Source organism: Ammodytes marinus (assembly GCF_949987685.1).
Source record: "Ammodytes marinus genome assembly, chromosome: 17".
In the NCBI taxonomy this organism is placed as follows: Eukaryota; Metazoa; Chordata; class Actinopteri; order Uranoscopiformes; family Ammodytidae; genus Ammodytes; species Ammodytes marinus.
The window spans coordinates 19,865,642-19,937,099 of NC_137221.1; the positions used below are offsets into that span (position 1 = coordinate 19,865,642).

A 71,458-nucleotide genomic window follows, 5' to 3' on the forward strand; every position below is an offset into this window, starting at 1 on the left:
TTTTTCACCCTCTCTCTCCTCCTCTGTCTCCAGCCGCCACCCCTTCATTTATGGCTTTCCGCTCACTTTCTATCCCTCTGTCGCAATGCTCTCTTTATCATACTGTATATCACTCCAGCCTTCCTTGTTTCTTCCCTCTGCCAGCCTTGCGCACCTGACTCCCGTTAGTCGCCTTCTCCCTCTCCACATCCGCTCTTCCATTCTGCCCCACTGCCTGTACCCCATTTATCACCTTTTCCGTTTCAAACCAGCCAAGATGGAGACCTTACCTGCTAAACAAGTAAAGGCGAAATAGGCTTGAGAGAGGGGAGAGAGTCAAGGAATCAATGAAAGAGGAGGACTGATTTGAAAAGTACAGATAAGATAGGTTGGGATGTAGAGGCATCCTTTTTTACATTTATACTAAGCACATTCCCAAAGGTTGAGTTAGACCGTTCATCTTTGTTTTTTTGTGTGGAATTGATCAAACAGTGCGTTTATCTTATTTAACATGTTTAAGCTGCAGTCATTTGCATGCCCAGGTAACTATATTTACCAGTAACCATACATCCAAGGACAAGGAACAGAAAATGACAATACATTATTTTGTAGTGTTACTGGTGATGTAGCTGTTGTTCGAAGTCAAACTATAAGATTATCAACTCTTAAATTTGAAAATACTTTTAGCACATTTCTCATAAGGTCAAACTGTCCCTTTAACTACTGTCCAAGTCGTACTCGCCATCATTCTTGAAAAAAACCACACGTGACAAAGGTGAACTTTTCTAAATTTCCCTTTAAAACCGGGTGCAATGGGTTTGGCATTATCTGCAGCACTGAACATTAGTCTGATATAGTGGGTGATGAGAGTTGGATTGTGCTGGGTAACTGTGCCACTATAGAACCTGAAGTGGTACCTACACAGACACTTAAACACTCACTCATGCACCAAGTCCAATCTCCGGCTGGCTGCCATCCAAACTGACACACTGGGTGGGGGGTGGGAGTTGGGGGAGGGAGGGGGGGGTGGAAGCAGCAGCAGCAGAAGGCAGATCTGGCCCAGACAGCTCTGTCTCTGTCTATCTCAAGCTGCAGGAGACCACTCAACAGCTGCTCAAGGTGAACATCCAATGAGGCAATGTGTGAGAAAAGGAGAGAGAGACCCTATAGCCAGACAATGAGAGAAAGCGGATCATTGCGCCCCAGTGGGGTTTGCAGTGTCGAAGCTCCAAATGCATTCCAGCATGAAGACATGTTTGAATGTGAACACGGGTTGTAGGACATTTTTAATTTGTGGTGCTGAATAAGTGAAACGTGCTTAAATGACTGTATATGCAATGTTATGACGACTTTCTACCAGAAGTCTCGTAAAAATACACTCCAAGAAGTAAAGTTATAGTAAAGCTTTAACTAACCAACCTTCATATACATGACCTGAAATGCATCACATTTGCTAAACAAGATCTGTTCAATCATATATTTACTTACAGCCAGCAAAGGACATTTGCTGCAGCTTTACCATTATCTTTGAGTTTTTGTCAAACAAGTGCTTGCTTGCCCTTACAATCTCTTCAAAAGTAAAAAAATAAATAATTTGGTTTGTATGGATGTGTTAGGCCCTCTGTACCTATACAACTATAAGACTTTATCAATCTTAACATAATAAATCACCCAGTAGTGTAATTTATCCCGATGAGCTTCCCAGTAACCCCGGGCCTTAAACCAAATTCCTGCTGACCTATAATCATCACGTGCCGATGGAAAGACCACAGAAACGGTTTCAAAGTCATCCCACTCTCACTGGTTTGCTGTATTGTAGACAGACGTATGAGTGAGTGAGAGCTGAGCACCTTGAATAATCACCCCAAAGGTCCTACACATAGTAAAGAATAGGGCCGTTTACTTATGGCATATATTTGTACTCAATGTCGAAGCAAATAACCAAGAAGCATGGATAATGGAGTCAGTGTTTTATGTACAATCATGGCGTCCGTGTTTGAACCATTTTGATGTTCATGGGATAAAACCTGTGTATGAGGGCTAGCATGACTCTGCTATTGTTCACACCCATGGTATGTATACTATTTCTATGAAAATATAAATGTCTAATTATGTATTAACACAGGAAAGAAATAAAATATTTTCAATGCACCGTGTATGCCTCTTGCTGTTGACTGCATTGTATCAGCTAGAAGATCAATGTTATTCATTCTTTTGATGAGAAGCACCGCAAGACACATTCTTCAGTTCCTCTAAATCGTTGTGATGGTGTCATGGAGTTGTAGATGCTGAGTTTTTTTTCCATAATTTTCTGATGTCCATTTTGGCGTAAATAAAAAGGCTCAAAGTTAATGTTGGACCTTTAAAACAGCAATAGCGTGAACAATCTCACCACAAACTGCATTCAGTGGCTGGTTTGGAGCTTTTGATCATATCCAATGATCTGCATCCGATCAAAATCAAGTTTTAAAATGAGTTCTAACTTCTAAGCCATTATGGAAGAGTGCGTATGAAAAACATGATGTGGTAATTCCATCAAAGAGTGAAATATCAAGTGCAGTAACACTGTTTCATACAGGACCCCCCACCCCCCCCCCCCCCCCCCCCCCCACCAGACGGGGAGGCCACCTTTGGCATTTAGTTTTGCCTTTTCCCCAAACCAATTTACACACATCGTTAAAGGTCAAAACATAAATAAATAAAAATGTGGTCCAACTTTGACCACAACTTAATCAAGCCTTGTTCTTTGGGCTCTGGGAAAAATTTGATTGGAGCTGCGGCCCCACTTGATGCACACTTGTGTTAAATCCAATTCAAAATCTAAATGAAAAGATAGCGCAGATCGCAGGGCTGTGAGATGGAAATGCAAATGAGTGGAAACAATGTTGTCAAAAAACAGTATTGCACAGTTTCAGGGTAAACATGCAAACAATATAACTATGTCAACCTGCATCATGTCTATCAAATGGTGGGCATGGCATGGGAAACTTCATGCTGCCCTGGATCTAATGATATTAATGAGTATATATAATATACGAGCTCTCTTGAGTGTTTTGTAGGGGCCGATGTTATCTCTGTGAATAATGAAGGGTGTGGGTGGCCAAAGTTGGCCTCCCGCATATGGGCCGTGACAAGGTTAGATTGGGATGGATGTGGCCCGGGCCTTCAAACCCAAGGCTGGTTTACGAGTCTGGATCAGCAGCCATCGTGCATCAATATAACAACTCCATACACACGCACACACACACACACACACACACACACACACACACACACACACACACACACATCCTCCCATGCTGGGCATCCTGTGGAACTGGATACATAAATTAGGCCCGGGCTCCAGAGAGTGTTCAACCGCAGGTGTTCACACACTCACACTCACGCCCATAGGCTAAACACACAAACACACACGCAACCAGACACACACAAACCCCAACACACAAATACAGAAGGTAATGGCGTTGTGTCAAATTAATTAGGTGGTATTTGCTTTGTATTGGATGTGGCAGATGATGACTCAGTGGACTGCCAGTTGAGGCTGATGGAGCCTAATGATGCAAACTCTTGTGTTCTTGGCTGTAGCCTTGGATGGCAGGGACAATGGCGTCTGTTTGTTGTGACGCCGACTCGAGAAAATAAAGACAAAGACACCAAAACACACACACACACACAACACATGCAGAGACACACAATCAGCAGTGTTGAGTACGCTACTTTGAAAGCATAGTTTGCAGACTAAAAAGACTTCACACTGTAAAAAGTTGAACTAGAGCTAGGCTAATAATAGTGATAAATCTAGTTATGTTAAAGCTAATAAGAAAAAGTATTTAAAACTGCTTTGTAATACATTTTATTTTGGCAATGTATGTCTGTTGTGAAATGAAAACAAAAATATAATACAAAAAAAATCACATGCCAGCAAAGAAGGCCACTCAGTGTATTGCAGAAACTAAAAAGATCTACTTTTTAAATAAATAACCGTGTTTAAATAAGGTTTGATAATACATAACTGTGAGGACACTCAATATTTCGGCCAGGTGAGGGCACGAAATATTTCGGCTCTGTGAGAATGGTGACTGATTCACTCACTACAATCAAGTGTGTGTGGCACTGATTGGCTAATTGAGCACAGGTGTGAAGAGGTTATATATGCCCTGAGACCCCCAGTGCTTTGTGCTGCTCATTGTCTCGCCCTCTGGGATAGTGAGAGGTTCTCTCTGAGTGCTCTCTGTGTTTGTTCCAAGATAACTGTTGAATAATGTGTCATTTCTTTCAGCTGCTTGACAGCGGTGGCTTAGTTTGTTGTTTAGGGTGTTATAGGTAGCCTGTGTGGCCCTTACAGTTCTGTGTTTTTTAGTTTTCTCCCCTCCCCCTTATTCGCATTAGCGATTTAGTAGTTATCTCTCCGCGGATAACTTTCAGAAGCCCCTGGGTCCGCACCTGTGTCCCCCCCACCCCACCCCCGAGTCATTACACATAACAAATTAAAAGAAAAAAAACATTACAAAACTAAGGTGAGCTGACAATCCATGTCGTCAATGAGGGTTCAATTGGAGAAAAAATGGTTCAATTAAAATGATTCCTTTCCTTTTATGGCCCAAAAATGTTTGCTAGTTTGTTTCAGTAGTTAACAGTAACGAGAAAAAAACTATATTATCTACCTGAAAAACAAATATGAATGTAGTTGAACTTCCAGCAAGCTACTGCAAAATGTAGTTAAATTGCTACTTAAATTACATGTAGTTCACTACTCCCCACACAATCAGGCATCTGCATCAGCACTTTAAAAACTCAGCTCTATTCCCTTTCCCATGTCTTCATAGGGCCCTCCGTCTCTGCTTCCCTCTATCTCAGTATCTTCAGACAGGGACAATGCGAAACAAATGCCACCATTCCTCCATCCAGCTGCTCCAATGCACCACGGCTGGCAGCTCACATTATGCACGCAATTTATTGGCCGTGTGAATCGAGAATGACATCGATTGCGGCCCCGCTGTACATTCATCTCTCCTCGGAGCCAAAGCTATGGATTAGTTGCGCTTGAATGTTTCTTCGATGCTGAGCCCGTTCCTGCTGCAGTGCTTGTCTCAGCTGAACAATAACCCCAAGTACACACCGGCGAAGTAGTCTGTGTGTGCATGACATAACCACTGTGTACCCCATTTGACCGCTGCAATGTCTGTTTACTGGTCAGATTCTGCTGCTGAGTGGACCACAAGCCAACTTCAATGTCCCTGTTTGCCTTTGAATTTAATGCTTATGGTAAACAGGCTTTCCTTTATGCATTTGTGTGTGTGCGTGCGTGTGCCTGTGTGTGTGTGTGTGCCAGTGTGTCATTTGCCTTTATGTGTGTTATCTAAAGAAAATGGGGCCACGGTGAGCCGGAGCATCACTTATAGGAACACTTGACATTTTGGGAAATGGGCTTAACCTTTATATAGTGTTGTGGAGTTATGGCTCTTTGAAGGGAGTTGAATCTTATGGCTATATATTTTCTTTTTGTCTAATTCACAAACAGGGCTGTTAAAACTACACATCCTGAGTTTAAACGCCTTACATAAATATCCGGTTTCCTTGAAATACTACTTATACCGCACACTCAGAGTTACGAGATGTTGAGCCTAGCTTAGCGTAAAGACTTGCAGCAGGTGGAAACTGCTAGCCTAGCTCTGTCCAAAGGTAACATATACAGCTAGCAAGATTTGCGAAGCTGACTGTGACACGTTTGTGGTTTTTGTGGGAGTCATGCATTTTCCTCAAGCTTACTGTCTCTTGGCTACAGCTTCACATTTAATGGACGCAAACTAGAGCATCCTCTATGTTCTCATTCCAATTTTTGGGAGAAAGTGAACGAGCGTATATCCCAAAATTGTTGTCAAACTATTCCTTTAAATCATACAGTTGCCATTTTTCATATTCATGATTTGCTGTTTCTTCCAGTCTTCCTTACACTCTAAAAGATGAGGGTGGATACTGTCGGGAGGTTTTTCTCTCTGTTTAGCCTATTAAATAGATGATTAGGTGATTGCCATTGCACACTGAGGAAGGTCATCTGGCCCGTAATGTCTGTCTGGCAACTAAATAAAGTAGTAAACTTGGGGGAGTGCTGCTGTCCTCATCTTTATTTCAACATTTGTGCTTGTGAAAGATTCAGCAAGCAGTTTTACATTGTGAGATGAGCGCATTAGTTCCTATTTTTGATATGGCCTATTAAACAGGAAATGCATTCTGGTTTCTAGCAGAGAGTTTTTTTGTTATTCACCATAGTGGTTATGGCTTATTATGGGTCTGCACACAGGTACACAAAGCAATGTGCAGATCAAGCCTGATAAGTGTCTATTTTTCACAGGTCCTCACTGCTGTTGTGTTGGTGGGAAATGAGATACTTTATCATGGTGATAAAAGAAGATAAAAAGTAAACAGTAACTAGAAAAAGTAAAAGGGACTGTGGGACATCAAGTCAGTTTAAGACGTATATTGACTTCATGCTTGCCTTATACGTATATCCTGAATCACTTGACCTTCGTCCCCAAAACTAACGTTGAGTCTTTAGCCCTATACTGAAATGTGTTTGTGGCGACAGGATGTGCCCTCCACTTGTCTGGTCGAGAGAAGGCTTCTGCTATGCTTTCATCCAACTCACAGAGAGTGAGACAGGCAGCAGGGCAGCCTCCCCTTTGAGGAAAAACTGTTCAATAATGCAGGCGCTTAAGTAAGCTTGTCGGGACGAATTGTAAAAGAGCAGCCCTGCTTTACTGAGCCAGAGCCTGTTCAGAGAGAATAAGGGATGTGGGGTGGAGGGGGCTGCGTGACTTTCAACCCACCAGAGTCCGGGTTCACACACATGGGTGGAATACAGAACATGGCAGGGAAACGTGTGTGTGTGTGTGTGTGTGTGTGTGTGTGTGTGTGTGTGTGTGTGTGTGTGTGTGTGTGTGTGTGTGTGTGTGTGTGTGTGTGTGTGTGTGTGTGTGTGTGTGTGTGTGTGTGTGTGTGTGTTTGTGTGGAGCGGAGGGCTGTGAGGACAAAGCCAGACATGCTGTGGTCCCTATACTCCATCATGTCCTCTGGCTGGTGGTCTATGGATCAATCTGGCACAAATCCTCCGATGGTTTCTTCCTCATAACCGACAACGTTTCCTTGAGGTAATGGAGTTGCATGTATTGACCCTCGTACTGTCACTTTAAATTTGGCACAGCATAGCAGGGCCAGGACGTGCTTATGAGACACAATTGGACACGTTGTAACATCATCTTCTGGCGATGGGAGAGTACTAACCACTTGTCTTTTTGGTCCAGACCTGAAGATGTGACCAGCATCAGACACTGCTAGCAGGCAGTCATCTCCACTGTAATGTACTGTGTGGATGGTACAGGGCTGCCCCCTGCTGCTGCTATGCACACACTGCACCTTCATCTCACCTCAGAGTTAGTCAGTGGTCAGTGAACAGTCCCTGCGTTCCAGATCACATACTATTTTTTTTAACTATACTTACTATTGTATGCTGGATGCATGCAATTGGATGTGTGTGTATAGTGTATGATTTCTTCTTCTTATCTTCTCACTTAATCGACTTGTATAAATGTAAATAATTTGATGTAAATACTGTAGGTGATATGGCCTATTAAACACCAACACATTCTGTTTTTTTTATTCACCATGGTGGTAATGGGTCTGCACACAGGTACACAAAGAAATGTGCAGATCAAGCCTGATAAGTGGTTATTTTTCACAGGTCCTCACTGGTAATTTGATGTAAATAGGCTATAGAAATAGGGCATTAAAACTGCTGAAATTGCACAAGATAATTATAGCAGTTGAATAAGCTGTTTGAATGAATAAGCTTTGGCTTCCTCCTGCTTCTTTTTGGACACATACGATTCACTTATTCATAAATATTGTTTGTGACACTGAATACTTTTGTCTGTGTAGTTGTGTTTGTTTTTGTATGCTGTGTCACACTTACGTTCTTATTTTTTGATTAAAGAAGAAATGAAAAAATGAATGAATGAAAACAAGGCGTCTTGTTATTTTTAGCATACTGCATTTGCCATGTATGTATTGGGACATCCTATATATTTTTCTGGATTTTTTTCTGTCTAAGCCTTGCTTAGCATACAATTCATTTTATATGTTTTATTTTTTCCAAGATATTTTATGAACGTGGGAGGAGAGAGGGGGAATCAATAGGCTGGAATTAAACCAGCAATTTTAAATTTCAAAGCATGCGCAGTAACCACTCTGCTACCAATGTTCTCCAACTATCCCTACGCTTCCAAATCACATACTTTTTTACTAATACTACAAACTGCAGCTGTCCATTACAAATATCAAATTAGCATGGAGTATGCATACAATTTGGACATACTATTTTACCATAACTTTGTGCCATGAACTCAACCCTTTGACATCTTGTGTTGAGACATCCTTAATCTTCTTCTGCCATACTAAATACTAAATGGCATGCAAGTGTGGGTATTGGAACGTAGGGCATGTTTTAAATATTTTATACATTTTCATTTATTTCTAATGCCTTCTTATGTAAGGCACTTTGAGCCTCATCTTGTGTCTGAGAGGTGACATACAAATAGTTTATGATCTTCATTTGCATAAAAAAGTTTGCCAGTTAAAAATAAAAATCTCCGGAGCAGCTACTAAATCAACATTGTGGTAAAACTGTCAAGAATGAACTAATATGAAAGCAAAATGGTGGATTTCTTATTCATGAATATACTTTAATTCTGTATGATGCTGGTAGATTACAATGTACATGAAATGGCCACAATAGAATCTGATAACAGTGAAAAAAAAGGAAAGGCCTGGAACAAAATGTCTGGAATGAGCCACTGCTACATAAAGTTCATATAAATACAATAAACTAGATAGATTTTCAGATTTAAGACATCAAAATAATCTGTTTCCATTCTGGGTGGTGGAAGGACAAATGAACTACATCCACTGACGTCTGTGTAGACTTAAAGATATAGTATGGCTGATTGTCCTGCCGTCATTAAGGCCAGTTGATAATGTCTGTCTGTACATCGGTCTGAATTAAATCCTACTCTCGTCTACATCCATCCATAAAAAAATATTTATTATACATACACTATAAATTATAACTAGAGACATAAAGGAAGCAAAACAAAAAGGGACGCCACATCCGGACATTAGATGACTTTGTGAACATATAGTGAGTTTTTAGAATATACAGTACAGGTGTGGTTACCTTAAAAAAAAAGAGGGCTATTATTGCTTTGGTGTATTTCCACAAATAAGGGTCTGTGTGAAGAGTGCAACAACAAGGGGAAGAGAGGCCACCCTACACTGATTCCCTTATGGACTTACTGCATAGCCTCATCTTAAATACACAGTTGACATTGTTCATTCATAGGAAGACTTGAAGACAGCCATCCTCCCCGATCTCTCTCTCTCTCTCTGCTGTGGTACGTTGGTCAGAAGCCGAATATATCGTCCCCAAACGGGCTGAGGCTGTTGGGAGTGTTGTTTCCGTTGGTGTTGTCCCAGTCTGGTTCAGTGAGCCAGTCCTGGGGCGTCACCCCAATGTCCAGGACCTGGGGGTTAGTACGCGACACTGCCAGTCTGAGGAGACAGAGCGGAGATGCTCAAAAAAATTACTTTGTGTGTCAAAAACTCAACTTGTGTTAAAGGCCAATACAAGTCTTCAGCAACATTTTAAACATTTTACAGTTTGACAAAAATGGTTAAATCTAACAAGAATAAGGCTGGCATCATTGAATGTTATATAATTGTGGTTGTGCGTCTACTCCTTCAGATAGACTGGAAAAAGGGGACGCATTGTCATCCACAAACAGCTCTTTGGTTTTAGCTGACATTCAGTTAAGAGGTTGTTGGCTTTGAAACTGTACTAATAGTCCCTTACGCTTCTAAGTCAGCTGTACTTTTACAACACTGGGGTGATGTGTGTAGGATTAATTCAAAATGAACTACTGTGCCCATGTTCATGGAGCTCTGTGTGGCACATAGGGAAAAGGATACTTGTTATGGTAGGATCCATTCATTGGAGGTTCTAGTCTTTTTCTGGGATTTGTTGACGGTAACAAAAATACAAAAACATGACCAACCTTATCCTTAGAGACAGCTGAATGAGTAAGGTTATGACATAATCAAGACTTCAAACTATAGCCTTAATGGTATAATATGACAATGACAATGTGTTTTTCTTCCATACAAACCTAAACCTTCTCTTGGAAAGGCATCAAATCTTTCCACATAAGGGGCTCACAAGCAACACTCGGATTGATTCTGAATGACCATTCATCCATAACACGGACATTTACCAGAGTAAGAAAGGGCACATGGATTGAATTGTTGACTGAGTGAAGGTTACAAAGAAATAGAAATATTACTCATAAATAAAACCAGAAAGCTTTCCGAGTGTCCAGAGACACTTCTTATAGCCTAATTCTTCTTTTCCACTGTCACTTAGCTAGAATAGTTGGTGCTCCTCATCTCATTCCTATAAAAGTTTGGGTCAAACAGTGATTGTAACGCTGCTCAGCCTCCGAGACCAGCCTGTATATAATTAAAGCTTCACTCTCCTCTCATTATAAAAGGGCCACTCAGTCTAGCCGTCTAGTGTGTGTGTGATAATAATATATACAAAGTGTGGGGCGGAGGGTTAACAGGATTACGTCAAAACATTGAGTTCACTCGAGACGCGGGATAAATGCTGCTTCGAGTGACCCACTGCACTGGTTTTTACACCAGCCACCCAAAAAAAGAAAGCGAATTGAAGTTCACAAGAAAGGTGTGTGTGTGTGTGTGTGTGTGTGTGTGTGTGTGTGTGTGTGTGTGTGTGTGTGTGTAGAGGGAGACACACTATCCTCACTGATTCAGACCCATTCATTGACAGGCAAACACAGACTTTAAAAGAAAAAAAGTTGTAAGAAAAAAGAAAAAAAAGAGGCTATTTTTGGTGATGACGCACAGGGGCAGGTGTTCGTTGACATTTTTCATTTTGACTGAAACTCAATACTTTTGAAATGAGCTTTCTCTTCTGGACCCAGCGGGAAAGAGAGACACAATAAGCTATTTCACACTATTGACTAACATTAATGACCTGTAGGGGACAGCAGCAGCAGTAGTGTTGTTGGGGTTTGGGGGGTGATTGAATGGAATGGATTAAGGGTTGGGGTTAGTGATTAAGACTACTAGCACTATAAGTGAGGCTTCTAAACGGTGGTGGCTCAACTTTACCTGGCATTGAACCATAGCTATCCAGAGCACAGCTGGAGACACAAACAACACAAAGAGATTGAGGACAGTGTAGCCATCGAATGATTTCTCATTGACTGTACTGTATATAGTTTTCTATTGAGATCATCCACTTTGTTTTCCCTCACTCTTCTATTTAAATCGCAGAGTGGGGGATTTGTATTATGTAGTGCACAGGAATCATCAGTAGGTGGCGCTGTAAGCACAGGCAGTAAGAGGATGGACTACCAACAGTTTACTGGAGGATTTGACAAAGCAGAGACAGAATCAACTAGGATTAGATTCACTTATTGGGACACATATCTCACCTGGAGAAAGCTTCATCCAAACCATCTTCTATTTCCTGGAGAGAAAAGAAGAAGAATTTCAGGTTAATATTCACCAAGATAATGTTACGTAAACATGGAGGAATGGTGTTTGCAATTTCAAACAAGGTGTATTGCTTTAAAGACCTGTACAAATATCACAGGTTAGTCTAAAAAGGTTTATTTGATTAAACTTAAATAATTAACTTACATTGTCTTGTGTACATAATATCTGTTCAAGTTCCAAGAAAAATGTCAAGGTATAAAAAGTAGGCTAATACTTTTCTGTACACAAACAAATGTAAGTTAAATATCTCAGGTTATTTTCAACTTTATTTAAAAAGCTTTGAAGCCTTATGATTGGAGATATTCTTGAGACATTTCTATATTTATATTATATAAAGAATTTTCCCAGATCTGCGGACATTAATCCATTTAAATTTTTATAAAAAATTGTATAGGAGAGAGTAGCGATTTCTTGACTGGGAGGACGGGAGGATGGTTACCAAGGCGGGGGTGTTGTTGTTATTTGCATTGGGCCTGTGGTTATCCAGCTGTTCCTCCTCTATGTTACCATTGGTCTCCACTGACAAGATCACGTCATCCTCAAAGTCCAGCAGATTGTCTGTGGCAACATCTACCGGGGAGAGAGGAGAGGGAGGAATGACCTTTTAGTGTTGTAACATAGGCGGGTAATACTGTATGTCTCTGCTCAATCTAGATTGTAATGTTTAAAAAGAGACAAAACAAAAAGGACAAAACAAAACATCAAAGGGTGATAATCACTATGAACAGAAAACTGCAACAAGTGTAACTAGTGTGGTAGGTGTCGCACCGGACGAGAAGAGGCTTTTCCCCCCATGCTAGAAATTTCGTTGTCATCTTTGATTCAGACCTAGATTTTAACAAACAAATAGACTCTGTTGTTAAATCCCATTTCTTCCAACTTTTTTTCAAAACCATTCCTCTTCATTAAAGGTGGAGTCTACGATTCTGGTTGTCAAAATAATAACTCACAATCTGCTACCTGTCCATATGAAGAAAAAAAATCAATTATCTATACACAGCCTAGTACATGGGCCTGTTGCTAGCTACGGTGGGCCCACTTTGTTTACATACAAAGGGTTTACTAACCAGTTTACAGAACTGGTTTGTAAACTCGCTAAAGTCAATGTATTTCACAAGGCGATAATAGGCGGCCGGCGGAGGGCATAGAGCGGGCCGCCGCAGGAGTTGAGAGTATTGAACTTTTTGCTCCTCCCGACGTCACTCGCTTCGGGGCGACGGACAGAGGAAATTAAGATGGATGAAAACATAATAGTCACAGTTTGCTCACCTAAGTTATGTGAATAGCCTATGTGTCTGTTGCCTGCTGTGTACAGTTATCAGTTTTGCTTTATGAACCAAGTTAGCATCGGTTAGCTTGGGTAAAGCACCATCAGCACAGCAGACTGGTCCCCTCAGCACCGGTTAGCACCAGCATATCCCCAGAGTAGAGAAGGCTACTCTGGTCTACAGATGTAGACCTGGCAATAGGTTTTGGGTCTGCATTGGTCATTTCCTTCTATTAAAAGTGTGTGTGTGTGTGTGTGTGTGTGTTTAGGTATTCAGTTATGAAGTTGGCATTCAGAACTTTTAAATCTTTCCTTTATTGATGTCTCTTACGTCCCCGTTGTGCCCAACAAATAAGATTAAAAAAGGAATAAAATGTCACAACATAAAATAAATGAATCTGCAAATCTAAATTCTATCACGGTCAATACCACCAGGCTGTACCACACTACACGTGTCTCGCTCAGTGCGATGAAAAAACAGACTATTGATGCAGCTTTGAGTGTTTTTGTGTGTGTGTGTGTGTGTGTGTGTGTGTGTGTGTGTGTGTGTGTGTGTGTGTGTGTGTGTGTGTGTGTGTGTGTGTGTGTTTGTCACCTGTCCCTTTGAGGCTCCCCAAGCTGTTGGAACTCTCTGAGTGGGAGCTGCTGCTGGCCTCACCCGCTGAACCAGACTTGGATCTTTTCCCTTTCTCTATAAATCAAGAGAGGAACACACGTGCAGAGAGACAGAACACGAGCAGGTCAAATCTTGTTTACTGAAAACCTATAACAAGAGATATCAACCAACGTCCTTGAAGCAGGGGCTGATAAAACTACTCCTCCGTAGACTTGTGACTTCTATCTGTGTGTCTGTCTGTGTCTGTGTGTGTAGGGAACCCCCCTTCCCCCCCACTCCCTTGAGATGGTGTGTGTGTGTCATTTCCAGAACTTGAAGAGGGTGACAAAGGGTTATGTCGCCTACCTTCTTTGGCCACTTGCCACAGCTCAAAAGCTACTGTGAAGGCCTGGGCTACGGTCAGAGCCACTGCTTGAGCCTGGAAGACAGGAAGAAAGTCGCACTTTGTTACAGACCAAGGCTGGGGGGGGGAATTTACCAAAACAATGACGGTCATTGCTCCAAGTGAGACATTTGATAGTACGTCATCTGTGATTGTAATGCAAAAAATAAGGATGCAATCGGTAAGAAAAAGTTTGCTGACAATAATCTACTGCTAACAAAACAGCCTAGGCTTTGTAAACAGGCATGTTGCTAGCTATGGTGGGCCTTCTTTGTTTACATGCCTGTTTACAGAGCTTAGGCTGTGTATATTAACACCAGATTTTCTTTGAGGGCACACTCAGTAGTACGGTCTGGTATGGATCGTGAGAAGATACAGTCACTGATTTTGACAACAAGCATTCTCCAACATCGCTGACTCCAACTATAATCTACAGTCATTATCACGAAGGGTAAACAACTAGCACTTGAGGTGAGCAACGTATTTTGGTGCTCTCCAAGCAGCTGAGAAAATCTGATTTATTTTATTTAAATTAAGATAATGCTATGTGTTCATTAAGACTAGACCCGGCGCCGCTTAGATTAGAATGCATTTTAATCATAAAAGGAGATTAATTTTAACACGGTTCAGAAAGAAAGCAAGGTCTTTCCAATGGTCCTATCAGAGTTGGCAGCTGCTAGAGCAGAGGACGAGAGTGAGGTCATCGGCAAGGACTGTCTCCATAACCGCGATAAGAGAGAGGGAAGTATTAAGGAAGTGGGGTGTTATCACGTTATCACATCCCGGGAGAGAAATGGATGAGTGTGGAGGAGGGGAAGATGAGAGGGAAAAGTGCCCTTCTGTTTGTCTACACACAGGAGCACAGGGGAGATGACCGACGACCTGAGGAGCCAGACTTCCAGGGGTGTTTCTCTCAAGAGCTCTGGGCGAGTTAAGTGACTACGTGAGGCCTTTAAGTGTCTATGAAACAGTCTCATTTGTCCTCCAATGATCATACATGAGCTGTCACAGCAAAACGAGACCATAAGCAAAAAAACAATGCTATTTTTATATAGTAATTGTTAATGCCTTTCCTCAAGTATAACTTCCCAGTGGGGCTTCTCCCCTTATGACGTCATATGGTGATGTGTTGAAAAAAAAAAGAAAGAGTGCATTTAGCACAATAGGTGATCTTTAATCTTACACAGTCACATAGAAATACATCAACACATCGCAATCCATGGGGTCTTTCTTTCACTCGCTTCCAAAACAAATGCTTGCGCGATCGGCACGCACCTCTGGGTGTCTTAAAAAAAAACACTACCGGGGCTGCTGGAATCAACACAAACTGAAAGTTCCTTGTAGCCAATTTAAAAAGGGGAGCGTGTCAGTGTCAGAGGCACTGAGGAGAGCACAGTTACAGGAAAAACGATGTCTATTCCACAGAGAGCTTCTGGCCACTTTCTTTCGATCAAAAAGCAATTCAATGAATAAAAGGCACTTGGGTGCTTGTTGGGTGTCATAGGTAACATCGGTTTAATGGGCTGAGAGCTCACAAACTCTGGTTAAGTGAAACTAAAAGCTAGATTAGATAATCCAACCAACCATAAAGAAAAAGATTTACAACCCCTCAAGCCACAGAGAAAGACACACTTAACAAGCTGATGCTGAGCGGGATTTGAATCTAAATGGATCTTATCTGTAGTCAAACAACTCACCACTTTTCTCTTGGAGCAGAGGTAGGCGTGGCACTCCAGGGTCCCGTTCAGGGTGTTTTGAGCGATATAAGCAAAGACTTTATCATGCAGTTTGTCCACAGTGCAGTAGGATATTCTGCAGGCAAGAGGTGACGGGGTTAGAGGGACAGCATACTAAGAGGCCACGGAGAGAGTTCACAGTGTATCTGCACATACCTGTATATGGAGACGTTTTCCAGGAGTTTATCTGTCAAGCTGTCGTAAAGGACGATTCCCTGAGGGGAAACCTTGAGAGCAACCTTCTGGGGCTTCTTCCCACTGGCCTTAGCCTGTTACAGAAAGAAAAGAAGAAGTTATTTTTTTAACATGTTGGTGTGCTGAACTATGGGAGAATGGACAGTTCAAGCAGTTCATGGCTCTAAAACCATTTTGATCCACAATTTAAAAGAGCACTCGGAGTGGAGCGCCATCGAATAAATATGCATATGTGTGAATAATTATGCTACATTTGCATCTCTTTAAAAATCTAAAATCTATGTGTTTGATGAAGCCACATTTTAAATCTTAATATGATTTTTTTTATTAGTATCCAAAGTTCTTCAAGAACAGCATTTGGATAAATCCTTTTTTCATTTTATAAATCAAAAAATGCTATAAACAGGCCTTAAAAACATTTCAACCTGTTTGTAAGAGGGAAATGTATCAGAAAATCAGACAATTAACATATGAACAAATCCTTCAGTAATAGCCTTCAGAATACTGTTAAGAGTGTTTGTGGGAAGTCAAGTTGTTGTAAGTGCTTTAGAAAAAAAAATAGATAATGATAAGTTGTTTTTCTGGCAGTGTCTCCTCTTAAATATTTAATAATATGTTTAATAAATGGTCCCACTGCTCCCAAAAAAAGACCATATCTTAGTGATATTACACATATGATGATCCTGAATGACATCATCCAGGACTCACCGTGGACATGATCCTCTTCACTGCAGCAGCCGACAGCTCCTCTCCTTTGGGCTGGTCCACTAGAGTCATGCCCAGGTGACGGAGGTTAAAGGTCATGCCCCCTACGATGGTCTCCCGTGTGTCGGTCCAGTTCTCTGGAAGCTCTACGGAGAAAAACAAGATTTTTTTTTTCAGAATAAAAAGCGGGTCATTAAATTGATCCGCGGGAAACACAACATCAAAATCCAAAAACCATCAAATATTTATCGGTTACAGCTTCACAGACGACTCTCCTGCTTCCCCCCTCTCCACTCCATGTTCCAAAATAAATTACGCTAGTCGTGAGAACGTTCAAAGCACTTGAGAAAAACACAGATCGGAGGGAAAGTAAACAGCCTATGTTGAACTTAAAAGTCGGGCCACTTCATCCGCTCTTTCCCTGAAGTGGAAAATGGGAAAACAGGGTATCTAGGTCAGAGGTTCTGTTAATGTAAAGTTTAATAGTTCAACTCCTAAGCAACGTATAGGGCTGGACAATGAAAGAGTTAGCAGCAAGTTTACATGGACTCTGACATACTGTGATAAGAAGGAAGTCTGTTGTGCCTTTCCAACAGTCCATAACAGATTCTCCAAAAGTAGACCCTAGATGTCTGTCAACGTGCATTACTGTTTCAGCTGTGTGTTAAGTTTCAAAGAATTCGAAAACAGTCCACAAAGTCCACAAAGAAATGGTGGTGTGTGTGTACAAACTGTCAGTGTGTTAAAGGAACAGCTGCTGCTATCTCCATGTGGAGTCTTATCAGCTTTCTGTGTGGTGCCGGCCGGCTGGCCCTGACCCTCTGGCAGTGTTTACACAGATTTCCTCGAAGAAAGAAAAAGGGAGGGGAGAGGGGGTTTAGGGAAGGCCGAGAGAAGAAAAACAGCACCATTACCCAGAAATCTATCCTCCTTGCATTTTACCTCCTCTGGGATGAAGTGCATACCACATACTCATGCACACACACACACACGCACACACTCGACTGCTGGTTCAGGATGGTTCGTTTACAAAGTGCCATAATTCATTATACATGACAGCTTTTAATGCCCAAGACTTTCAACATTTCCCAAAGTTTGACAGTATTTACAGCACTACGCGAAAAGCCAACATTATATATTTGAAGCTTAAAATAAGACTGTGTTGTATGAATAATTTGTATGCTACTGATTGATATTAATTCTCACACACACACACACACACACACACACACACACACACACGCACACACACACGCTGTTTTTTTTTTTTTAAGACTTGAGGCATAGACACCCGGAATTTTATTTCATCGTCGTCATAGCGAAGAGCTTTTCCTTAGATGAACTTCCCAAACAATTCAATGCTTTCCTACGCCAGGCCTCGCGCCACTTTGAAAGATGTAAAGGAACCAATTGACACACAGAGCTGTGAAACCAACCTTCCTGTGAGACTCTCTGTGGTGATGTTTTAAGTTGTCTTTAATGTCTGCTTCCTGGCTTTCATTATGGTGGTTTTAGTGGTCACCTGCCAAAGCACTTGTTGCTGTGAAACAGAATTACTTGTGCCAATTGTTGAGGTGTCATTTCCCCCCCATCGTCACAACCAGACAGGCACAGTTCAACATAGTTTGACCCTAAAGCGGATGATTGCAGGTGGTTGACCCATGTACAAAATAATTCCTAAGTTTCCCAAGTATTCAAACATGTGTTTCAGAAACAGCCCTATACAGTACACCAAGGAATAACAAAACCAAATGTTTTTCTGAAGCAGGTTACACAGACTGTTCAGTAAAATCTTTCACACCTGATAGCCCGCTTCCTGTTTGCTTCCTTGGTTCTCACCAGATTTGACTTGACATGGTTTAGTTTTTAACCAAAATGCAGCAGCATAAGCCAAGTAAGAACATTCTTTTCACTGGTTTGGCATACGTGTCTGGGGCGAGAGCAATAACGTAATTCCTCAACTGCTCTACAATGGGTCAGATTGTCCATGCCAGAACAACTACAGAAAGAAACTACAGAAAGTGGATGGGCTTCCTCATCCCATAATCCGCAGCTTACTATGGGGTCTCATTATGCAGTGCAGTTGGGTCCGATTCATTCCGGTCAGGTTTCACACTACAAACTGACCGCACCAGAGTTTGCTTGGAAGGGCACCAACACCACCTATTCAACAAAGGTTTTGCTACGCTTGTTTGGTCCACTTTTGGTGCGCACCAGAGTACGATTATTGCGTTTTTACCGCAGCAAAAAAGGTGTAAACCAAGTGTTTCAATCGAACCAAACACGGCAGGTGTGAAAGCGCCCTCACACTCTTCTGAACCAACTGTGGTACAGGTCAAACTCAAAACCATCACAGTGGAGATGGACTTGCACCGAGTACTAAGTCAGTGTCATATTTTAGATAAAACACTAGAATCACTCTTCAGTCTAGTCTATCCTGCATCCGGTCCGGTTCAGCCAGAGAAAGGCAGAGCGCTCTGTGATCTAAGATAATCAACAGAGACACCTGAAAGGTAACAGCTGTGTGAAAGTGTGAACCGAGACCAAGTTAAACCAGGTGACGAGGCTGTGCAGACAAGTCCACCTCACCAGCGGTTTGTCTGCAGAAATAGTTTACTTGGAGTAACAAGAGAGGAGTTTTTGTGATGGCAAAGTAAGTGGAAGAGTCCTGAGATGAAAGAGATTGCGAGAAAGACATAATAGAGGGGTGGACATTTGAGAAAAAGATAAGATGATACCACATTCCTCAGCCCTCCGGACATCCGTCAAATCAGTTCATGTATCACAGTGCAAGAAAAGTCTTTGCTGAACACTGTGACAACAAATGGGCTGATCCAAAAAAAAGGCGTCCGACTGACAGGCTATTCAAACCCTGGCTGATTTGTGTGTCTACAACAAACACTGAATCACTGTGGAAACCACCAACTGTGGCCCTACAATTTAGGACCAGTCCAGGATTAACAGCCAAATAACATTTTTCTTTCTTTCTTCAAAATAATCTAACTTATATCACCATTTGGCTTGACTCCACTGCTTTATATCCAGAAAATCAGGTTTCAAGGAATCCAAATTCATCTCAGCTGGTGTCAATGTTTGTACAGGTGCATAACAACACGACAGGTCTTGGTCTGAATGGTTCATATAGCCCCATATTAGCATAACAGGCTTAAAGGGTTGGCTGGAGAGCCAGTGTGTTTGTATCATTGAACTTTTAAGGGGAACCTGCTCAACATGCAGGACGGAACCAGTATGTAGACCTACACTATTGTAATGCAGGCAACTGATTCTAGCAGCCATCTCATATACCATCTCGCCAGTGAAGTATCTTACTGAAAGTAGTGCGTGACTGAAACACGTCGTTACCCCGGTAGAGAAGCTAACTGGGGAGCAAGTGCCACCACTTGGTGAAATAGCCGCATCATAAATTGGGTAGAAGTATTCCCATGCTGGAGGGGTCATTTGCGCGGCAGTGTTGCTGGCTTGGCAGAATCGCACGCTCCCATTTAAGAAGGTCCCTAGGAAAAGATCAAATCTTTGCTGCAGACAAGCACCCTCTGGCTGGTTCTTGACACTGGCAGTAGCAGGTTTGGGGTCGTCTAGGGCGACCAGGACTGGGGCAATAAGAATACAGAAGCGTAAAAGGAGCTGGCAGTGCCCTTCCTTGCCTAGGAAATGGGGCGGTCTCCATGCGTTTGAATGGGTTTCTCCTCCATGCACATACGAGAAGAGAAGTGTCTTAGCCTATAATGCCCCATTAATGCCGATGTTTCCTTGAGAAATGCTGGTCTTCGGGCACTATACCCCTGTTGGCTTTCTATCCTGTCAGTTCACATGATATTCAAAGTGTACATCATTCTCTGATCCCAGCAGTCAGACCTGGAGGTTTGGCAGTGGGGAAATGGGTCAGTGCTGGTAAGGAATGTGTTCCCGGCATAGAAGACCTTGTAATCTAATACTACAATACACTACTCCTGTAACAAGTGGGCCACACGCGCCTTTACAGGAAGCTTTTAATTCCACTAATAATCAGGCACCTTCCGAGTCAGAATAAACTAGATCAGAAAGGCATTGTACTGCATTTAAGGCGAGACAAAAACATTGTTTTTGACACTGATCAAGTTTGCTTCCATAACATGTATTATTTCTAGTATAAATGAAAAAGGCCCAATGTGCATTTAGTTGTTTATTTGACTAAACCGTTTCCGTTTGTGTCCTGTGGAACTATCTTTAAACGACCACAACATAAGATTTTTCTTTCAATACTTTGAACCAAAAATGTCAACTTCTAAAAGCACTTACATCAACTTATCTTTCCACAATCATTCACAGCACTATTCTGAAGTGATTCATGTGTTCATTGTTTGATTCATGATACTTTCTTGGACTAATATGTTTAAAGAAAATGTAAATGATCAAATTGCAAAGTTTAATGATGATATCTAAAGAGCTAAAATTGTTTCTGTACGGTGCGAAGAGTTCCGGAGAGGTCATGCATGTCACACCCATACTTTCTGATCGTTTACTTTGCAGCATTTAAACAGTAAACCTTTGAACACTTGATCAATTTCAGAACATTTATTTATACTGTATATAGTGGAAAAAAAGTTGCCCCATTGTAACCGCAAGCACTCACATCTGGGATAGCTATGCAGAAGTAACTATGTTAGCCTCTGACAACCATAATACAGAAATGTGTTGGCAATATGTGTGTCGGAGTGTATCTCAAATTCCTGAGGTCTAGGGGTTTTTCCAGGTGATCCAGTAGAGGTTCTACATAGTAACACAACAGTACATATTTATGTAACCCACCCTGTTATCTAATACATATGCTTTACAATGACTTTTTCTGATGGAATCTCAAACTGAGCAACTTGAACCCAAGCCAACCGGGGCCACGCACTGACTGACTCGCAGCATTCCTGGCATGTCCTCATGGTAACAAGCAGGGGAGCTTTTCCCCCCCAGAACTTTACAGCCGGGATCAAGAGAGATTTAGCTTACAAAGTGGCCCTCCAGTCCTACAATGGGAACCAGAGTGCCTTAAAGGAGCTTCATGATCATGTTGCATTGTGGGCAAAGCTCCTGAGCTGCCAAAGTGCCCTTGAGCAACACACAAAATAGCCTAGTTCAGCCACCGACCCTGACCTCTGCACTTCCTCTGGGAGTATGGATGGAAAGAGGAGGGTGCTATGGAAGATTTTCCAAAATACAGCAGGAGTCAGTAAAATAACAAGGCAGGCAATACAGTAAACCCTATTGAAAACATTATTCTTTATGTAGCAATAACAGCCTACCACTGAGAATGAACTGCCTTCAAGAGTTTCCAACAGCAATACAAAGTCATGTTTTCTTTTAATGAGGAGTAATTATTGTTGTTGCCAGGGTCTTTATCCTGCCAAGTTTCAGAATAACATTTATTTCCGGCAAATTCCTCAAAACCGCAGTGCAAAAACGAACAGGCTTACCCAGCTTCCATGAGATAAAATAGGAATAAAAAAAATCCCCAAAACAGAACCAGATAAGAGGAAAAAACTTCGCTTTTTAAAGTAGGCAACCACTTTGTATATTGGCTAGCGCAAAAAAATAAGTCACTTTGTCAAACTATATGAGACGTGCCTATAAATAAAAAATATGTCAAACAAACGTAATCTATGTAACTTCGTCGCAACAGTCAAACACCGGGGCAACACATGTTGCTATGTGTCGCTTTTGTAGCAAAAAGCTAAACTTTGGTGAAGTAAGCTTGGATGTTATAGTGACTATTATTCTATGAAGTAATGTAGCCTGGGTAACACGGGCACAGCGGGGGAAGCAAAAGTCAACTTCGGCACGGCTGAAGTGGAAAACGTAGCACCCCGTTAAAGAACAACACTTATTTCTACAATGAATTCTTACTTCTATGTCTCCCGGCAGTCCACGACTGTTTCGCCATACTTGGGCTCCGGATAATAGCTCTCCCAGCCGACTTGAGGGCATCCATGTCGGTGTATTGAAGCGCAGAGGGTCGCTGAAGTTTGCTGGCTGGTGAAATGCTCCAGCAGGAGAAATGTTGTTGACCAGACTGCTGATGGGGAGGATGGACTTGTGCTGCCTTCCAGGACTGTCAGAAATACCGCTATTTACGAGGTCAGCCACGCACGTGAACGAGCCCAAAGGAGGAATAGGCTAGTGGTGCTGCATTTGCGTCAAATGGGAGATTAAAGTTCATAAAGTTCAAGTGGGCGTTTTTTCGCTCTCTCTCTCTCTTGGTTTATATTTTCTAATTTAATTTTGTGTGTGTATTTAAAGCTCATTAGATTAAACTAGCCTAATTTATGTTGGGGAATAGAATAAGAATGACACTGCTCAGAAAGAATTCAGCCAAAGTCTAGACAACCTCATTTGTAGCGTACCAGCATGCATGAGCACAGATTGAGCAAACCTTTGTTATTGTAACCCACTTTGTTTAAAAAAGTAAAAAATATATTCAGAATGCTATTATTTTACCATACATGAATGCAGCACATTTGATTAGATGTGACATTTGCCAAGCTCTATCAACAACGTAAAAAGACAAAAACAAGAGGGGTTACATGGTATTGATCTACAGGCTGTTTGCATTATCTCTCTTCAGCTTTCAGATACCATACAATTTTGTGAAAGGGCCTTGTATTGCGTCACCTTTAACCAAAAATATTTACATTCATGTCAGCGCATTGCGACACAGACCAAACATCCCAGAACCTGCGTGATGATACAGCTCAAGGTTTTTCTATACATAGGCTTCTGTGGTACACAACAACATTCAGGCTTGAAACTTGTATGAATTGTTTGCTAAATGTTGATGCATGCACACTTGAATTTAGGCATTTTATTCTGGCAATTAAATTAACCTTTTAGTTAAATTTTCTCATCTGTCACTAAGTTTTTTTGTTTTGACATCGCAACATCTTGAAGACCACACTGTCCCCATCTTGTGGTTGATTTGGGATAAGACAATAAAATTACAACTAGACATAGAGAGAATGACACGCACAGCACACAAACTTAACAGCTTGCATTGCCACCAGCAAGACCTTCTTTAATAGTGATGGCCAATGTGAAAAGTGTGACAGCCACCATCGCTTCGAGTAAAGAAAACAAAACATGGTGGAACAATTAAAAGTTAAAACAAAGCACTTTTTTTTAAAACGTTCTCTTCTTTCTACACAAACTTATAAAATCAACTTGAGAACTGAATTCACAACACCAGAGCGATCCACGAAAAATACTTTTTTTTTTTTCTTCTTCTTCTTCCCCCGCCCCAGGTAGGCAACATGACAGCACAAACATGGTCAAAATAGTTCAGGGGGAGTTAACCTTTTCCCAACACAACACATTCACAGAATCCTTCCTGGTAGAAAATATAGGAAATCAACTGATTATGATGGGAAATAGCAAGGAAGTGTCACTCAACAAAACGTCTCAAACAAATAAATAAATGTACAAACAACACAATCAGTCCCTCTGACCATCTGCTGCTTCATCATGATCAGCCCAGAACTTTGTAAACACAACACTGTCCAAATATGGTCTAATGACAAAACAAAAAGATTATACAAAAATAACAGCACTCTTCTGCAAACATTATGCTAGCTACATCGATCAAAGTATGGATGGAAACCCAACATCAACACTTGGCACTTAAAACTGAAATGAAGTAAACAAAGAAAACATTCCTCAGTAAGTTAATGTACATTGTTGTAAACAACCGAATGCCACTTCTGGGGCATTGTAACAGACAATCAGTATGGTTGGTGTTTGGCATACCACAACTGTGTCACTGTGAAATGATGTGTATCATGTCCAGTGTTAGGCTTTCCCTTTAAAATCGAATACATTGTGATCAATTTGTTTGGAGAAAAAAAAAGTCTGTGTCTGAGACGTTACATATTACATATTAACCTTTTTGAATACTGAATTGAAAGGTTCAGAATGTGAGAAATCTTGAGTGGAAACCAGGCAGATCCGAGCTAGAGAGGAGAAACAGGGCTTTGAGGCTCGGTGCTTTTGGATCCCCAGGATTGCAAAGAATGCTGTTACTGCATCTCAAAGGAGACAAAACTGCAAGGCACTGTAAAAAATCTGCAAATAATGGTAACGACCCGTTACCTCGACATCATCAAATCCAGTGAACGATATGGCCTAACGGGTTTCTAATTTGGTCCGGAGGGAGAGGAAAGGTGTCTGCAGCAAACAGGTGAACGCTAATACAACATTTTGGCAGTGCCTGGTCCAATCTAGCAGTATCATTTTTCTTTTTCTTTTTTTTTTATCTCCAAGGACAAATCTACATCTGTTTCATCCACTGACTGATAATTCTGGAGACTTCACTATTCCAACTTTAAAATGAGACATTTTAATTGGAATATCTGGAGAACACAGCAAACGTTTATCGGTTCAATATCACTATTTTTCAAGAAGAAATGTACATCGTCATAACTGAACTACAAAACAATCACTGATTTAAGTACATGGTGACAGCGAAACATGACTAGTTTTACATTCGTGTATCTCTCACAGGGCTTTTATTTTTATTTTTTTTTTACTAATTTCCAGGGTCAAATCTGAACTGAACAAAAAGAAACATTTCTCCTACCTTAATCAAACCATCATGAAAATGCAATGTTTTGTTTTTCATGATAAAAGTCTTGATGTCAGTCCACTACTGAAGAAAATATGATTGTGTGCGGCGGGGATTCTATAGTGACGCCAAAAGAAGACTGACATGAAAGAATGCATGATGGCTCTTTAGTAAACATTAAGCCAACATTAGGTGTGTTTCTTTCTCCCCTTCAAGCTGATCAACGCCGTCAAATGGCTAAATCCCAAAACTCACCCAAAAGAAAAAAGAAAATCTAATTGTCCACAACCCCCTCAAAATGATAGTTCTCATAATAGAATAAAAAAAAAGGAGCTAAATACACAAACTGTATGTACGGAGGGGCTGTGTGCACCGTGTATGTGTGTGTGTGTGTGTGTGTAATTATGTGGTACGTTCGAGTGCAAAACTGTCTGGGAAGAGGGGGCTTGTAAACTCAGAAATAACTCAAACCGTAGAGCCGAGAGCTTCACCATATCAAAATAAAATAGACAAAGTTCTGTCTGACAAAAAACAAAGTTGTGTTTGTGTGTGTGAGTGTGGGGCGTCAGAGTCACTTTTTGAGGGGCTGGTAGACGGAGGCGTTGGGGTCCAGGGAGGAGGGACTATTGTCCATGAACTTGGAGGAGTAGTGCGGGGCCACGGGGCTCATGTTGCTGCCGTCTGAGGAGTAGGACAGGCTGGGCATCACCGCCATCACCTCCGCTATCTTCTGCTTCAGCTCGGCGATCTCCTGCTCTCTCTGGTGGCTCTGGCCTGGATGAGATGAAAGGATGAAAAGATGTTTTTCTATTTCTTTTTAAACCTTTATTTATACAGGTAAATCCCATTGAGACCGGAGACTCTTTTTTTAAGGGAGACCTGTTCCCATTCACACACAGATAGCAGGCTAACTATCGGGAGCAATTTAGGGTCTTGCTCAGGGACACTTTGACATGTGGCGGGGGGACAGGGGATCGAACCACCGACCCTGTAGTTGAGGGTCGACCGCCCTACCCACTTTGTCCAGCTTCCCAAAGAGAGCAGGGAAGAGTTACATCTGTTATCGAGTCCATTTGCAAATAGAAGCCTTGACAGAACTAGGAATGCTGCTCTTGTCTTAATGTGACCCTCACTTTTATGTGGAGGGGGGGGGGGGTAAAGAGAGTCCTTCCTACACAATGGCAATTACTATTTGTTGATGGCTGTTTTGCTTCGCTGTCTACAAGCTCCTAATACACCCAGATATGTTAAGAGAGGTTGATACAAGGCATGGCACGGTATGAAAATTTCACATCACGATTATCCTGGTCAAAATATCTGTGATTCACAATATTACCCTGACAAATATCAAAGTATTCAGAAAACTATACCAGAATCTCTGGAATATCTTTTTAGCCATTAACAAATACTTTTTTTGCATCACATAATAGACATCTTGTTTAAGTGAACATCCTTCTTAGTGAACAACTAAACTACTAAACTTAAATAATTAAAAAGAAACCACAGTGAAATGTCAGAGGCTAGACATCAAATGGTTAAGAAGAGAAACAATGCAATAGTGTGTGGGGCTTTGTGGTTGTGGTAATGGCTGTGGGCTATTGATTGCATTTACAAAAGGCAGAAATAATTACTGATATGTATAATAAGAGTTGCTTTCAGTCACTGCTTCTTTGTTCACTTTAGCGATTTTCATATTTCATTCTGTGATACCTTTATGTTAATGCTGGCACCAAGTTGAGCAACAGCTGTCTTTTATTGAGCTGTCTTTGTCATATTTTGGATAATTTATGCCTTGCAACAACATCAGTAGATCCCCCAGAGCAGCTACCTTGTGCTATCTCCAGCTGCCTCTTGGCATCGCCCAGAGCAGAGAAGAGGTCCAGTTTGATCCTGGTCTCAGCGCTCAGGCTGTTCTCCAGGTGCTGGGTCTTCTCCTGCATGGCAGACAGGGCTGACATCAACACCTCAGTGTCCTTCTCGTTCTCTTTGTACTTCCGCAGCTCCTGTATGTGAAAAAAAGGAAAGAGGAATTCCATTGGAAATTAAATAAAGGATGGTTGAGCAAAAAAAAGTATTTTGTATATTTTACATTAAAGTGGCTATGAGGAACTTTAGTTTTTTGTTGTTGTTGATTCTAGCGTCACCTTTGGACAAAAGCAGTAGTGTTTTTACGACACCAGCATCCTAGCTCGTGCCGGCGGAAATCCTACCTGAGCAAATGCAATAATAAAAACGTATAAAACTAGTATTGTTTTCGCTGATGTACTCGTTTTCTGATACAGGTCATTCATGATCCTCAGAAGAAAAATGAGACAGTTTCATAAACAAGTTCCATGTAGAATGTTTATTCAAAAATGTTCATAAGCAACTAAACTGTATTACTTTCTAAACAAAGCTTTTGCTGAATTGCTAAATGGTTGATGCAATCAGAGGGCACGGGGGTACATTTTTTTTTAATTGAATGAATAAAAAAAAAAAAATGGTAGATGATTTGAGAAAAGTGGTCAAGTAGTGTTTCAACTTGTTAACTGCAGATCAGAGTGTATGACATTCACAGCATTTACATAATATATCTTACGGTCCACTAACCCAAAGCAGTATTTATTCTCCCTCTCACCTGACATTTGCCCTCCAGGTCCCTGATCTGCTCCTCCTTCAGTTTCATGTCCATGCTGAGCTTCTTACACTCTGTCTCCAGCTCTCGGATACGGCCGCGCAGAGAGTCAGTGGACTCCACTCTGTTGGACACAAGAGACACACAGCATTTGCAAGCGTGCCAAAGAGTCCACAGATAAAATAAACCATTTTTTCACTTCCTGTGTTGACATTCACTGATTCCATCTGTTGCATTGTGTGCTTGTTTATATGGGAGGAAGGGGGGGCGGGGGGGGGTCAAATTCCAAGTTGGTTTTGTTAACACACGGTGTAATGAGTAGTACCTGGTGGCAGCAGCTAATGCTACGGCCCTGGCTGCAGTGGCCTCTTCCATCTTCTTCCTCTTCCTCTCGTCAGCCAGCTGTTTCTCTGCCAGAGCGCGGGCTTCCTGTTCGGCCTTCAGCCTCTTCTCCAGCTGGGAGATGGTCTGCTTGTCCTTCTGCTTGGCCTGGACGGCACTGTGGAGCCTAAAGTATAGAGAGGAATCGTTACAGGGCCTTTTGTTTTCTGGATATGTATTTCCTTATACAGTCTTGCACTTCAATTGGAATGTATTTCAAAACCTTGTGAAAGACTTGAAGTTCTGGTCTACATCTTATTAAAACCGCCAGACGGTGAATGCTCCATCTTATTTAAGAACAAACATGGGTCTGGAATGAACGTTTTAATTTCCGAGTCTGAAGAGGCGGGATCAATGGACATTGATCAAAATCCCTCTGTACGCAATAGGATAGACCTTCAAGCAATCAGACCTCTACCGTCGCTTCATTGTCGTCATCCTGTTAAGGCCGCCTCTAGCGCGCCTGGGCGTGGCAGAATCTTTGGGAGGAAGTAAACTGGGCCAAACAGGGGTCGAGGCCAGACTAGTCTGCAAAATCAAATTGCCGGCAGACTTGGCTGGGTACACCCAGGCCAATTAAAACCCCTCAAAACAGTTCAAATAAATGGGTTCCAACACATTTACCCATTTTGCACTTTGTATATTTTTTGCTCTTCTAAATTAGAATTGTTGTGTTTGGCGATCTCGGGACCCTTAATAACCTTACAGATAATATCATAATAACCAACTAAAACTATTGTATTATTAAGATATCAGGCATTATTGGTACTAGCTGATTTCAAAACCCGGACATCGGATCAGAACTAAACATTGTGGATCGGTGCATCCTTACATAAAACATAATTTAGCTATTTCATACTGTTGATGGGAAATAATTTGCTTTGCCTTAAAAAAACATCCAAGTGCATATCCTTTTCTTGAGTCTCTCTGCCCTCTCCCTGCATGTTCACTCAAATGCATATCCTACGATAATCTTTGTAACTAAACCCAAGATTAAAAAGGTTCAACCTTCACGTTAGTTCACTGATAACACAACATTAGCATGACACTAGGAGGAGGCAATGTTTGTGTACCAAGGCTTAGCCAGAGACCTCAGGAGAGGGAGACAGGTTCTGTTGTTATAAAACCTAATACTAACTAAGATAAAGGTCAAATAATAAATACCCTTTGAAACCTCTCATTCTTGTGTTTGCTATAAGTGCAGGGTGAGCTGCGAGGCTTGACATCCATTCAAGTCGACGCACATATGCAGCATTGTTAAAAATACGCCGGTGTACTATACGGTACTGTGGAAATCAGCATGCTCTATGGCGATTCTGAATCATAAGTTGAGCACAGATATTGAGCTGCTGCGTGAAAATAACCAGCGATGTGATGGATATATAAGCAAGAGGCAAGTTCGAGGTGCAATGTTAATAAAGAACAACTATGCCCCGATATGCCTACTGCATGAAAACTACACCCTTTTTATGTTCAGCTAGTCAGTAATATGAAGAATCTTAAAATTAAAGAGTATGGGATTATGGACGCAGGACTTGTTTTTTGACAGACAGGATACACACCTAATTCGCCAAAAAACCTAGTGCACCACACCAGCTACCTACCTCAGCATACTGTCAAAGAAGGCATTGTTTAACAACTTAACTCTGATTGTTGTCAACAGTTCAGTGAGTAGACCATAATGTGAGTATACAGTAGGTTCACCCACTTGTTCTGCAGCAGCTCGTTGTCCTGGCGCAGCTGGCCCAGCTCAGAGCGCATGCTGCGGTCCTGGCTGCTCAGAGAGGACAGCTGACTGCGCAGCTCTGACTCCAGCTGCCTGTTGGCCTGGAGATCTGCCTTCAGACGCTTCACATCCTGCTCCAGCCTGCCACAGGAAAGACAAAGGACAGTGCCACCAGAGCGTCAACAAGACAGTTCGATAAACGCACCACTTGTTGGAATGCACGTTTCAGGGTATATCCCAACATACACGCATATTTTCGTATTTTTGATAGTATTTTGATATGTAATCTTCACAACTGGACACTAAAACCGGGGCTCTCCAACTCTGGTGAAATCTCAGATTTTGGAAAATGTCATAAGTTTGGGGAAACACAGGTGTCATGACTGCAACTGTTAGTTACATCTACTGAGCATGCGGCAACCTCGCTCAAAAAGAAGCTCAATGTGTATGCTCCAAAAGTTCTTCTATGGCATTTCACGTGAAATAGTACCGCGGCGCCACATACTGGCCTGGCATGATCACATCAGGGTTTTCACTCGTTTTTTTTGCGTTGCCGTGTGTACGAAGAGATATCCTCAAACACTGTCGTACATTTCTCTGTCAACTGAGGGGGGAAATACGTCTTCTTCTTTTTTTAAATATCCGTATACATGGCGATCACAAAATACATTCACTACAGTACAATGAAGAGTAGTAAGAAGACTTTGGCTATATAAAGCAGTGTGACAGTGTGTGCGTCTTACCTTATGAGAGCGTCGGGCTTGCCCAGCTGGTTGTTGGGGATGCAGTTCTCCACTGGATCCTTCTGGCCCTTCCCCGCTCCCTTCTGCTTCTTCTCGTTCTTGCTGCTGGAGGAACCCGGCGGCACGCTGCCATTTGAAGAACTGTGATTCCGTGGAGACGAGTTGGGCACGTTGGCCCCGCCCCCGCTGGCATTTTTGTAGTTTTTCCCCGTCCCACCCATTTCCTCTTTAGAGTGTGTGTGGTTGGTGTCGGCGTGTGTGTTCTCTGCTGCCAGGTCGTTATTCAGTCTCTTTGCCCCGACGTAGTTCTCTATGTACTCTGTCTCCTGTAGTTTGGAGTCCAGTGCGTTTATAATACTGTTGTTATTGATTCCGATTGTGTTTTGTTTTTTGCCCTCGCGCTCCTTTGCGCTACTGTCCTTCCCTTTTTCTTTGTACTCCAGCTCCGGTAGCGGGACTGAGGTGCTTTTCTTTCCGGGAGTTGCTCCGTTTTGGGAAATCACAGGCGGTTCTACCTCTGAGATGCCTTTAGCTAAAGCTGCTGGAAGAGAGCAAATGTGGGCAGCGTTAGAAGACATGACATAGGCCTAGTACCAAAGTAATAACAAGCAATAATACATTTTATTTAAGTTAAACATATGAAAACAATCCTTGAACACTGACTTACAATATCAGATGTATGAACGTTGAGGATGCATATTACATGTTCATGGACTATTGTGGCTAGTAAAATGGTTAATCAATCCATTATATGAAAATTTCAAAACATCTACCATTGCTTATATGTTCATCTCATAATACTGACAGTGGACAATCCTGTCCATGAGTGTCCCGATAGTACAACTTTGATGGACCATTTGCACAGTTATTTTTTCAGTACATACATTGTGTTTTACTTCTGCGATTCTGGAGAACGCTTGTTGTCAAAAATCACTTTTTGTCATAATCAGACAGTGAATATCTCCTCACGATCTACTATCTAGTGTTAATACACAGCCATACATTTTTTATTTAAACATTGCACACACAGTACGGACAGGAAGCGGATTGTGAGGAAATATTAACTTTAATAACTTTATATGGATAAAAAGTGATTTTGACAATGACAACAAGCATTGTCCAGAAGCGCTTACTCGACTTGTAAAGAGCATTGCAACAACTATTGTAAAAAGTTTTGTATTTTATGTGTATGTGTGTGTGTGTGTGTGTGTGTGTTTGTGTCTTACCCTCCTCTGCCTCCCTCTCCTGTCTCTGTAACATCTGTTGCTCTGCTGGTAGCGCCTGCTGTAGAAGCTGCATGTAGAACTCGTTCTCTTTCTGCACTTCCTTCTGTTTCCTCAGTCGCATCTTGTAGCTGACGTAGCTCTTAAAGCCGAAGCCCAGGGTCACCACTGGATAGCCAATACTGAGGGGTGAATGGGGAACACAGGGCCAACTTTTAATAAAAACGTATCCTTCAATATTTTAGGCAAAGAATATCGAAGCATCTGATACTCTATCGTGAGTTTTAACTGTCTATAATGGGCTTTGGAAAAAACATATGCAGTGTAGAGGATTTTGGCGATAAATGACGTTTACCAGTGAGCAGCAAAGGGTCGACACAGGTCTACATGAAAGTTCTTCAGATCTTTGAAGCGTATGGCGGCTTCAATGTACACAAACAGGATCCACAGTGACACAGTGGGTAGACAGACTCCTCTCTCTGCATGGAAAAAAAATATCAGTTAAGAATATTGGCAGCAGCGGATTTCTCGTGCACTGAGAGTTTGAGGTGTAAGTGGCTGTTTTGTCTGGCAGAGATTTAAACAGTCCACAGGGAACTTGGACCAACCTGTGTGCCAGACGTACTGGACCCATACGTAGGTGCTGGCAGCGAAAAACAGCCATTGGACGGGGATGAAAAGGAGGCAGATGATGTCTGACGTGAACGCCACACATACGAAGAACACAGAGAACGCCTGCGTGTAGGGAGAAAGACACTATATATAAAAATATGCTTTAGCGACTATGCAAAAACTACAGTGGCTTCTGTATGAGACGTGGATGGCACTAGGCACAAGCATTGCCCTGTTACACGTACATTGACACGACAATTGTTAAACACAGTCTTTAAAGCCCCCTGAGGCTCATTCCAATTTGAGATACTGGGCTACATAGATAACATTTACTTGACTTGGCAGTAAAAAAAAGTCTTATCTTCAAGACTCAGTAAATTATTGCCATATTGACAGAGTCAATTAGAATTGATTTTTAAGGTTTGGAGAGCTTACAAAGCAACAAACACGGGCAATCCCTCACCTATAAATACATGAAAAACATAAAATAATAAAAAGGACACGGGAGATAATTATAGTAATTTCTTGCACCGCTATCATGTTTTATACGAATACTATTTTGGCTACCTTTACCACATTTGATTTGAGTGTAACTTTGAAGCATACAGTTCATAGGTTATTTCAAATGTTTAAGGGGGGTCAGGGTCAAAGAAACAAGCTCTTACCAGTCCCTGATATCTGAAGGAGTCGTAGACACTTCGAATGAAAAGCCAGAAGGGCCACAGGTATTCAAACCTGAACTCCAACACAAAGTCGGCCAGAAGAACTAACACCCACACCACCAGGAACTTCAGGTACAGGAAAGTACTGTGGGGAAAAAAGACGAGACACAGAAATACAAATGGAGGAAAATGTTTTTAAAAAAGAAAGACATAGAAAGAGATAAAGAGGCGATAGTAAACATAGGTTTTCCATGGATTTTAGATGGTATCGTGACACATATTTGGACATTAGGTTTATACAACAGTCTTCTATCGTTTATCAGAACATCCCCAGTGTGACTGTAGACAGTGCAACCAGTGATATAAGATCAACAGTGCAGCAGTGAGCATGAATACAAATTGTGTAATTACCAACATTATCTTTTAATGGGTTTCTATTATCAGAAAATTGAAAGAGAAAATAATGGTTGGGACACATCCAAACAACAAAGAGAGAGCGAGAGAGAGAGAGAGCGACATAAAGAGAAAATGTATAGCCTACACTACAGTGTCGTGTCTGGACATGTTCTAAGCACAGCTGGTCTGGTTTTTCTGTCTTGCCATCAATCAGTCTATAGGGCAAGACTTGCTACTTTGACATTAAATCTCATTAACCTATATACGCGCTGTAAATGCCCAGGTAAAAGCCGATTGCATTGGTGATAATTGTCACTGGCGTCCTCAAATGTAGCCCAGACCAGACAAAGCCCAGGTGAGACCCCCGCCGTCGGCTTCAGCCCGGAGCACAAAACGAACGCCCCCCTGACATTGCTGCTGTCATTTCAAGCTCGAGCATGATTTTATTATCACAAGTGCATGCTATGTTCCTTTTAGCTGAGGTTTCCACTCAAGGAAATATGTTGCAATTCATACTACATGCCCCACAGAGTCTCGCAGTTCCCTTTTGTTATAATTCAGCCAGAATTTGAATAATACCACGAAGCCAGGGACACATTATGTTGGAGATGCCACACGAGTTACGTTAGGCCTAGATACATTTGACAATAAACGGGCATGCAATTGGCTCCTTCTGTAGCGAAAAAACAAACAAAGCATGCTTCAATATGAATGCAGGAGAAGCTGGCAGCCCCGTCTTGACATATGCAGAGAGGCGCCATTGTTATACAATAACGTCCCTCCAGCCCCTTTTTCTGTACCTGCTATATATACCCTCGGTGATTCGGTTCCGTTTTAACGGCCGTCGGAGTTTGCTGCAGTCCGCATTGCGCCGCTTCATCCTCCCCCTGTTGATTCACTTGTGATATCGGTCTGGTAAATGGAACTGGAAACGTCATTCGCTCATCCTAATATTCCCACTTCTTCAATTATCCACCATTGTTGTTGTTTTATGGCACATGAAACAAAGAAATAAATAAAAACAGTCCGCGGAAGGCCCTCCCCCTTTCACGAAACGCTGCGCCCCCTTTGCTGACGTGTGACGTTGACGTCGGACGGAAGGGAACGAAACATGGCCGCTTCCTACGAGTCAAGATGTTTCTCTCTTTTTTAATAATTTAATACTCACGTCGTAAAGGTAAGTGGTAATTACCAGTTATAGTGAAATTATTTTACTTTATGCGCTGCCGTGTGTTGTGTTAACGTGACTGACACGTAAAATAAGCCTACACATGTACCGAACGTGCTCAAACTTATCCACGCTGACTCGACCACGTTTGTTTGGCAGTCTGGGTTTAGGCTGACATACTATCACATCTCTATGCTCGCTGAACAAAATGTATTGTGTCTAAAGTATGTTCTTTTGCGACATCGCATTGCAAAGTCTCTTATATTTCGTCCAAACGAGTAGTAGTAGTAGTTTTTGGATTTTGGATGGACAATGCAGTGCAGGACCCTTTTCTGTAGCCTACTGATGAAGATAAATCAAATTTAAAAAATCTCAAGTGTAAATTAACTTGTAATCTCATTTTCCTGATAATAATAATACTAATAATAATACGAACGTATTTGTTTGTATAACATATTTCATGCAACAAATGTAGCTCAAACTGCTCTACAATGATACAATAATCACATGCATTACAGACTTCACATTCAAATAGACAAACAACGAACATTGACAACGATTGTAAATCATTAGAAAGAATACATAGTAGTATGGATGTTACTAATTATTTTGTGATTAATAATTGTGTGGTCTTTAGTAACAACAAGTATGTTTGTTTCAACAGATGATGCATACCGAGGACATGATGGAGAAAGTGGAGCCATCTACTGAGGAAAAGGAGGAGGAAGAAGTGATAGAAAAAGAAGAAGAAGAAGCAGAAGCAGTGTCAGAAGAAGGTGAGGATGATGCTGGAGATGAGGAACAGGACAATGGAAATGAAGCACAGGAAGATGTCAATGACACAGTAAAGGTAGCAGAAGACGCAGCAGCAGTGCCACCGTCTACTGAAAAGGTTAAGAACTTGAAGACTGTTCCAAAGCCTGCTCAAGCCAAAAAGAAGGAGCAGCCTGGGGGCCTGAACCTCAACAACGAGGTGGTGAAGATGAGGAAGGAGGTGAAGAGGGTGAGGGCTTTGGTCATCAGGAAGATGACGCGACAGATGGGCGCCCTGAAGAAGAAGAAGGGCAAAGACACGCAACTGGAGAGGAACCAGAGGAGAGCGGCCAGAATGCTGGAGGATATCCACGCCCTGAAGGCCCTCACGCCAGACAAGGTAAGTGTTGTCTTAACTTCTCTTTATTAATTAACTTCTCTTTATTAATTACTACATATATATATATATATATACACTGAATTATTTCGTTACAAATTCAAATGAGTGGAAGTTGACAAAATGGTATGACACTTGGGACGTATTGACACCGCCTAGTCTTTATGCCAAATTTGGATTTGTAATGACAGTTTATCAAATTTTTGGACTGCCTGCTTACATCTCCTTTTAAAAGCAACCCATATCATATATGCCTGTACTTACACTTAACACTTGCTTAAAGCTTCAAACAACGTGCATGTGGACATAAATTATAATTCAAGCAATTGGTCGGCAAAATATTGCAAACATTTTAAGGCGGAGTTGAAAGAGAGCACTTACAGCAGCCTTGGCATAAGCGGCAAGATGTGTGATGTCAACGGTGAAGACCGTCACATTTTAAAATTACTTATGGATTTCAGTGACCCGGATCACAGTCGAAACGACACATATCAGATTCATATTCCCACATATGATTGAGGCCAGAATCAGATCTGACAATACCAGATTCCAAGGGACTTTTTTACCGCTTAAACGTGCATAGTCCTTATCCAATTGTGTTGTGCTACATGAGAGGAAAACATCAGAATAGGGCCACTTGAGCCATGTGGTGTAAATACAGCCTTGGTGAAATGTCTCATTGCATACACTCTCTTCCGTGTTGCCAGGTGACCAAGACGGCGTTGCAGAGGAATCTCAACTTTGAAAAGGTGTGTAAGAACCCGAAGTCTACTGCTGCCGACCGGGCCATAGCGCGCATCGCCACCCACCCTCAGTACAAAAAGAAGATCCAGGACATCCTAGCTGCTGTGAAAGCCTTCAAAGAGGAGCGGGCCAAGGTTGAGCAGGAGGGAGGGGTGCAACAAATGCAAAAGGTGCCAATTAAAGCTGTCAAGGTGACTCCACAGTCACCAGACAGACAGGCAGAAATACAGAGTGAGGAGGAAGAGGAGGAAGAAGAAGAAGAGGAGGAGGAAGAAGAAGAAGAGGAGGAGGAGGAAGAAGAAGAAGAAGAAAAGGAGGAGGAGATTACAGTGGCCCCAAAGGAAATCAAAGACAAAGAGGAAGTGGAAGGTATCCTGGAAGACACTGTTGATTCTGTAAAGGTAACACAGAAAGCAGTCCCTTCAGCTGATACTCAAAGGAAAGCAATTCCACAGCCTAGGAATGTAAAACCAGCACCGATAAAGGTTCTTGAAGTGAAGGACATTGTGGAAGTTAAACCTGAAAGTGAAGATGTAGAAAAGAAACCCGATCTTGGCCCTGCACCCGACGTGCTTCAGGAAAAGATAGATGAAGAAGAAGAGAGTGATTTAGAGTCAGAGTCGGACGATGAAGAGAAAGAGTACTTTGACGACAGCACGGAGGAACGCTTCCGCAAGCAGTCCACCTCAGAGGGCAGCGACAGCGAGGACGACTTCTTCCTGGGAAAAGTCAACAGGTTCAGCAAAAAGAAGAAGCAGAAATGTGTAGAGGGGGAGAAGAGCGAGAAGGCAGAGCCAACAGACAAGGTACAAGGTGAACTCGATGAGCTGGAGGCCAGGCTGAAGTCTAAAGCCACATCACTAAAGTCTGTCTTTTGTTCTAACCTGTCTGGGTTTGGGGGTTCAGGCAGAGGCGGAGGTGGAGGTGGGGATAGATTTAGGGGCCGAGGGAGAGCAAGAGGTGGCGGTGGTGGTCCTAGTAGAGATTTTGGTAGACAATCCTCGTTCCAAAGGCAGGACAGAGGAGAAGAAAGACAGTACGGGTCCAAGTACAGCAAGCCTTTCCCTGAGGGCAGAAATCCCGGGTCGTCTGAGAGGGGCTCCTCCTCTTTCAACAGAGGCAGGGGCCGGGGCAGAGGGGATGGCATGAGGCAAAATGATCGTAGCGGTGGAGGGGGCTTTTCCCATCAGGCACCAGAGCAGGCACTGCATCCATCCTGGGAGGCCAGCAAGAAAAGGAAGGAGCAGCAGGGACAAATCCTGGCCTTCCAAGGCAAGAAGATCAAGTTTGATGACTGAAATAATTTTTCTGTATGTTAAATAATGTGTTATATGTACCTTTTGTTGAGAGGCTTACATGCCCTATTTGCGTGATTTTTATCTGCCAAATGTTAAGGACTACAATGGCCCAAGGAAAAAAAAAGTAATTCTGCTGTGTTTCGTACTTTGAGAGATTTGTGAAGGTTAAAACTGGCTCTCACACTCCCACACATGGATGCTTCACCAACTCGGTGTTGCTCTGAGCTGTGACTTCTTGTCCTAAAATGTCACAAGACACAAAATGATTTTCCCTGTTCTAGAGGCAATACTAGCTTGTCTAATAACTTCTTATATAGTTACTTTTGCGTTGGATGCTCGAAACCAGTTGTGATGGCCATCAGGATAGTTTAGTAAAAATGTGTTGCAGCCAAGGGTGTAAACTGCTTTTTTCGTCCTTATGGCTACAACGAACCTGGAGACTTGTCTAAAACTTTAATAGAAATGTGTTGTTGAAATATTTTTATTCCTACAGATGATTTAATTCTAAGCTGTGAAGGACATTTTTCATACACTAGGCTTACCAGTTAACAGCAGAGTAACAAGTGATTTGTAAGAAAGTAATTTCTGTTGGACATTTATTAATGGAGATTTGGAACGAAATATTGTTATATTCAATATGTATTATTGACTTGGTCTAAAATGAAAATGAGGGCCCAGTTATTGTAAAGTACACATTTTCTGAAACTGTTGTTTGTAGATGCAGATCATTATTTTTCACCCATCTGAATTTCCCTGTTTTTGAAATGTGTGTCTTTACCAAATGTGTTTAAAAAATGTAAAGTTTATATTATATGTACTGTGTTAATGTACTTTTTGGTCATATCTCCATTCCAAGAAAGCTTCATTAAATGCATTCTAAAATATTACTTCAATCATAAACACAAAAGCAGCACATAAAGTAACATTTTGATTCCTCAGTGCTTGGTTAAAGAAAAAATAACCCACTTTGTTGCAGAGCTCTTTTGCCATTGGTCGGCTACAGCTACGTCAGACGTAGACGGTGCTACGCAGTCCGTACTCGGCCAATGGTAGTTTACATGCAAATATGGTTCAAAATAGTCGCGGGGAATCTGAGTTTCGCGGGTAGGGAACACATGGACATATTTGACAATTATATTATCGTGCTATGTGAGCGGTAATTCACTCAACTATAATGGCATAATTGTATCTGCATTGTAAATGTAGCTATTAGCCAGCGGTGGATACGCCCCGATACACGTTCACGCGGTAGAAATGGTCAGTTCGCAGAGAGGCAGCGGTCTGTGGGACAACGGGTTTCCTCGGGGCACTTCGGTCTCTCGGGTACGGCACACCCCTGGACCCACACAGACAGGGCACAGGTCGAACCAGTTCAAGGTAAGTTAATAAGGTTACATTTTGTTTAAATAAGGTTTTCTCGAGAGCGGAGACAATGTACACCTGCTGTAAACTATACGGTCGCTGAGTATACGGTCGCTGAGTAAACGTATCTATATTAACTCGGTAATTATCAGGTTTACTATTTGTGAATAGATAATATGACGCATTTAATAATTTTCTTTTTTATCAACGTGATAATGTACGGACTTGTTCAACACGTGAACGGGGTAGTCATTTAGCTTTCCGACCTTGTCCGTCTGGATAGGTTCATATTTATAAATTATGTTTGGTTGGTTACATTTGGCAGCCGTTCACTCACGTGCGGTTAATGTATTCACTGAGTGACATAGCTCCATAGTCTCGCAAAGCCAGACCAAACTACAGCAAATACTCCATAGGTAACTCGATCATTAGCATAGCACGCGCACGTTACCCTGTTTCAGAACGGAAGTGCTACATTTGCCTTCAAAATAAAGACAAATTTGTCATTCTAGGTAAATGATATTTTTAACTATCAAAGCTAAGCATTAGTGTGACTGACACATACCAGGGCACGTGAAATTAATATGGGAAATGAAGCTCATATAGTTAAAGCTTAACACTTAATGTGAACACACTTGGGCTCCCTAAAACAAGTTATGCCAGAACAACATGGATTAGGCCAGAAAATAAATCGGTAGCTTTTTCATGCCATTGCCCATTGTTTTTAAATTAATTATACACTGATGGCACATCATTGTCATCATTTACAGGCTTTTTTCTATCAAAAACGTTGAGCGCTGGTCAAGCACTGCATGTAACTCACTGTATAGTAATGCCTTTGAGTTTTATGAAATGAAAGAAGTACCATTCAAATATCTTGGAGTGACTTGTGTTCTTATCATGATCATTTGAAAAAGGTCAAAGGTCAAGTGTATGCTTTTGTTTTGAAGGTGAATGTATGACACTTCGTCTACATATGTGTATTTCCGGTAACTTTACAGTTGTATCTTTGGCTAAGGCATCATACATACATCGCCTGGTTGGGTCGGGTCGGAACATACTTTTGCACACTTTGTTCTTCGTGTGTTGCGTGCGCTGACATCGCTCTTTAACAGTCGCTGTTCGGTGGGAATACGGCGGCAAGGAGGTAACTGTAAACAGCAACGTGTTCCCTATTACCAGAAGCAAACTACTGTTCAGGCCTTGGTTGAGCATGGGAGGGGGATGGGGATGTGTTGTCCAACTAGCTAAACACACTGGTAAGGGAAGCTACTAGCCTCTGTCCCAACCCCCAGGTAATGAAAGTTCTCTATACCGTTGACTAGCCAGCTGTACGTGTGCCAAGATGAGCGTAGCTCTGCACGTAGATACACAGTCGTTGCTTCTAATGACGTGCAGCTGAAGTCACAAGTGAATATAATGGATTTATGGCAAGTACATACTGTATTATTGGCCAAAATGGCTGCCCCGTGGGCCAAAGGATTTAGGAAGATAATTAAACTAAAAGTTGCATAATGTTGTAAAAGCAAACATTGTAGATGGTCATGCTGTGTGCTTTCACTCAGGTAAATAGAAGGCTGGAGCTGGAAGCCGGTGACCCTCAGGATGGTGGCAGGACCACCAAAGCCAAGAAGGCCTCTCTGTCCCACACAGGAGGAAAGAGTAAGACTTTTGTATTGTGATGACTTTTAAGTGTTTTCAATAGCCAGTGTTCCATTGCTTTGCTTGAGAAGTGGTAGGTACTAGCCTTCCATTTTTGGTTTCAGAGTGTCTGATATCCAGCAGGGGCAGTCCAGTTAGAGGTGGAGTCAGCATGTCTGCTAAATGCTTGTTGGCAAAATCACTTTTTCTCAATCAGCTTTTCATTTTAGCCTATGAACCCTTCATTGTTCAATGTCACTTTTATCACACACTGGACATACATAGAAAAGACTAAAAAACACAACATATTTTAATTTGGAGAATTCATTTTCAAACATTCATCATCTATTTATATAAATTTACATTGGTATTGAAATGATTTTATGATGAAGAAACTGAGTAGTTTAATGTAATATGGCCTTGAAATAATTTGAATCATGTTAGATTCCCCTTATACTCACTCCCCGTTCTGCTCTGTGGCAACAAAAGATTGGCAACTGTTGAAATAGATATAATCAAAATACACACATGCTAAAATACAACATATTATAATGGATACAATTATCTTTAAAAGGAAGGAAAGCAATTTCTGAATATTCTTAATCCTGACTCCTTTCTCCAGCTCCCACCCCCCGTTCCGTAGCGCGCAAGTCCCTGTTCAAGTTGGCACGTTGTGACACATCGCTTGGTTACCTGGCGCAGAGGTTTGCTGAGATGATCAACTGCTCCACTGATGGTGTGTTTGACCTCAACATGGTCGCCGAGCAACTTGAGACCCCCAAAAGACGTATCTATGATGTCACCAATGTCCTGGAGGGGATCCAGCTCATCAAAAAAAAGTCTAAAAACCATATCGAGTGGATGTGAGTATATGTAGAGGACTGTTTTTAGAAATAAACTTGTAGTGTGTGTGTGTGTGTGTGTCACACTATGGCTGCATAAGCTTTGTTGAGAATGAATCAGTATTAAACAAACTTTTCACAGTTTCATTTATAAATTTTTAAAACTGACAGGCCTACACTCCAGCCTCTAGATCACAGATGTTTTGGCTATATTGTTCAATGTACAGTTAGTTAGCGCTCTTGTTTTTCTCTGTTCTTACCGTTTTCCATGAATCAAATGTACAGTGAGCATTCTTGCGTTTCTCCTTTTTTACTATTTGTCTTATTCTTAATCTCCTCACGGTCAGTAAGAGTTAGATCATTAGTTTGATGTCTGAGGTGATGGTTGTTGTGGCTTTAATCCTTGAATTTGTCGCCGGGCCGTGTGCACACAGGGGCGGTAAGGTGAACCTAACTGATGTGCTGAATCCTCTCATTGAGGAAGAGAGGAGGCTGGATGAGTTGATCCTAAGCTGCACGCAACAGATTCACCACGTGTGTGAGAACCAGCACACTCAGAGATATCCTTTTATATTGTAACCTCAGACTAAAAGTGTTACTGACACAGATGTCTGTCTTATGATGTGAATGTTGTGTTAAGTCAGTGTATCAACAGCTGTTTGCAGACATCGACCTTTCTCTATTATATTCCTTAACCTGGCTGATCACGTTTGCCTATTTGACTTATGAGGACGTCCAAGAGATTCCCAGCTGGAAAGAACAGACTGTGATTGTGATCAAAGCCCCCGCAGAGACTAAACTGGAGGTGCCACACCCAGAGGAGGTACACATTTTATCATCATTTAATGACAACTTTTATTTTTTGTCCTGACGCACAATTATGACTTCAAACAATTCCTTTTTCTTACATTATTTTCTTTCTTCATGCTCTCAAAACACCGGTTTTCACAGACCATTCAATAGTCAAAAGTCTAGTTTCCACCGAGAAGTACAGTTTGGTACGGTATGGTACGTAGCACATTTAATTGCATTTCCACTGTCAAAAGTTGGGAAGGGTACCAACATACTTTGCCGTGTCGTACCTATTCTGGTCACCCTTCCTTGGGGTACCAAGTGTTACCAAGAGGGTGGAGCTGCACATACTGCAGTCAGTTGATTGAACAACAGTACAGTGCGTCAGATAAACCAACATGTCACTTGAAGTAAATTATCTTTTGTTTTGAGAACATTTGACGCACAGCCTACCAAGTAAGGGTTGTCTCGACAGTGGAAACACGAGCCAGGACTAGGGTTACCGTTCCATACTGAACCAAACCATAAAAAACTGAATTATACTGCTCTGTTAAAGAGATGCATTTGATGACAAATTTTTTTATTGTAAAAAAGTAATTTATTGTAACTCATGACTTCACAACACCAGTCAAACAATACATTTTTTAGATTTTTTTGCTTCCTCCTCTCAAGACACTGTTCTGTGTGAGTGTCTGCTGTTGACTTTAGAGTTGAGAGTATTCACTAAAAGCCCCCCTCGGCTTCCCCCTATGCTCAGAGCTTCCAGGTCCACCTCAGCAGCACACAGGGGCCCATCGAGGTGTTCCTCTGTTCTGACGACCCCGTCCCCATGGAGACCTCAGCAAGCTCCTCTGTGGTCAATGGCTGCCACTTGAACTCCTCCACCAATGGGAAGGGCTCCTCCTCCCCCTTGCCTTTCTCCTCTTTCATCCAGGTGTCTCCCAAAGGTGAGTCTTTCACTTTAAAGAACAGGTTGCTCTTTGAGAACTGTACTGTGTTGCCTTACGGAAGAAGGCAACTACCTTTAGATTGTTGGCTCCAACTTTTCTCCATAAAGGTGGAGTCAGCCATTCTGGGGAATGCTTGTTGTCAAAATCAATGCTTGTCGTCAAAATCACTTTTGTTCGAAATCAGTGAATATCTCCTTGCGATCATGACAGTGGCGCTGAAACCAAATTGCAGTGATACACAGCCTAGACTCTTTAAAGAGTCATGTTGGTAGCTATGGTGGTCCCCCTTGTTTACATAAGTGTTTACAGAGCCTAGGTTGTGTATTATGTTTTTACGGACAGGTAAGGGATCATGAAGAGATATTCACTGATACTCCACCTTTTAAACCTTCATCGCTCATAAACCCCCCCCCCCCCCTCCGCCCGTCTCTCCTAATGCACACTCCCATTATCTTTCCAGAGAATTCTTACTGTACTTCCGGAATCAATAATATCTGCGGTCCGCTGTCCGAGCCGATACAACATTCGTCTCCGGTGACCGTCATCCCGGTTTCCCCTATGCCCGACTCCTTCCAATTCCCCTTCGAAGACCAACCGAGCTTTACTAGCCTCACTCCACCTCTGGCCTTCTCTCTTGATGGTGAGGAATATCTCCTGAGCCTGGCTGAGGACCAGGGCATTACTGACCTCTTCTCCTCTGTTGACCTGGATCACTTGCCCCTGGATATGCCGCTCTGAGCAGCCATTTTTTGGGGGGGGAGAAAATTCGGTCCTTTCGGAAGCAATGGCCATTTTTTCCCACAGACAGGATACTAAAGGATACAAAAAAACAGCGCCAATTTCAAAGTGAGTTTTTTCTATATTTACCTATCCTGAACTATGTGACTGGGATCTAATGACACTCAGGTAAGTTGAGAAGGTTGTTGCCACAAAAGCATCACATCGGAGCAGTCTTGAAATAGCGGCGTATTTCAAATGACCAAGTGAGATCTCCTTGTTTTCTTTGGGATGTGGACTGACAGAGTTTGTTGGACAAAACCTATTGTTTCAGACGTTAATCTGTTACATTTGTAAGTGTCCTTCTAAAGATGACATTTGACCATTGCTGTCTCAATACCGGAATTATTCTTGATATACGTCCTGTAGCGATAACTTTGAAAGACTTTGTGGATGTCAATTTGTACTGTGACCATATCTGAGCTTTCACAGCAAAGCCTGACTATTAAAGACACTAATTTAGCATTGATTAAAAGCATTAAAAATGCAAAGAACACTCACTCGTCTTGTGTTGGCTCTGCTGTGTTTAAATATGGGGTACCGATCATACTAGTGGTCTTTTTTGCAAACCCAAACTCAGTATAATTCATTGTGTGCAATCCCTGAGGCAAGGGACTTTATAGAGACATTGAAACTGTTTTAATTAATTTTGTGTCTGGCTGATGCCAGATCTATTTATTTAGGTCAGTATCAGGCCAATACTCTCTCTCCGAGTTCAGTTTTGACTTCATAGTTTCCTCAAGACTGCAGTAGCTTTTTATTACGATTGCAATTTTGTAGATTCCGAGTAAATTCACACACCTTCCATTACACATGTTTGACTCTAATCCATTTATATTTCCCTCTGTTGTTGGAAGGGGTTCATCTAGTTTGTTACAATACAATTACAATTCTATGGTGGTTTTTCACTGATCACGCACTGCGCTCCCATAAGGAACGTAGTTCGAGATTGGCATTTTTTTAACCTGTCTTTCCCTGTTGTTCTCATTTTCCTTCTAAGAAATAGGAGTGCGGCGTATGCTAGACAAACCTACAGTTACACTCTCTCCTGTCCACCCATGTTATTGTCACTTTCTTCTATGTTTCTTGGTGGGGTGTGAACTGAAATGCAATTTCATTGTTCTGTAATGGTGCAATGACAATAAATCTGATTCTTCTATTACTTCAGTTCCGTACATCCAGGTTTGTATGTTGTGAAGATACCATAACACAACCTCTCTTCACCCTTCAACCCCTGTTTAGAGGCAATGAAGGGTTTACTGTCAGCACACTGAACAACTGAATGCATTAACTGGCCTTTACCTTTGCATTGAGAAACCTGCAAGCTTTTCCACATAGAAACCTGCCCTTCATTGCATAGCAATGTTAAGTGCGTCGGGTCTAACAGTGTTGGTTTAAGTGTCTTAAGGACATACTAGTGTTTTCAAAATTCAGTGTTTAGAAAACTTTAAAACTGCGGCAGAAAATAAGCTTTTATCATTGAATTGATTGCAGTGATAACTTTGTTACTGCAATTTTTATTTGTCTTAGACATTCAATTATGCTATGAGGCACTAAACGGCTAGCAATCACTGAATTCTGAGTTCTTTTTAGTATACCCCCCCTATTATGGTCCTATTTAGCCAAAAAAAACAGGGTGTTACGTTTTCCCAATGCACATTTTACAGCTTGAGATTCGGAGTGCCATGAAGGTCATAACTATTCTATGGCCTATTTGGTTGTGAGAAACATGACTCAAACTATCAACATGAAGACTTGAGCATTACATACATGCGACTAAGGTCTGATCTAGACTTTTGATGATGGACTTGTAGATCTTTTGTTCAGTGCATAATTTCATGGATCTTCCTATTGAACTGAATGTCTTCCTTACTTAATTCAAACAATGACCCATACATTTAAAGGCATGACGTATAGTTATTGTATTTTTGATGCAATTTACATCTTCAGTGGCATACATGAAGTTAATTCATTGCGTGTTCGAAGGAGGACAAGTTACAATGCAAGCCTTTATCTATTTTCTTTCTCCAAGTTATATTTGCCCCTGCCTCATTGCAGTTTGAATGTGGTAGGCTATTTGACTACATTGACATACTTGGACCATGCATCATCTTCTTCTCTTTAAATAATAAAAAAAACCTTCTACATTAAACTGTTTGTGTTCTTCAATCTACTCTTGAGGTCCCAGTTGTACACCAATATTTGAAAAGAACAAGTCATAATAAATTATATGATTGGTCTTTTTTTAAATTGTATCTCGCATCATCCTTATTAATTGGTTGAGTGAGAAGGTTTGAAGGATTGCTTTTCTCTTGCTGACTTATTTTAGTAGTCAGATGTAGCAGCTTGAGGTGACTTTTAACACTGGCCTGCTTCATTAAAAGAACAGTCATAATTTTATGTATACATGTTAATGTTCACTCAGGCACCTATGCAGTACTTATTTGGTGAAAATCCCCTTTATTAATGATACATTCACATATTTTTGCACCTATCTCACCTGCAGTGACTCTGTTGCAGTATATAAGGAGGCACTAGGAGGCAGTGTGATACCACATACTCCCTGCCATAACCCCATGGTGGTAATGTTCTGAAACTATGTGACAAAGTGTTAACCATCTATTTTCTTTCTGGGAATTCTACTTTTTCTGAATTTAGCATCAATTGTAAATGTTTCTCAGATAAAGCGATACTCCGTGGTATTCTGTTTTACTGTGGACATTTTAAATGTTCAAATAAATAAGTGAATAATCATTTAAAAATAAGCGGGATCCTCAAATTGTACAGTACACCCCATGTGTAGGGTTTGGTGTTAGCTATACAACATAACCTCTTGAGCTATGAAGGCTTTAGGGAGACGCCTTGTCACCACATTAAAGTCTGAACCTTTCAGACATTGGTGATAATGAGAAGATCAGAATTACCCAATGAATGAAATGTTACATTGAGAAATTTAGTCAATACGCATACTACCTGTTAAACGGCTATAAAGAACCCATTTATAGAGGGGCGTTTAAAATCAAGGTTTGACTGACACCATTGGCTCTGCTGACCCAATTACCAATCCTTTTAGGTGCTTTACTGAACAAAGAAACAAGAGACTTGTGGCATAGTTTTCATGAAAAAAAAAAAAAAAGTTTATGGCTATCATAATATAAGGCAGTACACATTACTCCGATTCAAATATACATTGTAATTGTACCTATACATTTCAGCTGGTTGTTTATTTTGTATGTTTTCATTGCGACAGTAATTGTCAGCTGATTTATTGATCAAATCAGATGTGTTTGTAGTAATAGTTTTGTAAATGCAAAATATTATATATATAATGTGTAAAAATATTCATACATATACAAATATCAAATTCTGAAGCCAAATGTCTGCGGTGCCCCTTACTGTAGTGTCCACATAAACCACCTTATGGTCCACATTAACTTTCTCCTCTATCTTTCCTGTATTGAACACAACTGTCCCTGCTTCTCTTTGTCTGAACCTCAGCATCTGAGAAAAACACACCAGTGCCCTCAACAAGATGATGTAATCGGTCGGGAGCCTACAGTAACAAAACCCGTCCGTAGATGGCAGTATTGTACCTAGAAAACCCAATTTCAACCCAGTTCCACACAAATAGTGGGCATACACACTTTTTGAGTTCATGGAGAGTCACTGGATCACTGCTATTATTGATTCATGTGTTTTTTCAGTTGTTATTTTATTTTTGTCCTCTCTCTGCCACAAAGATTTTCACATGAAAAAAGAACAGTGAATATTGAATTGGTTCATATTAAATTAGGCCTGACATCAGCCCCATCCCGGGAGGGCTCTGATAAAGATCAGTCAATACAGCTGTCAATCAGCCGATCAATCGCTCAATACGGTTTAATTTTTGTAGTGCTTTTTCCTGTCACCTACAAACAAATGACGTACAGTAGGAAAGGTTTTAAAAGTTCCGGACAAAATTCACAGATGGCTGGGCTTAAAGGGGTTGAGATGGGACCAAGTCACCACTTAAGACAGGGTCCCTCAGGGGGGTTTTAGGAATGACTTCGGAGCGAGTGCAATCTACAAGAAAGTGTATCTTGATAGTCTGGTCCAGCTGTCCACTTTCCACCAAAAACTTGCACTTGTATCTACTCTGCGCTCTCTTAAAGCCTGGCTGTTGTTTTGACTGCTGTAATGCTCTGAGACAGGGAGTGTTTGAGAGAGCGAGAGAACAAAAAAAATGAGAGAGGGTTAAAGAGGGAGCATGAAAGCGCAGGAGAGAGGGAGAGAGAGAGAATACTACTCTTCTGTCATTGGCCACCAAGAGCACGCCGTCTTTTTGCGTAGCGTTCTAAACCAGCCAATCGGCAGCCTTAACAATATTTTTGGTTCATGAATGAAATGAATAGTGAGAGAGCAGGACAGGAGTAGCTCGATTCATCACCAGTAGCTTGCGGTGGGCTGCCGAGTATACCAAAGAGAGAGGCGTGCTGTGCAATCTGACTAAGAGGGCCTGTGGATATATTGGGAGGCATCAAGAGATGACCATGACGGTACATCCAAAAAGCACCTGCAGGCACACTTCCCACTTGTCTTCAGTCTCTATACAGTAATACAATGAGTAACTTCAGTCTGAATAGCAGATGTTTGCTCACGGTGGAATTGGTTGTTATGTAAGTTTCTCTTTAAGTGTTGTGTGTGTGTGTGTTTGTGTGTGTGTGGTATCATGGTCAAGGCCGCATACCGTGTTCTTGCGGCATCACTGGTTTGTTTCCGCCCTGGAACCATCGCTGCACGTCATCCCATTTGCTTTCTCAGCATGTTTCCTGTCTTTTCTCACTGCCAAGAAATCTAATTGAGGACAACTGTTCAAAAGTAATCTTGAAAAATGTGACTCTTCAAATGAACAGCCAAACTAAAAGGAGCATCAGTGTGTCCTTGCCAACCAGACCTTGGATAAAGGCTTGTAATGTAAAGACTTCTTGCAGGGCTAGTTGATGAACTATTGCAGCTGGCAAGCCTAAGACTGAAGGCCCTTAGCTGGGAATATGGTAGTGCTTGTCTAGCTTGTCACATCTTTCTATTTTCACTGTACATAGCTGTTTACACCCCCCACCCCTGGAATTTTGTTTACACATAGTACACCACCTTTTATTTTATTCAAAAAAGTATTATTGGAGTAGAAAAAAATGCTGTTTAGCAAGCACGCTAGCTTGGACGCTAACAAGAATCAACATGGTGCTATAAGGGGACACATTTTTGCAATGGAATCCTGTCTCATTACCACCTGCAAACCATTCCTCTCTTGTGGACATGTCAATACTCAAACAGCAGGGTTAATATAAGCTAGGATATCTTACTCTTTTTTTCGGCCCTCAGTTCCCCCAAAGGTCAACTAATGTCAAGATGATGTTCTATTGGTCAACGCGTAGATTTGCTCAGCAAAGATGGACTTGGCAAAAAAATTCAATGGTTTGCATTGAATTAATTTTTTTAATTTTTTTTGATATTTTTTTGGCATTTTTATGTTTTATTGATAGTGCAGAGACAGAGTTGAAATGGGGCAGAGAGGGGAGTGACATGCAGAGAACGACGCGGGCTGGAATCGAACCCGGGTCCGCTGCTGGCCGAGGCCCATGGGGGGGACGCCCTACCAACTGAGCTAAGGGCGCCCCCTTGCATTGAATTAATTTGATTTGATTTTGATTTGATTTGATTAGGATCCCCATTAGCTGATGCAGAAACATCAGCTTCTCTTCCTGGGGTCCACACAAAACATATACAAGGAACATGAAATGAATTAGTTTCGCTGTTAAATTTCTTCATTGTTAACACTAGAGTAAGCAGGCCCTCATTTTGAATAGTCCACATCTACAAAATAAATGGTTCAGAAAGAACCTTAAAAAGAATGTTTCATTTTTCATTCGGTATCTTTTTCTCTGGAGGCATATCACCTTATACCGCTCACATTCTGGCACGGTCGGTACAGATAATTAAGGTTGCATGAGGCCAATGTTTGAGTGTTTAGGGATTTTTCCTTTTTTAGTTCTCTCAAAAAATAATTCAATAGAGTGTGAGTTATCTGAGGTAACACATGACTCATCTTTCAGCTATAATGCTGGTAAGCTGAGACTGCAACTTTTCCCCCGAGGACTTTACAGAAAATTCCTTTTAATGTCACTCCCCTTTTGCCTCCATAGATACTGTACAGATGATCAATGTTCAGACTTGGCAAACCTCAGTCTATATTTCAATGATGAAATGGGGGGGGGGGGGGGGGTAGGGCTTTGATGGAGGTGGAGCATGCAATGGGAATTTGAATGAATATAGAGCCCAGTGCATGAGGATTGTGCATAATTTAAATGTACAAAAAGATGGAAGTAAAGCAGTAGAATCCCTTCTTAAAAGGCAGACGCTGCCACTGGTTAATTTCCATGCGAGAGGATCAATTAACTGCTCCTGTCTGCAGGAATCCATACAGTGGGTCGGTGTATGGACTGAGCATTAGAGAAAGTAATTTTCCCCAGTCATATGGTCTTTGGGGACTCGTCTGGTACAAAGGTTTGACCTCTTCGCAGCAGCCTTTGGCTTTAGATGACCCCCTCCGTGGAGTGTTAATGCGATTCTGGCCTTATTGCCATATTTATATGTGGGGCTTTATAGAGCTGCTGGATCTCAGAAGTGACTATATGAGGCATGGCTCCAGATGATGTAGGAGTTGGCCGGATCACACACAGCACAGCTGGGCCCTGGGCTTTGGTGAATGTGGAGCGGTTTGGAATGTAACGTCTCCTTCCACTCTTTTTGAATGCTTTGAGGTTAGTATTTTTCTGCAGTGTGGCTTGTATAATGCTTCAGCTGTAGCGATGACAGCCTTCTGACCTGTTGTGAACCTCCGCCGCCACTCCTATAAGTGGGAGGGGGGGACTATTTTCTTCAGCTCCACTTGGACACATCAAATATTTGCATAGGCAAAAGCAGACGTGAACTCGAGCCCCGCAGGCTCCTACCCCTTCAGCCATTAGGAGACAAAGACTGTCGGTTGTCATTTGCATGTCATTTGCATCCGATTCCCCCTGTGACTGTTTGCAATGTCAGGAGGCCAAATTAACCAGTGTTCCGTTTTAGCCGGATTTGCATCTCATTTGCATTTGGAGTTTGCTTGACGAGGGTTACTTAGCCGAGTTGACCCCTGAGGAAGCTCCTTACGCAGGGCAAGGGAGATAGCGCGGTAGACTAATTTCATTAAGGCAAAACAGCCGTTTGACTGAGAAGAGTGCCTTTGGATGTAATCATTAAAAAGGGGACGAGGAGGGCTTCGCAAGCTGTTTGTAATCAGGCTGTTTTTTCCACACACATATGGACATTGTGTCATATTTACTGTAAGGATGAAAGATTAGGCATGGACGGTATAGCGGGCAGCATCAATCTCACTCAGCATCTTAGAGCGGGCCCATTAATCATCCCATCTACGGGAAAATAGTCCTCGTCAGAGTCGCGGGCCACATCGTGCAAACATGGAGATGATAGACGAATTGCAGTGGAAACGGACAGAAGGAGAGTTGGTGGCTGACTGAACAGAAGCATCACTAGCCACTAGCTCTTCATTGATCCCAGGGACTTCTTGGACTGGATGTTAGACGCTGATATTGTCCCGCTAATGTGTTCATATGGCGGCCTCCTGGCTTTGCGCAAACCATATCCCAGCAAGGCCTTGTAGTTTTACATGCGGGGGCCAAATCGTTCAAGTTCTGCATCGTCCCAAGTTACCTCAGATTTTTCATTCCAGAGAGGCTCCTCTTTCTCATCTTCCTTTCTCCACTTCCATCTCCTTCATTTGTTTTATATATATATATATTTTTTTTATATCTTCTTATTTATCGAGGGCGGGAAAGCTTTATGGGTAGATGGATTCCCTCAGGTGATATGTGATGGATTTCAATAAGGAGAATCAATTTTGGCTTTGTTTGTGGAATCAACCCAACACACACACACACACTCACACACACACACACACACACACACACACACACACACACACACACACACACACTCTACAACCGGGGCAATATATCACCAGCAGAATTTTCATCATGTTGTATGTTTGCCTTTTTCTTTTTAAGAAAATGGCAAGGAATGGAAGTAAGAGTTCAGACCTGTTTACCGGGAGGAATTGTTGCACGGTTGCTCAGTAGTAGTGTTTTCCATAAGCTTTACTTCCACTTCATTTTCACTAGAAAGAATGTTACGTCCAGAAAATGTGATTAAAATCTCAAGGATTTATCAAACGGCTCTCATACATATTGTATACTTTCCTTGGGCATGGTTCCAACAACATTTTCTCTCCCATTGAGTGGATTTATTAGGAAAATGGGACTTTCTGGGCTTTCTGTATGTGTGCACTAATCCCATCTATACTGGGTGAATTAAATGAAAATGCCCTTGTTTGTAAATCTGCAATTAGTCCCTCTGTAAGCGGACTAGCTGGCACTCACACTCTCATTACCAATGTTTAAGTGTTTAGTGTTGTATGAGGTGCTTAGCAGTGACCATGTACTTGTGTGCGTTTACACACACACACAAATGCATACACTGCGGAGGCCGGTGGTAGGTCTAATGAGGGAGAAGGCCTTGAATGGTTCCTATGCTGGGATGCATTAAAGCCTTATAACCTGTCCTTTTAAGAACATGCTGCAGAGCTGATAATTGGAAATATATTTGCGTCTTTCTCTTTGCTCTCTCTTGCCTCCTTTTGTCTAATGGCTGCTTTCAGTTCCGTGCGGGTCTATTATTTGTCCTTGAAAGATTATTCCTCTTTATTTCTGAGTCACATTTTGTCTCTCTTAGCCAGAGCTCTGTCGATGGATGAGGCGAAAGTGGCATGTTCAGTTCTATAGTCGTAACCACCTGGCGACGGCCGATGAATGGAAGCCATTAAGGAGTCGTCAAAAGGAAGTTGTGCCTTTTTATATTTTCTGTTAATTTTTGGTTTAATGGCATTGAACCATTAGTAAACATGACTAAAACATTTGTTTATGTTGATCTCTGTATCATGACGAACAAAAGAACCTTGGCTGGAGGTAGTGTATGTGTATTTCTTTTTCTTAAATATAAGAAAAATTACCACTTACATGTGTCCATTTGTAGTTTGACTTATTAGTAGCTAATGCACTTACATGATGCCTGCTTCTGATTCTGGGTTTGTACTCTTATGGTTGAATGCACTTATTGAATTCGCTTTGGATAAAAGTGTCAGCTAAATGGTCATGTAAAAATGCCTTTAGAAATTAGACACTGTTGCTTATGAAAATGGACTACTAATGGCGATTTTCCACCGCACATTTAACTCTACTCCACTCAACTCGACTCAGCTCAACTTGGTTTTGGTAGGAGAACGGGTCGTTTTCCACTGCAAATAGTACCTCCTGAAGCGGGCGGGGTCGTCATACAAAGGGGCAGAAAGCCGACTCCGGAGCCAAGTAGCAGAGCAGAAATTACTAGCAGTTGCTGTGCTATTAACTGAACCAACCACCAAAAATACGGATGGAAAATGTTTAAGAAATACCCCCCTCAGCTCGCTTGGAACCTCGAGTGAGGCGATACCAAAAAAGCAGCCGCTACCAGGTACCATGTTTTTGCTGTGGAATGCCAAAAATACAAGGTCGAGTTGAGCTGATACCATGCAGTGTAAAAGCGCCATAAAACTACAACCAAGAATGACCTCATCAGTTTATTACTTTTGGAAAAAAAACTGTCTTCTACCTGATAGACCTATGTCGGTTTTGAAGCCCCCTCCCAACCTTATCAACCGTTCAGGTCGGCATAACGCTGCTGCAAACTTCGCTTTGTATTGAACTGATGATGAGAGGTGTTAATTTATAACTTTGGACTCTGTAACCTTTGGCAGTTTTAAAGGAAATCGCACCAATTTTTACATATCCGTAAACTTAGTAGGCATGGCTGGAATTGTGAAAAACTGTTGTATTGTATTGTATTGAGATTTATCAAGTCTGAGAAATCTACTTAAGTGACATCATCATGTCATCTGAAGGTAAAGCAACGTTTTTATGCAAAACCTGCAATATTAACAGAGGGGTGTAGAGTTTACCAAGGGGACGGTGTGACAAAAAGATGCTATAGAGTTGTATCATCGACTGTAGGTTCCAGCATTGGAGCTTCACCCACAGTGGGGACTAAAAGTCATGATATCTCGACCTCTGCTTGATTGTTTTCAAAGCCTGTTGGAAGATAAGGTGTCCCACTGTGTAGTACCGCAATACTTTATCTCTAGAAATAGACTTAAAACCATCAACAGTGGATTGTTTCATGTTTTTAAGTAGCTTCAACTCATCCACTGTTGCTGCTCTGCCTCAGGAGGAATAGCGTGTTGTCCAATGATCACAATGTCGGAGGTTCAGATCCCCTCCCCGCCTGCCTTGTCCATGTGTGGAAGTGCCCCCCTGGCTGGTGAGTGTGTTTTGACCCAGGAAACCTTGAAAACCTCTTTGGGTGTAAGTAAGACCGTAGCCCTCCACTGAGCATCGGTGTAATCTTGCTCCATTGTACCACAAAAAATGGATTGGCAACTTTCCAACATGCTTCCCGCAGGCTAACCCAACTTAGGTATGTGACGTATGGTATGGTATGTAAAATAAACTTGTTCGTGTGGTACGCTCTGCTGATGACTAGATTACTTGCAAATCACTTCCTGGCATATATATATATATATATATATATATATATATATATATATATATATATATATATATATATATATATATATATATATATATATATATATATATATATATTAGTGGTGGGCCGATAACGGCGTTAACGGCTGCGTTAACGCAAAACTCTTATCGGGCGATAAAAAAAATATCGCCGTTAATCTCTTAATTCCACCTCCTGTTCGGCTCAGGGGAGATGCTGTTCGCCGTCGGGGTGAACCCCCTTCCGCACGTGAAGGCTCGCTTCACGTGCGGGAAAGCTATAGTGTGAGCGGCCACAGCTTGTATTTTGGTCATATCTAACACTGGACTGCAGGCCTATATAAAAGTGTTGTACCTTTGCTTTCTTTGGGTTAAAAAAAACTCCATCAACTCAGTATCCGTCTAGTCCAAAAAAACTCTGTCAGCTGCTGCTGCAGACGGTGTGCAGACGTGCTCGGAGAATCGGCATCGGCGCATCAACAGTCATTCAATGCAGCGGCAGTAATCATACAACCGAACGGTGTAGAAAGTCCCGTCAGTTAAAAATAGTGATCCAGATTTTAAATCCATGTTAAAATCGGAAGGATATAAAGCTAGTTAGCTTAAAAAAAGTAGCAAACATGTCAACTGTGATGTGTTCAGGCCGGCTCAGTAATATGATTGATGTGTTCAAATGCAACACAAAAAAAAAGAAATTTGAGATTTTGGCGAAACTTGTTTTCCCAGCAAGATAAAATAGATAGTAAAGATGGAATGGAATTATGACCTGTTTAATGTCCTATCTAGAGCTATGATCATATCAGCAATTAAAGCAATAGCCTAATACAAGTTCTATTTCAACAAAATAATAGAAAATTATCAATTTTGATATCAATAAAGACTTGGATCGTTAAGGAGTCTTGAAAATGGTATCAATATCAATACAAATTAACTCTCCTGTCATCTGAGAGAAATTAAGATGATTTAATTTTTTTAACCGTTAGTATTTACCGGTTAAAAATATTATCGGTTGACTGGTTTACCATGGACATCCCTTATACTGTATAAATGTATATCATACATTGTATGTTTTTTTTTGTGTTATCCCAGTTAAGTTTATTATTAATTTTTTATCATTTAATATTACTTTTAATAGTTCCGGGACGTTGGAGCAATAACCTGGTGTTTTGACACTTCAGTGTGCACTGTGAATTTGAAGTAATGTTCAGTTTTTGAATAAAGATGCAGCATTTACAAATGTTTATTTTTTTTATCCGATTCATCGATTAATCGAAAAAATAATCGACCGATTAATCGATTATTGAAATAATCGTTAGTTGCAGCCCTAAACAATTCATCGTTACCTCTTATGGCCTACAGTTCAAAGTTCATGTTTAACTGAATAAACAGTTTGTAAACACAAGTACATCTTGTTGAACATTATTTATTTTCATCACCAATTATCATAGTAGAACAGCTTCCTCAAGCAGTTTGTGATGCATGTTGGAAACAGGAGATGAGCCCCTGGTCTGATGCGCCACCTGGCTTGAGAAACACGTTCTCAAAGACTTACTTTGAGTCATTATTTAGGGAACACACACATGTTATGAATGAATTCAAATGAGCCATTTTAATCTAGATTAATCTAGATTAATTTCAAAATTAATCTAGATTAATCTAGATTAAAAAAATTAATCTATGCCCACCTCTAATATATATATATATATATATATATATATATATATATATTCCATACCATGTCCTGTCTGTTTATGCCTTCAGCACTGTTCCTAGGACCATTACTGATGAGAACTAAGGCGAACACTCGTGCCAGTCAGCGCACACGGCCCACTGCTGGGCTGCCGGCTCCTTTTAGATGTAGGTATAGTATATGTGTGTTTCAACCCCCCGCCCCCCTTTATGCTGTGTATTACAATAAAGGGCAACTTTATGTGTTGACGCCCTGAGCATTGTCAGTATGGCTTGCAATAAGTGCCTAATGTGTGGTCACAGTTGGTAGAAGCCTGTCCACATTGCCGCGTCGCCATGGGGCGGTGGATGACGGCTTCAGCGCGGCTGCTTGTTTAATGCGCGCTGACCCAGAAACTAACAGTCTGACCTCTTTAGCTTCTGCTTATAGAAAATCTCCTTCCCTCTCTCTCTCTCGCTCTCTTTTCTCGCTCCGCTCTACACACCTCTTCCGTTCTCTTCCCCCCCTCTGTTGGCCTTCTGTCCCCTTGCGATGTGACGTTACACCCTCTACCCCTCCCCATTGAACTGTCTCCCTGAATCACTCTTGGACTTTTTCAGATTATTGTTTTTTCTTTATCTTTCATAACACCTTTCGTGCAACCCAAATCTTTCACTTCAGCAACAGCATTTATCATTGAAATGTCACATTTAAAACTGGATTGAACGGTAAAGATAGAAAGTCAAGTCAACTGTATTGTCAATTTCTGTGATATTTGCAAGACTTTCCATGGACTTATTTAGACTTAAAGGTGGAGTCACCGATTCAGGATAATGCTTGTCAAAGTAGCTTTTTTTCAAAATTAGTAAATATCTCCACATGATTCACTACCTTTCCATTATGTGTGTACTGCAATGAAATCCAGTGTTAATACACAGCCTGTGCTCTGTAAACTATGTAAACAAAGGTAATTTAAAGTACTGGGGCCCACCGTCGCTTGCAACATGCCTGTTTACAGAGCAAAGGCTGTGTATTAACACAGGAATTATGTTCAGGGCACACCCAATATGGACAGGTAACGGTTTGTGAGAAAATATTTATTGATTTTGACAAAAAGTGATTTCGACAACCAGTATTCTCCAGAATTGCTGACTCCGTAATTAGTTAGTTCGTAATTCAACAAAATTGAAATTCCCAAAGAGAAGATATCCAAGTTTGATTTCTTTTTATATAACCCACACAGACAGTTCACCAGCTGGGAGCTGTGTACTTGCCTTCACAAAAAAAGTGCAGAGAATAAACAGTTCAGTTTGCCAATAAACCCTCCATTTTATTTAGTCAGATTCCCGGGAGAGTATTGGAGCGGATAAATGGGTTTTAAAGGAAGTCATTTTTTGAAGAGAGAAGATGTTTTAATGATGATGTGGGAGAAGCAAAAGGAATGTCTCGGTGTAATAATAGACCGCTTTTAGTCATTATTGAGGCTATTACTGGAAAGAAAGTAGAAAAAAAACAACCCGGAAATCTGTTGTTGCTCTTAAACTGTCTTTCTACACACACACTCACACAAAGTCACACACCCACCTCCCTCTTGCCCTCGCTCCCTTCTGCTCCTGTTATTGTGACTTATATAAGCTGTGTTACTGTTTCTGTTTGACCTCTCACTGTGGTGACAGTCAGGGCTGTGAGAACGCCACCCTGTCCCGTTCAATCAGGCTCAACATATGAGTGTGTGTGTGTGTGTGTGTGTGTGTGTGTGTGTGTGTTTAAGTCTGAAGAAGATCTTTAGAAATATTCACTTCGAATTGAGCATATATCACTTTGGCAAAATGTGAGCAGGACATAATATTTTAGTAAAACAAAGGAAGCTGAGAATGTAAAGGGACAGCTTGGAGGTTCTGTAATGTTCCAAGCTTATGAAGTTTAATGAGACAAACTTTGATAGTTGAAAATGTTTCGACATTCTCATGGGTGTTTGTGAGTGATGTACGGTATGAATGCTGCTAATGTATCGAGTGCGTGAGTAGGAAGTGTACACAAAAACCCACTTGAGAAATAGAATCTTAGATGAAGTGAGAGTCTAGAGGCCTGATAGCTTGAATGGAGAATAGTACGTGTGGAAATGTGGAAATTCTCAAAGAGATACTGCACATATTATCCAGGTATAATAAATCAAAAGGCAAGAGAGTGATTGCTTATGTGGTGGAATCAGGTCTGCAAATGCATGTGTGTGTGCGCGTCAACATGTGTTTGTCGCCACTCCAGACCCCCCACCCCTGTTTGACTGATCCTAAATGTCATCACCTCCCCACCACATTGTGCTTGGCGGGAGATGTTATGCAACTTTATCCTTGACGACGAACGCAGCTCTTGCGCCGACAACAAAGCCTGCCGGCCACAGATCTGTCCACGACAGCCTGTTGTTTTTGTTATGTTTCTCTCCATCTGTGATCACTGACTACATAAGCAAGTTAATTATACCACCTGACATGTAGGGGAGAACGGGGTAAGTAGGCACACTTTTTACTCTAGTGAGAATTGCTCATCACCAAAACATCTGTCAATAGCCATTCCTACATTAAATTTAAGCTTACGGTGTTGGCTAGAAATGTGTGTCTCTCTTTTTTTCCAACTTATTGTAATGAAGAAGTAATTTACCATCAAAGACACTCTGACACATTGTGACAACCAACCCCATCAAGGGGTCGGTTGTCACACACTATGGGGTTGTTTGTCACAATGTTATCTTAATGGGAAAAATCTTAAAAAGAAGGCAAGGAGGCAGAACCAAATTTGAATGTTTAATTGCATTGTCAAGTTGACAAATAGGCCTACATAACGTTCTGTAGCCTTGGCAGCTGGTCTAGTTTGGGATGCACTGGGTTGTTTTGATTTTGTTGCCCTTTTTTCTTTTGCTTGCTAGCTGCCTTTTCCTGCTCTATTATTTCCTTCTCTGGGGTGTCAGTGAGGATACAGCTTGACAATTTCTTTCGTTATTGGGTTCCTTTTCTGGCTGCAGCCTTGAGATAACATGTGACAACCAACCCCCCAAAAAATTTGACGACCAACCCCAACTTGAATTTCTTGCTAGCATCAAGGCCAACAACCATCTGACAACTAATTAGCTTGCTAACCACAATCTAAACTATAGTTTACCCTTCAAACTTTCTGAGGGTAACAAGTGTTTTGTTATAAACCCATTGTGTAAAAGCCTAGAAGAAAAATACTGAGAAGCAAAATATTTTGAATTTGACATGAAAAACACAAAACATCCTCTCACCTGAAATGCAGCTGTCTTCCTCCAAGGAAGTCTATGTATGTGACCTCTGATCCCAATTCTGGACCTTTTTTATATCAACATTTCAGAGCTAGCGCGCTCTGGTGGCGAGATATAACGAATGTGACATCCAACCCATGTGACAAATTACCCCGTTCTCCCCTACCACTTGGTGAGAATTTTGTCGGGAAGGCTGACCTACCATTAGGCAAAGGTGGGCAATTGCCTTGGGCCCCAAGCTACCAATGGCCTCATATGTTGTCTCATAAACTTATGGTTGAGATCGTTTTTAAATGATTTATTTATTACTTTTCACTCATTAATAATGTATTTCTAACAATCCATATTCTAAAATAGCATCAGAATGCTTAATTCACGAGTGTCTCAGCCTCAACCCCTCTTTGCACCTTAAGCTATGATTCAGAAGAAGAGGATCAGTCCTCAGTAGCAGCAGACCATGGGTTTACAAATCCAGCCTGGGTCATTCTCTCCATGTCGGGGGGGGGGGGGGGCTTGTTTGCCTAAGGCCCCCAAAATTACTAAATTCGCCCCTGCTCACCGGCCACAGAGCCCGTCTTGCATGGCTGGCTACAATAAACAAGCTGGATAGAATCAGGTTGAATGACGGATGTTTGTTTTTTTGTTTGTTTGTTTACATGTCTGTGACAACAACTCATGATTGGTCCTTGTTCTAGTGGAGCTCTCACATACCCGGCCCGGGATGCACTGTTTGATGCCTTTCAAGGCCCAAATCCTTTAGTCTTTCTCTCTCTCTCTCTCTGTGTATAGCTATGTAACCAGTGGCCTGGTTGTTGGGTTCTTGTGCACTGAGTTCACCTCTCTCTCTCTCTCTCTCTCTCTCTCTCTCTCTCTCTCTCTCTCTCTCTCTCTCTCTCTCTCTCTCTCTCTCTCTGCCTGGATGAGTCATCCCAGGATAATCAGGCCCATAGCTTTACGAGGCCCGACAGCATAGACACGCTCTAACCACCATCACCACCCCGTCAAAAAAAGAGTAAAGTAAAGATAGATAGAAGGAGCACCGAGAACTAAGGAAATAGATGATTAAGAAGCATGGATAAAGCGGATGAATTTAGTTTTTCTGTGTACACAAGATTTCCTTTCTCCTCCAGTGACTTTGTGTATGCATGCATGTCTCTGCATAAATCAGCCCATGCATGGGTATATGTGTGTGTTTGTGTGTGTGTGACAGTGTTCTTCCCCTGCTGGTTTTGGGAGGTCATCGGGTGCAGTGAGTTGGCACATCAGGGTTTTCCCCAGGTTGGTGCCAAGGCCAGTGCCCAGGATAATTATGGTATTATTGCATGATGTGTGTGTCTGTGTGTGTGTGTGTGTGTGTGTGTGTGCATGTGTTTATTTTACCAGAACATTCTCCTCTTTCCTTCATTCCCCTCACATTCCCGCTCTGCACTGTGTCTGAAGCCAGTGGTGCCATCTGTCAGTGCTGTGTTTGTGTGTGTGTGTGAGTGTGTGTGTGTATGTATGTGTGTGTGTCTTAAGCTTTAGGAGGAGAGTGTATATTATGCAAATTAGTGAGAGAACTAGGGAAAAAAGAGGAGGGTGGCAGTGAGCGGAAGGGTGGAGAAGGGGGAGAAGTGGAATGGAAATGATTGTGTGTGTGTGTGTGTGTGTGTGTGTGTGTGTGTGTGTGTGTGTGTGCGTGTGTGTACGTGTGACTGCAAGCGTGCATTTGTGTGTTTGAGCGTCTGCCCGAGGGCTGCAAAGTCAGCCATTAATTTGACCTCTTCCTGGCAATGTGAGTGTGTTGTGGTTTGACACTGTGTGTGTGTGTGTGTGTGTGTGTGTGTGTGTGTGTGTGTGTGTGTGTGTGTGTGTGTGTGTGTGTGTGTGTGTGTGTGTGTGTGTGTGTGTGTGTGTGTGTGTGTGTGTGTGTGTGTGTGTGTGTGAGAACTGGAGAGCGGCTGGTACCACCAGATTCTTTACTGGAAGCACACTGTGAAGCTTTAGCCCTCCAAGTGTTATTTGGTGTGCTGGGGTGGAAAGAGCACCGGCAACAGTTCCAGAATCTCCCACTCCTTTTAAATTCGGTGACTCGGATAAGTATTACTTTGTTGGAATTGAATTTATTGGCCTTTAAAGAGTACCAGAGGAAGACATAGTTACTAAACATATACTTAAATAAGTCCTAACAATGCACTCAAAACTGCACTGCTGTCAATCTCAAAACATGGCCATTCAGTATCTGAAAGGATTGTATTCTGGGAATGCAAGGACAAACTTCCCCATACAAAGCAACAAGGACAATAGGGCTGAATCTCAAGTAGCAGATCTTAAGTAAAAACCAATAAATAAACTGAACAAACAACTAAAACTGCAATCAGTACTATTGATTCAGTATGGTTGCAGCTGGTCAGTTAATGACTCTTACAAAGAGCCTGCAAGCAATTTGAAATGTAGCAAAGAAAAAAGACTTGTTCGAAAACAAACCTAAGAGCAAAGTCACAAACTTCAAGTAGTGGGGAAAATAGGAAAAGAGGCAGTCGGTGTCAGTTGAGAAGAGTAATTGAAATGTATTACTTCCACCCTGGGGTCGGACCCCAGCTACATCACCGCAGCACAAGCTGCTGTTTGTTGCTCCCAGTGGCAAGTTGTGGTTTGCAGCCTTTGGTCATGTTGAACTGAAAACATCTTACGGTAAGAACTACTCACAGTGTGCCACATCCGCCCCGTGTTGTTTTGAGTGAACCATTAGGACTTTGTTGTTTCAAATTCTGCTTTTAAACCCGAGAGGTAATTACATGAAATGCAAAAGCTTCCCTACGGACATATGCAGTCAAACATCCTGTGGAGCCGACAACTTTACAATCTATTCAATGTTGAATTAAAGAAAAAACAATGAAACATTGAAGAAACTTTAGGCACAAAAACGCTTTGGGTTCAGGGCTCAACGCTAAGGTTTTTTTTCACTTGCCCGACCGGGCAAGTGGGTCTGAATTCTACTTGCCCGAAGTAAATTTTTACTGGCCCCTATATAAAAATGTTTTTATTAGTGGTGTACAAATATTTGTTATATTCGCTCTTTATTTATAATGTATAAACACATCATGGACAGTGTTATAGATGATCATACTGAAAGTGGAGGCTATTATTCAAATATTATTTGAGTTGGAACATTTGTAATTTTTTAGTTTTCTAAACCGACAATAACTGCAAATGAGACGTGTTTTATGCAAAAACACATTGGTCACACAAATGTTTTTTTCCTTGTACCTTATTCTTTTTACAACAGCAATTCTTTAGAACTTTTTTTCTGTAAGACATTTTTTTAGGCCTACAACAATCTGTTTTAAACGTTTTTAATTATTATTAAAAATCTCAACTTTTGGCTAAGGACACAGGACAGGCTGTTTTGAACACTTTTCCAGTATAGTTTCAAGCTTCCACTGCCTCCTGGTATGAGAAATGACACCTCAGGTCCATTTATTAAGATGTACATGCAGGCTGTAGAGATGTTCCTCTGCTAACTGTTGCTGATGTTTGTGTTGACCTGCACACATTAAGCTGGTAGTAGGCTACTAGCAGCAGAGCTAACGTTAGCATCCTCGCTAAACTACTACTAGATTCACTTTGGATGCATTTAAAAAACGCGGATATTTTTGCTGCTTTTCAGACGGCTGCAACGCAGCAGACACAACTACTCGCACATAAATTAGATAGGCTAAGTAACATAGGCCTAAGCATATTTAATAATGAGCACCAGCTCTATATGGAAAAAGACCGTGGATAGATGAATTTTATTTGGCGCTATAAAAAATAAAAATATTATTATTATAATTTTTTTTTCAATAATTTCGGAAAAACTCCCGGTTGCCCGTTCGGGCAAGTGGGTTGTCATAGTTACTGGCCCGACGTGGCGTTTTACTTGCCCCGGAACGTCGGGCAATCCTTATTGTTGAGCCCTGGGGTTAAAATGTACTTATTTGATATGGTTAGGTAAACAATTTGGTCAAAAATAGAAAGGGCTCTTTAGTGTCTTTGGCAACACTCATGTATAGGGATAGGGATCGAAAACCGGTTCTGTTAAGGACCCGGTTCCGCTTTATTCAAAACGTTTGAGCTTATCGATCCCGCTATCGAGTCCAGTAGGTCTTATGGCGTAATGTTAAATCTCAAGCAGAGTCGTGTCATTTAAAAATCGAATCCCTTCATTGTCATATCTTGTCACTGGTCTGCATCATAGACTGCATATAAAACTGTTTTAGGTCTACCTTCAACTGTCTTTGGGTTAAAAAATCTCCTTCAACTCAGTATCCGTCTATTCCCAAAATACTAAAAAACTCCGTCAGCTGCTGCTGCAGACAGTGTGCAGACGGTCTGCACCACGTGCATCAACAGTCATTCAAAGCAGCGGTGTTTAGCACTTTTTTAGTTTTTGTCAAGAAACTTGAATACTACGGTTTTGGTGAAAACTTGTTTATTCAGCCATATTAAATAGATAGTCAATATGGAATTATGACCTGTTTAACGTCCTATCTTGAGCCCTGATCATCTTATAGGCAATTAAAGCAATAATACCAGTTCTCTTTCAACAAAATAATAGAACAGTATCGATCGTGGTATCAATAAAGACTTGGATCGTTAAGTAGACTCCATAATGTTATCGATAATGAATGATCCCCATCCCTACTTATGTATTGCAGCATTCGGCTGCCTGTTGCTGTTTGATTATTATAAGGTAATACAGATTATTTGTGTAACCAGGATTCCCCACTCTTTCCGATGTGTAGCGAACTGCACGCCGACAGGGCCAAATGGAGTTCAGCCATGGTTTGACATGTTGTTGACCCATCCAACCATCTCCTCTCTCTGCAGCCTTTGAACCGATGTTCTCCTTTTACTCGAAGGACAGCCTCTTCCATCCTTCCAGTAGTTTCAGAGACTTGGGAGAAACTATACCTGCAATTAAACTGTTCAGGAAGTTGGCTTGACACCTTACCAACACACAGCCTTAAAAGTTAGTTTCCATCCACCTGTTTAATGCGTATTTCTATTTGCAAACACATTTGTACGCTTGGCTGAGGTGGAAAAGTTGGCAAGTCAATAAAAGTGGAAAGTGACAGAATTGCAATGGAAACAGACTACTAAATAAATGAGTCTTGGCAAATAAGTCATGTCTTACACAGCCACTGAAGCATCCACTCCAAAGAGGAGACAAAAAATAGCAGAAGGCGGTTACATCAGGTTTGTGTGGAGCAATGGAAATGGTAAATGGACTTGACTTATATAGCGCTTTTCTAGCCGATTTTCTCAGCCCCAAAGCGCTTTACATATCTTACCACATTCACCCATTCATACACACACTCATACACCGATGGCAGTAGCTGCCATGCAAGGCGCTCTCTGAACCATCGGGAGCAAGTTGGGGTTCAGTGTCTTGCCCAGGGACACTTCGACATGTGGCGGGTAGGCGGGGAATCGAACCTCCGACCCTGCACTCCAGAGGCAATCTTCCTACCCACTTCGCCACTGCCGCCCATGAGACCTTCCTTGAAAAATGAACATAAACACATTACTTCCATCATGCTCTTCGCTTAGTTTGCCGCTGTTTTGAATTGAGTGGTGCCAGTTTGATTATGCTATGTCTTTGCCCCCTTCAATTCGGAAAAAAAATATTGGAAAATTAGCACCATCGGCTGTTTACCTCAACAAACCAACATTTAATTAACAATAGTGAACGGAAATGCTTATTAAAGGTTACTTGATATGCAACATGCACATTTTCATGCTTTATCAACATCAATATGGGTCCTGGGTATGACGAAAAACAGAGCTTAAAATAAACAACCTCCAGGTTGGATATATTTAAAAAATCAGTTAACGAGTGAACCGGGGAGTTGGAGTGCAGCTGAAGCGTGACCGTGCCCGAGCCTCGGCGAGCCTGTGAGAGAGAAAAAACACAGAGCCGGTGATGGCTGCAGAGAATGGTGATTCGCGTGAGTAAAAAAGACGAGATGCTGGCGGTCTAAAGGGGCTTAATTGTTTCCAAGGCGACCTATCTTTATTACAGCACATCAATATATTGTGCGCAATCTGCACAGCGCAAACGTATACATCTGCTTTAGTTTTCACCACTCTTCTTCTATGGCGTTTGACCTGACGTGACACATTACCGCCACCTATTGCCCTGGCATGATAACGTCAGTGTTTTGCTCTTATTTTCTCTTTTATTATAATGTACACTGACTGAAAAAAACAAAAAAAAAACAATGGTTCGACTTGAAGAATCTGCGTCGACTGCGGGGGTTCCCGACTGATGATTCGAATCATCGACTTTCAGGGGGCAGCCCTAAAAAAGACAGTGACAAGCAAGGTAGAAATTATAAATTAAGGAAACAGCCGTGAAACCAAGGTCAAAGATAATTAAAAAGATAATTAAATGAAAGCTACAGTATAAAGATGAGCCGCAGCGCTAATCATTCTAAATTGATGGTACACTTTTAACATCCTCAGCACCTCAGATAGGTCGATGTAAAGTTGGAGAGCAACCTTTGATTTTTATCTTTAAGCGTTCAGTAAATGGAGATAAGAATTTCGAACTACGTCTCTAATGACATTATGGAGCCTTTAGGTTCCTTTGTAATCTTAAATCCTACTTTATGTGCACTGTGGAAATGGGTAATAATCATCACAGATGTTACAGAAATGTAATGGCATGAAACGTTCATTATGTTGCACAGAAGAGTAAGAGTAAGGAAAACTGAGCCTGGCAATGAGAATAAGGTTAGCATAAGGGACGTCAGCCCACAGGGACATCATTACATCAGATTAGCAGCAGCAGCAGAGAGGTTGCTTTTTTTTGGCCAGTGGTTCAAAGTTGTCATTTGGCCGACCTCTGACCCAGGCACTGTCCGACCCAGGCACCATGGCAGGGCTTATTCCTTCTATGTTTTGTTCTCCCCTGACCTTGGGCAAAGTATCTACTGAAATGGCCTGCCTCAGTGTTGTTATGTGCACTTAAAAATGGTGAATGAATGTGAAGTTACTAAACATATAAAAGTGTATAAGTTTAAAAAGCACAAGAGTACAACATTAAGATTTATTCTCACAGTTTGCATGTCAGTGTTCACAAGTTTCTTGCTTTTTCCAGTGACAATAGAAATATATGATTATGTTCACTGCGCTGCCCCTCTGCACGCAATCTCTGCAGCCTCGCTCCACTGTCCCTCTCAGGAGGATAAGAACGACAGTGGATGGACTGACACAGATGACATCAAACTGGAGACTGCAATTCTGTTGTCCTTATACAAATTTTATTTGTTTTCACTTTACAGGTCACTTATTATGCAAGATTCACTTTTTCATGTTTTTTTAACATTGATATGGGTCCCCGGTGACTACAGATTCCCAAGATATAATAACTTAACAACCCTCTGTTTTTCTCCACCTGTGTTCAAAAACCATAGTCAGATTTATCTCCCAAAATGAGGTCATAAGGTCATTAGCCTAGATTCAGGGCCAATCAGAGCAGACTGGGCTTTTTGGAAAGCGGGACTAAAAGATACAGGCACTAAAACGAAGTGTTTCAGACAGAGGCTGGAAAGAGGAGCGTTGGCAATGGCTCTATGAGAAATACCGTTTATTTTTGTACACTACACCATGAAAACAGTTTCTAGTAGAAACCCTCCATGGGAGAAAGTGCTAACAAATTAACTTGTAATATTGCACTTCCAAAGTTTACCCTGTCATTAAGAGAAACATCTTTTAAATAGGACACCAGACAAAGTGAATTGTTAGCTCCCTGCAGTACACAAACTTGGATAAATCACTTAAACCACTGAGATACTAGAGATATGACAGCAGTGGCGTTAAACTCGAGCCGGGGAGTGTGTGTGTATGTCAGGTTATATTCTCAATGTCCCACAGGAGTCACTCTCTTTCTCTTCCATTTTAACCCTCCGTAGGAAGTGAACCAGTCAACATGCCTGTAATTGCGGTAAACACGGAAATGCAATATTCATACCACGACTGCTCTGCACGCTTAATGGACAACTTCTGTTATCTGTCTCACACTGCCTCGCTTTTTTCCCGCCTTATTTTTGTCTGATATTTCAACACCCTCATCGCCCCGGGGGGTAGCAAATGGCAAAGTTATTACCAGCCCAAGAAAGAAAATGTTTTGAACTTCGACAAGATGACTGCATCATTTTAAACATGAACATATCATAGCACAATATTCTATATAGAAATGCAGAAGTTAGGACGTTTTAGTTTTGTTCACAATGGTTTTTCTATTCTCCTTCTATCCTTTGGAGATGATACATACAGTGCTGTGTGAAAGTTTGTGACCCCCTTGAGCCTTTTGGAATTTTATTTATCTTAACCATTATTAATTCATTTTTATCAATACCAGTATTTTTATATGCAATAACAGATGTTTGTTTATCAATTCAACATTTTTCTTTTCCAGAAATCAACTGTTAAAACAGATAAAACAAATTATTTGACAAATGTTGTATGTGCAAAAGTTTGTGAACCCTGAACTGCATTGCTTAAATCGAGCAGGGTAAACACAATCAGGAGGGCCAAATCAAGTGATGAAATAGACCAATGTAATGAGAGATCTTTAGGGAAGAAATTGGGCGCCACTAGATAAAACAAAGATAAAACCAGGTCAGTTTAGGCCCACCAAACTGAACCCATACAGGTCAGACATGCTCAAAGGGGAAACAATCTTAGAGGATCTCAGGAATATAGTTTTGATGTTGCACATTTGTCTGGGGACAGCTATAAATTCATATGAAAAAAAGTTTGAGCTCCATCGGTAGGGATGCACCGATCCACTATTTTTAGTTCCGATCCGATTCTGATATCTGGGTTTTGGATATCGGCCGATACCGATACTGTCCGATACGATATCATAATTATTCTGCATTTCTTTGTTTGTGGTGATGTTTTGTGTAAGGCTAGGAAGGCTTAAGCAATTCTTATTTAAAAGAGCAAGAAATATACACAAATGCATTAGGGCCGGCCTGAATAATTTGAATATCCAAAAACTTGTTTGTTAAGTTTGTATTCGAAGCTCAATTCAGTATTCCAAATATTATTATATTTTTTTTATACATTTCTTATGTTTTTTTTTTTGCACAAGTGTAGTGATCTTACATAATTCACCTATGGAACTGAAGTTCCGGGGTTCCGGGGGAACTGTTATGACTGGGGGAATTTCCTGTTTTGTCTTGTTGGCGTTTTGAGACTATCAAGAGTTGACTGTCTGCTCCGTTGTTGTTACTCAACAAGTGTATTAATGTCATTAAAGCAGTTAGCTCCGTCTTTTGACACTCCGCCTCCGACTCCCGTCTCTACACGCCACATTGGTGACCCCGACGTCAGTCCCGCTGAAGATTCCGAGACTGATTTGAATATCGATCGCAACAGCATGGCGCTTTCCATCGTTCTCAAACTGCCGAAGTTCTGGGAGACGTCCGCGGCAACGTGGTTCGCACAGGCAGAGGCTCAGTTCACCCTCCGTGGGATTACGGATGATGCCACACGCTATTACCACGTCGTCTCAGCACTGGAGAGCTCCACTGCAGCCAGGGCAGTAAGCTTTATTACATCTCCTCCTGCCCAAAATAAATATGCAGGGCTCAAGGCTTACCTCCTCAAAATCTTTGAACTGTCAAGATCGGAAAGAGCCCGGCGTCTTCTTGCCATTCAAGGCCTGGGGGACAGCAAACCCTCCGAACATATGGAAATGATGTTAAACCTGCTGGGCACGGAGGTACCAAATTTCCTTTTCATCGAACTCTTCCTGCGACACATGCCACCACACGTCCAGACAGCGCTCGCGAATACATCCATCACGGAGCCACGGGCTCTGGCAGAGGAGGCAGACAGGTTCTTTCTGGCCACCCAGCGTTTCGCCCCGGATGTGCTGGCCCCGACACGCAGTTACACTCGTGCGGGCAGCAGCGCTCCCCTTGGCGGAGGACACGCGTCCACCGACAGCCTTACCGCTGCGGGCTTGTGCTATTTCCATGCACGTTTCGGGGCCAAGGCAAAAAAGTGCCGCTCTCCGTGCACTTTCAACGCGGCGGGAAACGCCAAGGCCTGCGCTCAGTAGTGGCCGTGAGCGCAGGCACAAAGGGCCGGCTGCTGTTCATCGTGGACACCCTCTCCAGGCGTAAATTCCTTTGCGACACCGGTGCACAGAGGAGCGTGGTGCCGGCTACGGTGGACGACGCCGCCGGCGGGTTGCACGGCCCTCCCTTGACATCTGCCAACGACACCCCGATCCGAACGTATGGCACGAAGTCTGTGGATTTATGTTTTGGAGGTCAACGGTTCACATGGGATTTTGTTACAGCCGACGTCTCCTTCCCCCTCCTCGGCGCAGATTTTCTGTGCGCACACGGGCTGCTGGTTGATGTCAAGAACGAGCGCCTGGTGGACGCATTGACCTTCTCCTCGTTCGCATGTGTCTGCGATGAGGGGACATACGACGGCCTTTCTAGCTCGCTCTCTGAGGGTGACAAGTACCAGCGGCTGCTCAGAGAGTTCTCTAGCCTGCTGCAACCAACCTTCTCGTCCACGTCGACGAAACACGGTGTGGAGCACCATATTGAGACGAAAGGGCCCCCTGTCCATGCCAGGGCCCGACGGCTCGCTCCGGAGAGACTGGCGGTTGCTAAGGCTGAATTCGCCAACATGGAGCGCCTGGGCATCATTCGCCGTTCCGACAGTCCGTGGTCCTCGCCACTCCACATGGTTCCGAAGCAGGATGGCGGCTGGCGCCCATGTGGAGACTACCGCCGCCTGAATGACGCCACCACGCCCGACCGCTATCCAGTGCCCCATATTCAGGACTTCTCCGTGCATCTGGCGGGGAAGCTCCTGTTTTCCAAAGTCGACCTTGTGCGGGGCTACCACCAGGTTCCGGTGCACCCTGCGGATGTCCCGAAGACAGCTGTGGTCACTCCGTTTGGGTTGTTTGAGTTCCTCAGGATGCCATTCGGCCTGAAAAACGCGGCCCAGTCCTTCCAGCGGCTGATGGACTCGGCGCTGAGGGACATGCCTTTCATCTTCGTCTACTTGGACGATGTCCTGGTCGCCAGTTCCTCGGAGGAGGAGCACCTCACACACCTCCGGGCCCTCTTCAAAAGGCTCGACCGCCACGGCTTGATCATTAACCCGGCGAAGTGTGTTTTTGGGGTGCCGTCCATCCAGTTCCTCGGGCACCTCATCAACAGGGATGGTGCCGTCCCCCTTCCGTCGAAGGTGGAGGCTGTTTCCAACTTTCCCCGCCCACGTTCGGCCCGGGGGCTCCGGGAGTTCCTGGGGATGGTCACCTTCTATCACCGATTCATACACCGGGCGGCCCACACTATGCGCCCGCTGTATGAGGCCCTCAAGGACAAGGCGCCCGGCCAAGACGTCGACTGGACTGCAGAGAGGGACAGAGCGTTCGAGGACACTAAGACTGCATTGAGCCGGGCCGCGTTGTTGGTCCACCCGTTGCCCGGAGCTCAGGTGGCCCTCACAGCCGACGCGTCCGACTACGCGGTTGGCGCGGTGTTAGAGCAGTGGGACGGTGGCGCCTGGCAACCGCTCGCCTTTTTCAGCCGCCAGCTGGTACCCCGGGAGCG

The 71,458-nt window shown here is 42.0% G+C and overlaps 4 protein-coding genes across 4 annotated transcripts; 2 read left to right on the top strand and 2 right to left on the bottom strand.

Moving 5' to 3' along the window:
- Positions 1-8,728: 8,728 nt before the first annotated feature.
- Positions 8,729-22,539, bottom strand: ldlrap1a (low density lipoprotein receptor adaptor protein 1a). The gene is made up of 9 exons (XM_080045773.1): positions 22,407-22,539; positions 16,515-16,657; positions 15,768-15,880; positions 15,573-15,687; positions 13,839-13,911; positions 13,473-13,568; positions 12,050-12,180; positions 11,547-11,581; positions 8,729-9,582 (listed from the first exon to the last, which is right to left on the bottom strand). Exons 1-9 carry the CDS (start codon positions 22,489-22,491, stop codon positions 9,435-9,437), a joined length of 939 nt encoding a protein of 312 aa, XP_079901899.1. The 5' UTR covers positions 22,492-22,539; the 3' UTR covers positions 8,729-9,434.
- A 1,061-nt stretch (positions 22,540-23,600) lies between these two features.
- On the bottom strand, positions 23,601-34,412 carry maco1a (macoilin 1a). Its single transcript, XM_080045177.1, has 11 exons — positions 34,271-34,412; positions 33,078-33,219; positions 32,409-32,535; positions 32,156-32,279; positions 31,804-31,982; positions 30,578-31,118; positions 29,817-29,975; positions 28,053-28,235; positions 27,731-27,851; positions 26,942-27,116; positions 23,601-25,887 (listed from the first exon to the last, which is right to left on the bottom strand). Exons 1-11 carry the CDS (start codon positions 34,348-34,350, stop codon positions 25,685-25,687), a joined length of 2,034 nt encoding a protein of 677 aa, XP_079901303.1. The 5' UTR covers positions 34,351-34,412; the 3' UTR covers positions 23,601-25,684.
- A 147-nt stretch (positions 34,413-34,559) lies between these two features.
- srfbp1 (serum response factor binding protein 1) lies at positions 34,560-38,654 on the top strand. The gene is made up of 3 exons (XM_080045788.1): positions 34,560-34,647; positions 35,303-35,791; positions 36,496-38,654. Exons 2-3 carry the CDS (start codon positions 35,303-35,305, stop codon positions 37,828-37,830), a joined length of 1,824 nt encoding a protein of 607 aa, XP_079901914.1. The 5' UTR covers positions 34,560-34,647; the 3' UTR covers positions 37,831-38,654.
- A 318-nt stretch (positions 38,655-38,972) lies between these two features.
- On the top strand, positions 38,973-45,277 carry e2f3 (E2F transcription factor 3). The gene is made up of 7 exons (XM_080045887.1): positions 38,973-39,207; positions 40,758-40,854; positions 41,456-41,696; positions 42,110-42,233; positions 42,316-42,498; positions 43,225-43,414; positions 43,878-45,277. Exons 1-7 carry the CDS (start codon positions 39,085-39,087, stop codon positions 44,153-44,155), a joined length of 1,236 nt encoding a protein of 411 aa, XP_079902013.1. The 5' UTR covers positions 38,973-39,084; the 3' UTR covers positions 44,156-45,277.
- The last annotated feature ends 26,181 nt before the right edge of the window (positions 45,278-71,458 follow it).

What these genes read in the sequence shown, in the direction of transcription:
- ldlrap1a (XM_080045773.1), bottom strand. Translation starts at nt 22,491, where the DNA reads ATGGATGCCCTCAAGTCGGCTGGGAGAGCTATTATCCGGAGCCCAAGT. An exon ending in GAAAACGTCTCCATATACAG is followed by an intron (nt 15,688 to 15,767) that starts GTATGTGCAGAT and finishes TCTTGCCTGCAG; the next exon opens with AATATCCTACTGCACTGTGG. An exon ending in GTGGCAAGTGGCCAAAGAAG is followed by an intron (nt 13,569 to 13,838) that starts GTAGGCGACATA and finishes CTTGATTTATAG; the next exon opens with AGAAAGGGAAAAGATCCAAG.
- maco1a (XM_080045177.1), bottom strand. Translation starts at nt 34,350, where the DNA reads ATGAAGCGGCGCAATGCGGACTGCAGCAAACTCCGACGGCCGTTAAAA. An exon ending in AAGCCCGACGCTCTCATAAG is followed by an intron (nt 29,976 to 30,577) that starts GTAAGACGCACA and finishes TTCCTGTGGCAG; the next exon opens with GCTGGAGCAGGATGTGAAGC. An exon ending in GCAGCTGGAGATAGCACAAG is followed by an intron (nt 25,888 to 26,941) that starts GTAGCTGCTCTG and finishes CATCTCATCCAG; the next exon opens with GCCAGAGCCACCAGAGAGAG.
- srfbp1 (XM_080045788.1), top strand. Translation starts at nt 35,303, where the DNA reads ATGATGCATACCGAGGACATGATGGAGAAAGTGGAGCCATCTACTGAG. An exon ending in AGGCCCTCACGCCAGACAAG is followed by an intron (nt 35,792 to 36,495) that starts GTAAGTGTTGTC and finishes CCGTGTTGCCAG; the next exon opens with GTGACCAAGACGGCGTTGCA.
- e2f3 (XM_080045887.1), top strand. Translation starts at nt 39,085, where the DNA reads ATGGTCAGTTCGCAGAGAGGCAGCGGTCTGTGGGACAACGGGTTTCCT. An exon ending in AAAAACCATATCGAGTGGAT is followed by an intron (nt 41,697 to 42,109) that starts GTGAGTATATGT and finishes GTGTGCACACAG; the next exon opens with GGGCGGTAAGGTGAACCTAA. An exon ending in CATCCAGGTGTCTCCCAAAG is followed by an intron (nt 43,415 to 43,877) that starts GTGAGTCTTTCA and finishes TTATCTTTCCAG; the next exon opens with AGAATTCTTACTGTACTTCC.